Raw genomic sequence first — 69288 nt, 5'->3', positions numbered from 1 at the left:
ATCAGTGTGCAAGATAAGAAATGACAAGGAGGACAACCACTGAAACAGAAGACAATTTACAAATCCTAAGACACTACTTTTCTCAAGTCTAGACAAACACCTTTGAAAACCTCGGTTAAATAGATAATTTTCTACAAAAATATTATTTACCCGAATTGACCCTGGTAAATACAGAAAATTTAAATAAATTAACGAATTGCTCTTTAACAAGTCACAAGGCCCAGATGGATTCACAGGAGAATTTACTAAACCTTCACAGCTACTTAAAATGTTACAGAGCATAAAAAAAGAAAGCTTCTACTTATTTTTAAACGGCCACATGCATTTTAAAGAAACTAAGAGGAAAAAGTAGTTTTTAATGTGTATTTACATATTTATAAATTTGTCCTTACTTCACTCACTTTGTTTAAACAAGGTTAGGCACATATTAACCATTTCCGATGCTCATCAGTCTTTTCTGAAAATTCCAGTTTCCATCTGGTTCTGGCAAAGGGGTGCAAAGGAGAGATGGAGTAGCACCTACAACTGGAAGACAAAGCTTTTCCAGATAACCTTGGCAGTGTTTTGCTGGCCAGGGAGGTTGAGGTCATCCCCAGTTGCAAGGGAGGTAGGGAATTGTAATGTTTTTGCTGGACACATTGTGATATGGTATGGCTGTGTCCCCACCAAAATCTCATCTTGAATTGTACTCCCATAATTCCCACATGTTGTGGGAGGGACCCGGTGGGAGATAACTGAATCATGGAGGTGGTTTCCCCCATACTGTTCTTGTGGTAGTGAATAAGTTTCGCAAGATCTGATGGTTCGATAAGGGGAAACCTGTTTCACTTGGCTCTCATTCCCTTCTCTTGTCTGCCACCATGTGAGACGTGCCTTTCACCTTCTGTCATGATTGTGAGTTGTCCCCAGCCATGTAGAACTGTTAAGTCCAATCAACCTCTTTCTTTGTAAATTGCCCGGTCTCGGGTATGTCTTTATCAGCAGCATGAAAAATGGACAAATACACATTGCTTCCTCCATCAAATTCAGGGTTGTATTAGTCAAGAAGAAAAGGAGACTGGTCATTGGGTAGAAGGAAAGCAGTGACTGCCATAGCCCACCCTTGGCTATCCATCCTCACATGCACAGAATATACTCCCTTTCTAAGGGAGACAGTGCCAAATTCTCACCCAGAGCCTACATCCATCTCAAAACCCAGAATCTCCAGCTGATATATAGCTTTCTCCCTTTAGTCCTGATGTGAATCTTCAGAGTCCAGTAATCCGTGAACTAAAAGGCAAGTTATCTTCCCCCAGCATGTCTCATATACGATAATGGAGGAGAAGGAACAGAATAAAACTTCAATGTAGGACAGGGAAGAATGTGAATAAAGGAGAGAATCTCTCTGTTCTAAGTATGTCAAAGCTATTGCAAATATTGGATCTATAACAAATGTCAGATCCTGCTAGACAGGAGTGGCCATGACTCCCTTCCAGGCAGGGAGTAATTTCCTTGTTCAGTCAACCTACTCTCTAGGAGGAATTCCTTTCTCTATTGTACTCTGTGGTCCAAGTTCCATCCTCTTTTGAGATGGCTTCTTGTTCATTATCCTCTTTAACCATATCTGAAGTGAACTTTGGGGAGAATATGCTTTCTGTTGTGTGAGTTCAGGAGCCTGGGATTGAAAAATTATATGCTTTTGCTGGCCAGGTTTTTAAATTTTCGTTTTTGGTGATATGATTCCCTAAAAATTGTTGCAGGCTCTCAGTGTATTTGCCTCTGGTTGATCCTATGTTTGAGTCACCATAGCCAAATCGCCTATATAGGCATAGTCTTTTAGGCCTGAAAACCTTCCTTTGTTAGCTACTGGCCTTTGTGTCCTGCCTGTCCCTCTAGCCTTTAACTTAACGATTATTGACTTGAGACAATTTGAAACAAAAGATTCTAGTGGGAAGAAACCACTTTGCGGACTCCACTTTCTCTGTTGAGTGATGAGTTCTTAGAGGAAGGTGCTTAGGAAAGGCCCAAGACACCAACCAGTCTTACCTTCTTCCACCATATTGCTTGGCAGCCACCACTCCTATATGGAGAACAGAGCAATTATCTTTTTTTTTTTTTTTCTTTGAAACAGGGTCTTGTTTGGCTCTGTTGCCCTGGCTAGAGTGCAGTGGTGTGATCATGGGTCACTGCAGCCTCAACCTTCCTAGGCTCGGGTGATCTTCCTGCCTCAGCTTCCCAAGTAGTTAAGACTACAGGCACATGCCACCACACCAGGTTAAGTTTCTGTATGTTTTGTAGAGATGGAGTCTTGCTATGTTGCCCAGGTTGGTCTAAAACTCCTGGTCTCAAGTGATCTGCCCACCTCAGCCTCCCAAAGTACTAGGAATACAGGCATGAGAAACTTTGCCTGGCCCACAGCAATTGTCTTTTTCAGCCCTGCAATTCTCCAAATTATGAAATGCTCCTTCAAAGCAGATTTGCAGGCCATAGGCAGAAGTACTACTTAGTGAAGTAGCACTGCCTTCCTGTTTTCCTTCAGCCTGGATAACTCAAGTTCACTAGTCTTCTTCAAGAATTCATTGAAAGTAGACTGAACTCACCAACAGGAGCCAACATTCTGATTTATTCTAGCCATTTACCCTATCACTACAGACTTGGTTGATATGTGGGGTGTCTCCCATAAAATAGCGGATTGACTAAATGTTTCCCCACAGCATAGGAGGGTTGTCAGCATTCCTGTCTGCAGTATCTGTGCCCCCACTGCCCAAAGCTCTGTCTCTACCACTCAAGGAAGTCCACGTTTCAGATATTATGTGCAGCATCCCACTTCAGTGGACTGAATTCTCTATTTGATAGGAATGCACTTGGCTGCACTTAACAAACCCAGCAAAGCAAAGGCTTAACAAGAAAGGGGTTTACTTTTTTTTATGTTACGAGGAGACTGGGATAGGCAGTCCAGGGCTCTCGTAGCAGCTCAAGGAATTTGGTTCTTTTTATCTTCTTCAGTCATCCTTAGTGTGTGTCTTTTGGCTTCATGATCACAAGGTGGCTGTAACTCTTCTGGTTTGCAGGTAGGAAGAAGTGGGTGGGGGAAGGCAGAATGCATGTTCCAGTTGAGACTGGCTTCTCTTCTTCTTTTTGAATCAGCTAATCAGTTGCTTTTCCAAAAGTACGACCCAGTGACTTTCACTTGCACCTTATTGGCCACATTGACACCCTTAGCTCTGGAGGAATGTGGGGAGATAAATATCTAAAAACTCTGAATAAAATGGGGGTTCTGCGAGGAGGGGAGAATAGGCCAGGTAGTGTGGTGACTCACATCTGTCATTCCAGCACTTTGGGAGGCTGATGTAGAAGGATCTCCTGAGCCCAGGAGGTTGAGACCAGTCTGGGCAACATAGTGAGATGCCATCACTACAAAACATATATTTATTAATTAATTATAGAGATGAGTTCTTGCTATGTTGCCCAGGCTGGACTCAAACTCCTGGGGGTCAAGTGATCCTCCTGCCTTGGCCTCCCAAAGTGCTGGGATTATAGGCATGAGCCACCATGCCTCACCTACTACAGAAGATTTTTTAAAAAATTAGCTGGGCATGGTGGTGTGCACCTGTGGTTCCAGCTACTTGAGAGGCTGAGGTGGGAGGATGACTTGAGCCCAGGAGGTCAAGGCTGCAGTGAGCTGTGATTACACCACTGCACTCCAGCCTGGGTGACAGAGCAAAATCCTGTCTCAAAAAAAAAAAAAAAAAAAAAGAAAAGAAAAGAAAAAGGAGATTAGATATTGTACAGTCAACTAGGTCTGCCAGACCAGTACAAACTGGTTATACACAAGAAGTAATTTATTGGCTTAAGTAACTGAAAAGTTCAGAGGGGTTGTGGGTACTTGATCCAGCAGTTTACCAAAATTATCAAGAAGTTAGGTTCTTTCCAGCCCTCCCCTCTGCCTTAGTCCATGTCAGAATACTCTGTGGCTGGCTCCCCTTACAGTCCTCAGAAAGCACCCATGGCTATGTGCTTTCTCATTCACGCCCAGTGAAAAATACAGAGTTTCAGCACCCTAGCATTTGTGGCTAACATACTGAACCCATCAATGGGCTCAGAGGATGGACTGTGCTGAATGGCTTGGCTTATGTGATGCCACATGCCAGGAACTACATGGATTGATCCCCAAAGGGAAAGTATAGTCTGTTGAAAAGAGGCCAGGGATCTCTGGGAGTGATGTGGGAAAATGGATAAGACAACCAACAAATGTTCTGCAGCATAGCTGAAGAAAGAGTCAACAAGAAGGGATGAGTTACCACTGGAGAGGCTGAAAACAGGACAGTCCTTGAGGTGACATTGGTGATGCTCATCTGAACACTGCTGGGGGAGAGGGAGCCCTGGGCCACGATCACATCCTGTGCAGTTCTAGTGGCAGATCCATCTTTACCGTGAAGGTCTTGAAAGCACATTCCTATTCTCCCTTGACCCCCTCTCCCATTGTGGTGCTCTGAATCCAGCTCTCCAAGCAGGCTTGTGATTATATTTGGCTTTCCATGTGTTTTGTTGTTTTGTTTGGTTTGTTTGTTTTTTGAGACAGAGTCTCACTCTGTTGCCCAGGCTAGAGTGCAGTAGCACGATCTCAGCTCACTGCAACCTCCGCCTCCTGGGTTCCAGTGATTCTACTGCCTCAGCTACCTGAGTAGCTGGGATTACAGGCACCTGCCACCACGCCCGGCTAATTTTTTTGTATTTTTAATAGAGATGGGGTTTTACCATGTTGGCCAGGCTGGTCTCGAACTCCTGACCTCAAGTGATCCACCAGTCTCGGCCTCCCAAAATGCTGGGATTACAGGCATGAGTCACTGTACCCAGCCTGCTTTTTTTTTTTTGAGACAGAGTTTCACTCTTGTTGCCTAGGCTGGAGTACAATGGTGTGATCTCGGCTCACCACAAACTCCACCTCCCCAGGTTCAAGCGATTCTCCTGCCTCAGCCTCCCAAGTAGCTGGGATTACAGGCTTGCGCCACCACGCCCAGCTAATTTTGTATTTTTAGTAGTTTCTCCATGTTGGTCAGGCTGGTCTTGAACTCCTGACCTCAGGTGATCTGCCTGCCTTGGCCTCCCAAAGTGCTGGGATTACAGGCATAAGCCACTGCGCCCATCCCTATCCTGACTTCTAATACCATAGATTAGTTTTGCTTCACTTCTTCTAAATGGGATTATACCATATAGCTTTTTTTTTTTTTTTTTTTTTTTTTTTTGAGACACAGTCTCACTCTGTCACCTAGGTTGGAGTTCAGTGACATCGACATGACCTCAGCTCACTACAACCTCCATCTCCCGGGTTCAAGCAATTCTCATGCCTCAGCCTCCTGAGTAGCTGGAATTACAGGCATGCACCACCATGCCCAGCTAATTTTTTTATTTTTAGTAGAGACGGGGTTTTTCCATGTTGGCCAGGCTGGTCTCGAACTCCTGACCTCAAGCAATCCACCCACCTTGGACTCCCAAAGTGTTGGGATTACAGGTGTGAGCTATGGTGCCTGACCCCATCTATAGCCTTTTGTGTCTAGCTTCTTTCATTCAACATTATGTTAATGTGATTCTTCCAGGTTATTGTGAATAGGGGTGGCTCCGTAACTCTCATTACTTTATAGTGCACCACAGTTTGAATATAACACAATGTATTCATTCATTCTACTATTGGTGAATATTTGTGTTATTTCCCATTTAGCGCTATCAGGAATGGTGCTGCAATGAATATTCTTGCACATGTCTTTTGTGAGCACATGTGTGCATTTCCGTTATCAACATACTTAGGAATAGAATTGCTGGGATATAGGGTAAATGTAAATTCAGCTTCAGTGCATATTGCCAAACAAACATCTCAAGAACTGTACTAATTTACACTCCTACCAGAACCATGGGAGTCCCAGTTTCTTCATCCCCTTGCCAGCACTTGGTATTACTGATCTTTTTAATTGTAGTCATTCTGATGGGTGTGTAGTAGTATTTCATTTTTGTTTAATTTACATATTTCTTATGACTAATGAACATGAGTAAATTTCCATATGAACATTTAGATATCCTTTTTTGTGAAGTATCTGTTCATGTAAGATTCAAGTCTGCTTCACAGACTCTTCTACAAGATCAGAAGGGCAGTTAGGCAGGTTATGAGGCTCACAGCAAGAGACGCTAAAGATGAAAAAGAACTTTGAGGCCGGACACAGTGGCTCACACATGTAATCCTAGCATTTTGGGAGGTCAAGGCAGGTGGATCACTTGAGCTCAGAAGTTCAAGACCAGCCTGGGCAACATGGTGACACCCCATCTCCACAAAAAATGCAAATACTAGCCAAGCATGGTGGTGTGCACCTATAGTCCCAACTATTTGGGGGGCTGAGGGAGGAGGACAGCTTGAACATAGGAGGTCAAGGTTTCAGTAAGCCGAAATCATGTCACTCTACTCCAGCCTGGCTGACAAAGTGAGACCCTGTCTCAAACAACAACAACAACAACAACAACACCAAAAAACAACTTTGCATCAGGCTGGACATGGTGGCTCATGCCTGTAATCCTAGCACTTTGGGAGGCTGAGATGGGCAGACTGCCTGAGCTCAGGAGTTCAAAACCACCCTGGGCAACATGGTGAAACCCCATCTCTACTGAAAATACAAAAATTAACTGGGCGTGATGACATGTGCCTATAGTCCCAGCTACTCAGGAGGCTGAGGGAGGAGAATCACTTGAGCCTGCGAGGTGGAGGTTGCAGTGAAATGAGATCATGCCACTGCACTCCAGCCTGGGTGACAGAGCAAGACTCCATCTCCAAAAACAAACAAACAAACAAAAAAACAACTTTGCATCAGCTCCAACCCAGCCTTATCAGCATCAGGAATGATACAATGAGATTCCAGAATAAGATACTGAACTCCATGAGACCTCAAACGAATACCCAAGAAGTGGATGGTGGAGTGGACACATGGCAATGTGGAGGTTAGGGTTTTTCAAGGGAAATCTATTGGCTGGTTGCTCACAGACTCACAGGTTGTCAGGTATCTTGAAAGTACCAGGACTTCAGGGTCTGGTTCTCAACCACACAGACTCAGAAAGGAGCTTTTGCAGACACAGTGAGTCAGAAATAAATGTAAAAACCAGAGCTGCCAAGCATTCTAGTCTCTGATTAGGATACTCTTTCCCTATTAAAAAACAAACAGGGCTGGGTGTGGTGGCTCATGCCTGTAATTCCTGCACTTTGGAAGGCTGAGGCGGGTGGATCACCTGAGGTTGGAAGTTCGAGACCAGCCTGACCAATATGGAGAAACCTTGTCTCTACTAAAAATACAAAATTAGCCGGGTGTGGTGGCACATGCCTGTAATCCCAGCTACTCAGGAGGCTAAGGCAGGAGAATCGCTTGAACCCAGGAGGCGGGGCTTGTGGTGAGCCGCGATCGCACCATTGCACTCCAGCCTGGGTAACAAGAAGCTCCGTCTCAAAAAAAAAAAGAGAAAAAAAAACCACAAACCGGATAATGGCTACCTTTGGAGGAGGAGTGGGTAATGACTGGGAAGGTGCACGAGAGGTGCCTCTGAGGTGTTGTTAAGGTTCTAATTCTTGATCTGGGTGGTGATTATATAGATATGTTCACTTTGTGAAAATTCATCAAGTTGTATAATTATAATTCATACCCTTTTCTTAGCTGGGCTCACTCATATGTCTATATGCGGTCTGGCAGGCAGTTAACCAAGGCTGGCATCAGCTGGAGCAACTCAGGAGTCTCAGCTCCATGACATGTGTCTGTCATGTTCTCATGATGTTAGAGGTGCAAAAGGGCAGCTCCCAGTGTTCAGATCAATTTCAAGCCTCTGCTGTCATGGTATCTGCTAACTTTCCATTGGCCAAACCAAGTCACATACTGGAAGTTAGAATTATGGGGCAGGAGAGGTTACTCCTCTCGTGGTGGTGGGGGGCACTGCATAGTCACATGGTAAAGGGCATGGCTACAGAGAATGTGATGAATTGGGCCATCAACACAGTCTACCACAGTGTGGGAGAAAGAAAAGTGAATAGTTAATGACAATACAGAGAAACACATCCAATAATTAAGAAAAGCAAGGCCAGTCATGGTGGCTTATGCCTGTAACCCCGGAACTTTGGGAGGATGAAGTGGGCAGCTCACTTGAGGACAAGAGTTCAAGACCAGCCTGGGTAACATGATGAAACTCCGTCTCTATAAAAAATACAAAATAATTAGCCTGGCATGATGGCATGTGCCTGTAGTCCCAGCTACTGGGGAGGCCGAGGTGGGAGGATCATGTGAGCCCAGGAGGTTGAGGTTGCAGTGAGCTGTGATCACAGAGCACCTTAGGGGCACAGAAAAGGGCATACTTCATATTTTCTCTTATATTAAAATTATTCATGGAAAAATTTATGCATGTGCATATTCCCCTTCAGAATTCTGAGCTTCTTGTATATGCTTCATTTTCACATTTTCCACAGCTCCTGACACAATATCTTGCATGTAATATTTGTGAAATAAAACTTCAGCTGTAAAGGTAGTCATTTCTTCTTTGTCCTTTTTTTTTTTTTTTTGAGGCAGAGTCTTGCTCTGTCACCCAGGCTGGAGTACAGTGGCATGATCTCGGGTCACTGCAAACTCCGCCTTCCAGGTTCAAGCGATTCTCCTGCCTCAGCCTCCCAAGTAGCTGGGATTACAGGTGAACACCACCACGCCTGGCTAATTTTTGTATTTTTAGTAGAGATGGGGTTTCGTCGTGTTGGTCAGGCTGGTCTCCAACTCCTGACCTCGTGATCTGCCCACCTTGGCCTCCCAAAGTGCTGGGATTATAGGCATGAGCCACCATGCCTGGCCTAAACATGGAATTCTTTGTAGTATTAAGAGAGTTAAAAAGAGGAAGGTAGAGTAATGAGTATAGGCTCAGATAATATACAGCACATCTGTTAAAATGGAGAGAAGGAATGGAGGGAATAGAATGAGAAGGGCATATGCAAACATTTTTTTAAATTTCTCAGTAATTATATTGGTGGTGATAGTGTCATTAGTATTGTTATTTTGAGACTGCTGTGTATGTGATGTAGCATAAAGGAAATGAGTAGTTATGGGATATTTAAATACTGTTGTCCCTTATGTTCTTGAGAACTAGTATTCTCAGTGTGGAAGAAAGGAAATAAAGATGTAATATAGAAAAGATTAAATTAAAATTCTGTAGTCTTACTTCGGGAGGCTGAGGCAGGCAGATTGCTTGAGTCCAGGAATTCAAGACCAGCCTGGGCAACATGGTGAAACCCTGCCTCCACAGAAAATACACAAATTAGCTGGGCCTGGTCGTGCACAACTTAGTCCCAGCTACTTGGCAGGCTGAGGTGGGAGAATCGCTTAAGCCGGGGAGTTCGAGGCTGCAGTGAGCCATGATTGCACCTCTGCACTCCAGCCTGGGCAACAGAGTGAGACCCTGTCTCAAAAAACAAAACAAAAAACAACCCATAAAACCAAAAACCAAAACCAAACCCAACCTCTGTAGTCTTGACTTTGAAGTGGCAGTATAAATGTTCTCTATTTCTATCTCTATGGATAGAGATCTCCCTCTAGCTCCATCCATTAATGTGGCTTACAAGTAACAAACAATTCAGTAGCAATAAGCATCCCTAGTGCCCAGATTGTGGTCTTAATATACAGTTTCCCACAGAAAACAATATGAATTTCTTGAAGAAATGGCTAATTTTTATGCCTAGGGCAGGAAGTACAAGATTAGCCAGGAACTCTTGTCATGCTAGATAGCAGGGAGCTATAAAAAATCTCCAGAGTTATGTCAAAAAGACTCAAGAATCAAGTTGAAGAGGAGGCTCCATTGTTATGGTACTGTATTAGTCTGTTCTTGCAGTGCTATAAAGAACTACCTGAGACCAGGTAATTTATAAAGAAAAGGGGTTTAATTGACTCACAGTTCCGCATGCTATATAAGAAGCATGGCTGGGGAAGCCTCAGGAAACATACAATCGTGGCAGAAGGTGAAGGGGAAGCAAGTACATCTTCACATGGCAGAGCAAGACAGAGAGGGCAAAGGGGGAAGTGCTACACACTTTTAAACAACCAGATCTCGTGAGAAATCACTATCATGAGAACAGCAAGGGGGAAGTCTGCCCCATGATCCAATCACCTCCCACCAGGCCCCTCCTCCAACACTGAGGACTACAATTCAACACGAAATTTGGGTGGGGACACAGAGCAAAACCATATCAGGTACCCTGAATTTCAACATGAGAAAATACAAGTATATCATGGAAAATGAGAATCAAGGTTCTTACTGTTGTAGAAGGGAGGTAAAATTATAGAGAAGAGGAAGACTAGAGAAAAATATGTGCTATTGGACTGGAATTTGAGTTACTGGTGTGAACGCCTACTTTATATATATACATTTTATATATACATATATTTTGATATGTGTACATATATATGTTCACATATATAGATCTATACATATGTATATATAACATACACATCTATATGCACACATATTTAAATATATTTAATAGAAATATATTCATTTATTTGCTAGGTCTAGTCACTGAGATAGACTGGAAATAATGACATCTCAGTAACAATAAACAAACCTAGCAGCCAGACTTGGCTTCTAAATACCATTCATTCTTCACTAAAAGGAACTAAGGCTCTTTGGAGAAATGACTGATGTGACAGATGTGAAAATCTATGACATAACTTATGAAAATGGCAGAGAGATAATCAGCCTCCACCCAACTGGAATAGTTGATGAAAGCTGAATGAGATTGTAAGTTACATGGTAGTACTGTATTTATTAATTTCTTGATTTTGCTGGGTTGTACTGTGGCTGTGGCATAGAATATATCCTTGTTTTCAGGAAATAATGAAATACTTAGGGTAATGTCTGTAATTGGCTCTTAAACGGGTGGAAAAACAAAAGAACAATATGCATAGTGAGAGAGTGAGACAGAAAGAATAACGAGGTAAATATAAACTATTAACAACTGGGGACTTTGGGTTAAGGGTATGAGGGCATTATTTTGTAATATTTTTGCAACTGTACTGTAAACTTGAAATTATTTCAAAGTAAAAAGTCTCAAGAATGCGCACAAGGGAAATATTCAAGCTAAGTAAAGTATGTAGATTACTAAACAAATGTGCAGTGTAATCTAAATTTTGTTGAATGCATATATTTAAAATTAAAAGTAAAATTATACTTTTAGAAGCATAAGGCCGGGCGCGGTGGCTCAAGCCTGTAATCCCAGCACTTTGGGAGGCCGAGACGGGTGGATCACGAGGTCAGGAGATCGAGACCATCCTGGCTAACACGGTGAAACCCCGTCTCTACTAAAAAAATACAAAAAACTAGCTGGGCAAGGTGGCGGGCGCCTGTAGTCCCAGCTGCTCGGGAGGCTGAGGCAGGAGAATGGCGTAAACTCGGGAGGCGGAGCTTGCAGTGAGCTGAGATCTGGCCACTGCACTCCAGCCTGGGTGACAGAGCGAGACTCCGTCTCAAAAAAAAAAAAAAAAAAAAGGAAGCATAAAACAAAAGTTAACAATTGTCATCTATTGGTGATAGAACAGCCATGCCCCTCTTAAAGGAAAAAGGCTAGCAGATATCAAGACCTACTCTAAAGTTATAGAAATCAGGATGTGTGATATTGGCACAATGACAGAAAAATACACCCATGGCACAGAATAGAGTCAAAAATTGACCCAGACATACACAGTCACCGGATTTATGACAAAGCTGCCACTGAAATTCAGTGGCAACAAAATTTTTAAATAGTGCTGGATCAACTGTACACCCATATGGAAGAGAAGAATCTTGATGTCTAACTCCTATCATATACAAAGATTAATGTGAAATTAATCATAGACCTAAATGTGAAAGATAGAATAACACATAAGAAAAACTAGGGTAATATCTTCACAATGAGGGCAGGCAAAGATTTCTTACATAGGACACAAAAGGCACTAACCATCAAAACAAAATATCAGGCCGGGCGTGGTGGCTCCCGCCTGTAATCCCTGCACTTTGGGAGGCCAAAGCAGGTGCATCACCTGAGGTCAGGAGTTTGAGACCAGCCTGGACAACGTGGTGAAACCCCGTCTCTACTAAAAATACAAAAATTAGCCGGGCATGGTGGCAGGTGCCTGTAGTCCCAGCTCCTCGGGAGGCTGAGGCATGAGAATCGCTTGAACTCGGGAGGTGGAGGGTGCAGTGAGCCGAGATCAGCCATTACTGCACTCCAACCCAACCTGGGCGACAGAGTAAGATTCCGTCTCAAAACAAATTTTTTTAATGAAATTAAATTATCTAATACCATTAAGAGTTAAAAAAAAATCATGAACTGAGGAAAGTATTCATAATATATAATTTTGATAAATTATGGAGCTCAGGTGCAAGTAACTTAGGAGAGGAAGGAGTCTAAAGATCTGGTTAGGAAGGATTACTGAAAGAGTGGGTGTATCTAAAAATGGGTAGGATGGGAAAGGGAGACTTTGGGAACAGCCTTGGGTTCCTAATACGCCCACAACATACACGAAGATAAACTCCCTGAAGACAGTGAAAGTCATTTCAAAAACCCCCCACATAACTTATGAGAACAGAGGGGTAATCCACCTTTAATGTTAGGCCTTCTCAGCCCCTGCGATCTGTTTGCTCTCAGTAACATTACCCTGCTCAATTGCTGCCCTAATCCCAGGCCGTACATTGGAATGTGGGAATTCAGCATTTACATTTGCCCACACAGGATCAGCCTTCATTTACCCACACAGGATCAGCCTTCAGTTGCTACGATCAACTTCAGTATTTTCATACAATCACTTCTTTCCTTAGTTCTTGAATTATTAATTCCTTGAGAAGAGTCCAATCAGAGGTAGACTTTCTTCAGTATTTTTGGTAATCCTAATTTCTGTGCAAAAAAAGTTCTGTTCAATTTTAACCATGCAGAACTTTCTCAGTTACCTAAAACACAGTTTCTCTATGAGCGTTCAGCGAAAATTCCCCTCCCCAAACTGATTCTATGAATGACTGTTAGATAAGCTTCACCACTGCATGTAGAGGGTGTATCAGGAACCCAAGTTAGTAGCTCTCTTCAAGGACCCAACTTTTGGAGGGGGTCATCGTCCGGTTCCCGGTATGCCTCCACAGGTAGGCCCGCCGCAGGAAGTCAGCGGCGAGGAGCACAGAAGAGGCTGCCAGCACCAGTGGACAGCAGTTTTCATCGTGAGGGCCGTGGGAAACCCCTGGGATGTGTCTTAAGAGGCCTCTTGGGAACCGGTCCTTCTGGAGGGAAGGGTCGGAGTGGGAGGGGATTCAGGATCCGCCATACGGCCGAGTGTCCAGCAGCGCGCTCCAACCTGGCAGAACCGACGTACTTCATAAGCTCCTCAGGGGAGCGCGGGAATCACCAGGCTGAAGAATGACTGGAAATGCGACCCTCTCCAACGAAAGCACCAAGAGGCCCGGGCGCCGGTCATTTCAAAGAGCGAGGAAGCCACGCCCTCCCCTAGAACCGGAAGCCTTGCAACTAGGCTGTCTATAAGGGGGCGGGGGCCACAGCGGGAACTACAACTCCCAGAATGCAGCGCGGAATTTCCGGTTTCCGGCTAGAGGGCCAGAGTGAGTGTTTACACCGGCGGCAGTGCGGCCGGGTTCCTTCCGCGGGACGGGTGAGGGCGCTGGGTCCCTGGGCAGCGCGGGCTCGATGTGTGTCAGCTAATTAGCTGGTCCCACTGGAGCGGTGAGGTCGCCACCAGATATGTGCCCCTGCCCCATTGCTAGCGATCTGTGACCTTGGGCCAGTGACTTTACTGAGTCTTGGTTCCCTCATCCTTAAAATGTGGCTAATGCCTGCCGCAGGGAACCGTTGTGAGGATTAAGTGAGACATGGTATATAAAACGACCTCCTTCTGGTATAAACTTGATGTGGAAGGTACCTTGAGGATGCTTTAAGGTCTGCTAGGCAGCTTCACAGCCTTTTCTTTCCTCTTCCCTACCAGAGGTCTCTTTGGAAGCAATAATGATGACTATAACAAGAACTTATCTTGCTTTGCAAGATTCTTCCGCCGTAAGAGTTTCTGATTTATTTTCTGGGGTCCATATATGCCAGGTGTGGGGACAAGGATGAGGAAAACTTTAGTCTTTTGTTTCCAAGGGCCTTCAAGAATTGGGGTGGAGGAGGGAGCAGGCAGATATTTGTAGCCCTTTTGTTCTGAGGGGATGTGGGAACAACAGAGGAAAGAGAGGGGACTGAGGTTGTTGAATCTGTGTTGGTTTCGGTAGGAGTTTGCTAAGAGGCCAAAAAGGGAAGAGAAATTACTTGCAGAGTTAGATGAGCAGAGGTGTAAAATAGGGGAGAGCTTTGTTATGAGTGTGTACTTACATGTTGTGGAGGCCCCTGGCAGGGTAGGGCTCTGTTGGGGAAGGAGCCTGGTAGGGAGTTTTGTAAGCCAGGCGATGAAGTTTATACTTAATTTATATAGATGGTTTGGAGGCATTGGAAGATGTCTTTTTTGGTGGGGGGCGGGGAGGGAGGGCGGGGACGGAGTCTCTGTCGCCCAAGCTGGAGGGCAGTGGCGCTATCTCGACTCACTGCAACCTCGACTCACTGCAACCTCGACTCACTGCAACCTCCGCCTCCCGGATTCAAGCAATTCTCCTGCCTCAGCCTCCCAAGTAGCTGGGATTGATTACAAGCGCCTGCCACCATGCCTGACTAATTTTTTTCTATTACAGTAGAGACGTAGTTTCACTATGTTGGCCAGGCTGGTTTCGAACACCTGATCTTAAGTGTTCGGCCGCCTCGGCCTCCCAAAGTGCTAGGATTACACGTGTGAGCCACCGCCTCTGGGTTGCTTTTTTAAATTTTTATTTATTTATTTTTTGCGACAGAGTCTCATGTCACCCAGGCTGGAGTACAGTGAAGTGAGATCTTGGCTCACTGCAACCTCAGCCTTCCGAGTAGCTGGGACTACAGGTGTGCACTACCATGCCTGGCTAATTTTTGTATTTTTAGTAGAGATGAGTTTCACCATGTTGGCCAGGCTGGTCTCCAACTCCTGAGCTCAGGCAGTCTGCCTGTCTAGACCTCCCAAAGTGCTAGTATTACAGGCATGAGTCACTGCACCCAGCCCGACATTGGAAGAGTTCTAAGCAAAGAAGTGACTTGATCAGATCTGTGTTTTAGAATGACGGGTTGTTAAGTGGCAGCATAGATATTTGATAGGGAGAGGCAAGAGTTAGGGAACTTGTTATAAGGCTGTTCTACTGGTTCAAACAAGAGTTGAAGAAAATTGGGAAAAGGAGCATACAGAAGGGAGAGGGTTAGATGATCTCTTTCATAACATTACTATTAGGTTGGATGGCGTTTTTATGTCCACATTAGGGATGAAGAAACTGAGGCCTAGAGAGCTGTCCATCACAGTATGAGTAGAGAGAGAACCCCAGATTCTAGTTCTGGCCTCCTGATGGGGCACCCTGTGCTTCTTCAACAGTGTCACGTTGAATTGTCTTTTATTCAACCCTTTGGTGGGTGGGGGTGGAGTAGGGTGGTGGTCTGTCTTTTAACCACTGAGGCTTTGTTCTTTTACAGGGAGAAAGAGAGAGCGCGAAAGAGAGAGGATGTCTCTCTCAGACTGGCACCTGGCGGTGAAGCTGGCTGACCAGCCACTTGCTCCAAAGTCTATTCTTCGGTTGCCAGAGACAGAACTGGGAGAATACTCGCTTGGGGGCTATAGTATTTCATTTCTGAAGCAGCTTATTGCTGGTAAACTCCAGGAGTCTGTTCCAGACCCTGAGCTGATTGGTGAGTCTCTCTGGAATGGGGTTGGGCTGCTGCTCTGATCTCTTTTAGGGGAGGATACTTCTGGAATTACAAGAGTAAAGTAAGGGCTTGGGATTTGTTGCCTCATAATGTTAACACTCCAGGGAAGTGAGTGTTGGGTAAATAGAAACACAAATCATATAATGAAACTACTGGTTGCCATTTTCAGCCATGTATTATACTGAACTACTTTATCACCAGGTTCTTTATGACATTGTCTTATTTTATTTATTTATTTATTTATTATTATTATTTTAAATTTATTTTTTAGACGAAGTCTTGCTCTGTAGCCCAGGCTGGACTGCAGTTTTGCGATTGCAGCTCACTGCAACCTCTGTCTCCCGGGTCCCAGTTCAAGCAGTTCTCCTGCCTCAGCCTCCCAAGTAGCTGGGATTACAGACATGTGCCACCATGCCCAGCTAATTTTTATATTTTTAGCAGAGACATGGGGTTTCACCATGTTGGCCAGGCTGGTCTTGAACTCTTGACCTTGTGATCTGCCCACCTTGGCCTCCCAAACTGCTGGAATTACAGGCATGAGCTACCACTCCCAGCCAATGTTGTGAATTCTTTTTCTGAAAGAACAGACGTTTGGGGTGAGTTAGGGAAGGAGAAGTTGGTCAGGGGAGGCTCCTCAGTATATTTGAGGTAGGTCTTAAGGGACGATTAGGAGGATTTGCTTGGTTGATTGGTTAAAAAAAAAGGCAGTAAAAAGGAAAATGAAAATGGCGTGAGCAGTCCAGGTGGAGGAGGGAGGAATTTAAATATAATTAAATTATACTGGAAAGGTAATTTATAATAGCTAAAGGATCCAACTGGCAAAAAAGATGTTTTCAGTCATACCTGGATTGGGTTCATCCTGTTTTGTTGTTTTTCCATTGATTTAAATTGGGCAGTCTTCACAATGTTAAACTCTAGAGCTTTTCTATGGATAGATTCTATGTGAATCCTGTTTTTTTTTTGAGACGGAGTCTCGCTCTGTGACCCAGGCTGGAGTGCAGTGGCACGATCTCAGCTCATTGTAACCTCTTTCTCCCAGGTTCAGGCAATTTTCCTGCCTCAGCCTCCTGAGTAGGTGGGATTACAGGCGCCTTCCACCACGCCTGGCTAATTTTTGTATTTTTGGTAGAGACGAGGTTTCACCATCTTGGCCAGACTGGCCTTGAACTCCTGACCTCAGGTGATCCACCCACCTCGGCCTCCCAAAGTGCTGGGATTACAGGTGTGAGCCACCGTGCCTGGCCCTAATTTTTGTATTTTTAGTAGAGACAGGGTTTCGCCATGTTGGCCAGGCTCCAAAAGTGCTGGGATTATAGGCGTGAGCCACCATATCTGGCCAGATTCTATGTAAGTCCGTTTTATGAGTTTATATTTGCAAATAGTTGTTAAAATATATTTAATTGGCTAGACGTGGTGGCTCACGCGTGTCATCCCAGCACTTTGTGAGGCTAAGGCAGGAGGATCCCTTGAGCCCAGGAGTTAAGAGACTAGTCTGGGCAACATGGCAAAACCCTATCTCTACAAAAAACTACAAAAATTAGCTGGGTGTGGTGGCATGTGCCCATAGTCCCAGCTACTCAGGAGGCTGAGGCGGGAGAATTGCTTGAGCCCAGGAGGTTGAGGCTGCAGTGAACCGTGATGGTGCCATTGCACTCAAGCCTGGGCAACAGAGTAAGACCCTATTTCAGAAAGAAAAAAAAAAGTATTAAGTTATTAAATAAGAGTATCTTTTAAAACATGTATCATGCTCCAGGTATCTATCCAATCAAAATAAGGTTCTCAGGGAACAAAAACCATCTAAATTTGTTTTGAGGAGCAAAATGTAAGTGGACAGTTCTTTTTTTAGATCTGATCTACTGTGGTCGGAAGCTAAAAGATGACCAGACACTTGACTTCTATGGTATTCAACCTGGGTCCACCGTCCATGTTCTGCGAAAGTCCTGGCCCGAACCTGATCAGAAACCAGGTGAGTGAGGGTCAGCCCTTAAGCAGGCAGAGTTTCTGTAATATCTGCAAGGGAAAGGTCTATGTGTTCTTGAGACACAAGCCTGGGTGGAACAAAGGGATGATTTACTGAGCTGATGATAAATGATATCTTTATTACTTATTGGATTAGACCATGCTGATAAACAGAGTCCAATTTTGACCTTCTTACTGCTGGTATCACTAATGGGAGATTTGTTTCTCCACTTTGTTTTTTGGTTTTTGTTTTTTTTTTTGAGACAGAGTCTCACTCTGTTGCCCAGGCTGGAGTGCAGTGGCACAAACTTGATCTTGGCTCACTACAGCCTCCACCTCCCGGGTTCAAGTGATTCTCATGCCTCAGCCTCCTGAGTAGCTGGGATTACAGACATGTGCCACTACGCCCAGCTAATTTTTGTATTTTTAGTAGAGACGGGGTGTCTCCATGTTGGTCAGCCTGGTCTCAAACTCCTGACCCAAGCCATCCGCCCCACCTCAGCCTCCCAAAGTACAGGCACCATTCCTGACTGTTTCTTCACTTTCTAAGTTTGTCATCCACTGTTTCCTAATGGGATAGTGAGTTTGTGTCTACTTAAACTCCTTTAACAGTTTATTTTTCAGTGATACAAAGTAAACTTTGTATCCTTTTATTATTGTTGTTCTCATTAGAAAAAACTGGAAACTTTTGGCACTTTCCTAATGCCCCAGTTTGTTCCCTTGTTAACAAATCTTCCTACAAACTGCCTCAGGTGGTGATTTGTTCAGTCAGCTAACTGCTCTTGCTATACTGGTAATTTATTTTCCTGAAGATATTCAAAGAGTATTTAAATAGCTCTTGGAGAAAATATACAAAGCCTCGGATGCCTTTTTGGTTTATAAATAGAAGGTGCTTGGAATTCATGATTTAAATTTTGCATGTGTGTTTTAAAAGCCTCTCCAAGAATAAAGCTAAGCTGTGTAAAAGAGATTAGCTTTGTTAAACTGGCAGGTTGACATCTTTTTATAATGTTCATGATTGCTGTGACTAGTTATCAGTTTGAAATTTACCCCCCTTTCAGTTATAACCGTAAAAGACAAAAATGTCTTTCATACCCTGATGGGAAGTGAGAAAGAGGAACGGAGTTCCTGACATCCAGAGGTTGGCCTGGCACTCACAGCCTGGCCTTGGAGTCCTTTTGGGGAACATGAACAATTGTACAGATCCCCAGTATCAGTCAAGGCCACTCTGAGACCACTATGGATTAAGACAAAAACAAGATCCCTATCATTGCTGAACAGAGACAAAAACATGAGCATTATCCAAATCACAAAAGTGACCAAGTATCTTTCTGTCTTGGCTGATGAGAGTAACAGCTGCTTCTTTGCCAATTACAGCTTCCACCTTGCTCTAGTTTTCCTTCCTTCTAGGTAAGAGTTATTAAAATACTCAACTATAAAATCACTCCCACTGCCAAAAGCATCCTATCCGGAGTAAAACCTCACTTCTTTAAATTTTTCCCCAAATCACCCAGACAAAGCCAAAATCGTGTAAGAAGCCCTTTCTGGCTGGGCTCAGCGGCTCATGCCTGTAATCCAGCACTTTGGGAGGCCGAGGCGGGCAGATCACCTGAGGTTGGGAGTTCGAGACAAGCCTGACCAACATGGAGAAACCCCGTCTCTACTCAAAATAAAAAATAAGCCGGGCATGGTGGTGCATGCCTGTAATCCCAGCTACTTGAGAGACTGAGGCAGGAGAATCGGTTGAACCCGGGAGGCAGAGGTTGCCATGAGCCGAGATCATGCCATTGTACTCCAGCCTGGGCAACAAGAGCGAAACTCTGTCTCAAAAAAAAAAACCAAGAAGTCCTTTCTAATATCCTCTTACTGAGACAGCCGATGGTTTCCTATGGTGTTCATTCTTCTCTCTGTACTGAGCAGTACGCCCAACTAGTTTAAATACAGATATGACCCTCAGCTCTTTGGCTGGAGGGCATTAACAGAAGGAAAATAACATTTGTGGCTTTTGTGAGCCAGGTTTTTTCCCTTTTATACCTCATTTAATCATTACAGTGGCCCTGCAGGGTAAGTAACAGCATTAGCATCTTATGGAGGAAGAAAAGGGTTAGAAAGGCATTTATTCAAGGTCAGCTACTTAGAAAGTGAATGCAAGAGCTGGGATATGGACCAGGGGTTTTCCTGGCTCAAGAGGAAAACCATTTCCGCTGGGCTGGCTGCCTTCCACTTTCAAAGAATGAATTTAGCTCAGAGATCTTACAGTGACAGCCATGACTCTTAGCTGAATACTGGCTTAAGATATTAAGAGTCCTTTTCCTCCCACCTTCTACCTGGAGGATTATTTTTGAAACAAATGACCTTTTTATTGGAAGGTTACAATAAACTCTTAGATCTGTGAAGAAACTGTCTTGTAACAGTGTTTTAGATATTTTCTCCTTGAGTGCTTTTCTTCACAAAGGAATCACATTTCGTGTTCTTCTACAGATTAGGATCTGTAGGAGGAGAACCCATTGTTGTCTGTCTTCCCAGCTGGATCCCTTTGGTGGTTCTCCATGGCAGGTTACAAATCCCTTCAGGACCTCACTTTATTAGCCTGCTGTTTGAGCTGGGATGTGTACCCCAAGCTGCAGCCACAAAGAATGACTTGCTGTTTGTTCAAAGCGCCACATTCTTTTCTTCTCCCATGCCTTTGCACATGTTCTCATTTAGGCTTGGAATACCTTCACCCCCCAGCAAATATCGGCTCTCTCTTTGATACCCATTTCAAATGGTCTCCTCTGGGAGGCAGCTCTCTGTCTTTACCCTCCCTCTCAGTGGTGGCTGTCTGCCTTTGTGTTCCTGGTGCCCTAGCTGGGATCCACATCTCTGTTGAGGTCCTCAGCGTGGCATTTTGTAATTGTGTGTTTGATGTAGTCTCATTTCTCCTACTGCCGTAAGAGTTTCTTGACGGCAGGGGTTCTTATTTTTCACATTCTAGTTCCTTGTCCAAAGTCAGGCATGGAGTAAATGCTTAGTACATGTTTGTTGAATGAATAAATTAGGTAATTTACTTACGGTGACTATTTTTCAAAAGACAGCCTCATGATCAGGACTGTCAATAAGGATGTGGTTGCCACACTGAACCCCAGGAGTGCTATTCACCTTGCTTTGGGAGTGGTGCCCCTGGAGTTGGGCAGTACACAGTCAGTACAGTCACAAGTAGTGGTCCTTCAGGAGGATAACCATACTTTAAAAAGTGTGACCCAGGGCGGGGCATGGTGGCTCACGCCTGTAATCCTAGCACTTTGGGAAGCCGAGGCACTGGATCACTTGAGGTCAGGAGTTTGAGACCAGTCTGACCAATATGGTGAAACGCTGTGTCTACTAAAAATACAAAAATTATCCAGGAGTGGATAATTGCATGCTTATAATCCCAGCTACTCGGGAGGCTGAGGCACGAGAGTCGCTTCAACCAGGGAGGTGGAGGTTGCAGTGAGCCGAGACTGCGCCACTGTACTCCGGCCTGGGCAAGAGATGAGATTGTGTCCGAAAAACAAAGGCAAAAACACCAACAACCAAATGGTATTAGTCTGGAATTCCTGCAGTGGGATGTTGATCAGAGCACTATTTTTCTCCTTTGCCACAAGTTGAATTTGTTTTATCTGTGGAAGATGCTTACAAGCGAATGTAAAGATGCTTACTAGCAGTTTTCACATCCGTGGCACAAATGGGTTTTTCTGAGTGGGCACTCACATTCTTAAGGGGTAATAAGGGAAGGGAATGCACAGACCAGGCTGCTCCTTGGCACATGCTGAAATGATGTTACCATGTCTGTGGAAGAGACAGGGCCTGTGCTGTAGGGTAACTCTGAGTGTCTTGTCCGCCAGAACCTGTGGACAAAGTGGCTGCCATGAGAGAGTTCCGGGTGCTGCACACTGCCCTGCACAGCAGCTCCTCTTACAGGGAAGCGGTGAGTGTGTGCCACGGCCCCCAGCCAGGACTGTAGGAGAGGGTGTGAACGCTGGCTGGCGAGTGGTGTGGAGTGGGAGCTGGAAGCCCGTTTCCATGACAACCAAGAGTTCCTTGGGGAGTTTTTGCCATGTCTGTGGGCCTCAGTAGAGCCCTGTCTTTCCCCAAAGAGCCTGTCTCAGTCAGGCATTGTTGATTCCCTCTAATGATAATCATACAACCTGCCCGTATGGTGACAGCCAAAAGATCCACATACTGTTTCTGCTGGACCTTGTTCTTCGACTTTGGCTGAACTGCCTGCTTATCGCCCCTTGACCTAGATGTCCTTACTGGGGAAGTGGGCTGATGTCTTTCTGTAGGAGAGCTGAGAGGCAAAATTAGTACAGCTGTGAACTTAGCAATATATACAAATATGAAATAGTAATTGTACAGAGATTGAAAAGGACTTTTGGAACCTAGAGAAACCTTTGTTACCACGCTTGTAATGAGAGCTTTTATTTTGGAAGCATTAAACTGTAGGTGGGGAAAAGGAGCACAGAGATTTGAAGGTTTACTGTGGTCTTGCCTTTTTTTTTTCTTTTCTTTTTTTTAATTGTTTGTTTCCCCTCCAGTAAGCTACGATCTTAGACCAAAAAGAGGTTCATCTGTTTCCGGGGCTATTGTTCCATTGTGGTGATGTACATGCAAGCACTTAAAGGCAGGAAGTCCTCAGCACAATGTGGGCATTTGATGAGTGCATTGAGCTGGTTGGAGTGCTCAGCCCTCCCCATTTCTCCTGCAGGTCTTTAAGATGCTCGGCAATAAGGAATCTCTGGATCAGATCATTGTGGCCACCCCAGGCCTCAGCAGTGACCCCATTGCTCTTGGTAAGTGCAGGACTGAATTTGCAGAAATAGGAGTTGTCGGAAAAGGAGAAAACAGGAGAAGACAGTTCTTCTAAAGAGACTTAGACTATCTTTTGAAGAATGACTGGTCTTGTGGGAAGAGGGAGACTAATCAAGGAGTGTTTGATATACCCAGCACTTTAAGAGCTCTCAGTCCCACAGAGAGATAATGGCCTAACTAACATCGTAAATAAGGGTATGAGGATGCCAAATGAGGACAGTAGTTAGCCCACATCACAGCAATCAGGGAAGGCGTCTTGCACACCTTGAGTGAGGGAAGAGCCCTGAGTAAGGGAAGAGCCCAGAGATACGGGAGAAAGAGACAGGTGTGTTGGTACCCAGTCTGTGATGTGAGTGAAGTGCAGGGGGAGGTGGAGAGCTGGGGACCATCCTCCTTAGAGCAAAATCGGGAGTACCTGAATTATGTTGCTTGGTGCTTTGTTTCCTCTACTTCTGATGAAGATTGGCTTGTTGTCCTGTGTCCCTGTTGAGCTGGTTGCTCTGAGACACAAAGCCTCTTCTCCCTCGTGGATCTGGCTGATTTCCTTTCCCTGAGGTGAGCTCTGCTCTTTTTCAGGGGTTCTCCAGGACAAGGACCTCTTCTCTGTCTTTGCTGATCCCAATATGCTTGATACGTAAGTGTACCTGTCCTATTAGAGGGTACCTTCTCTCTCCTCATATGCTAATTGTCACCCTACAGTCTGCTCTGGGAGCCCATCCATAGTCTGTCACCAAGTCTACCCTCTAAATATATTGGGGGTGAGAAAGAGCAAAGCCCAAGAGCAGGGCTTTGTCAAGAGTGTTGGGAGGAAGCAGGATTCTGAGGGAAAGGATCTTGCCTGCCAGGCTCAGTTTAGGTTTCATTTGGTAGAAATTAGGGAGCTTTCCAAGGATTTTAAACTGGTGAAAGGAGAAGCAGGTGTACAGATCCATAAAGTGTCAAAGCTGGAAAGGACATGTCCTCATTTTGCAAGTGAAGAAAACAGCCCCACCCTGAGAAAAGAAGGGACCTGTCCGAGTTGCCTGATGTAGTAGTGGTGCCTAGACCAGAGGCTCCTCATGTGCTCAGGCCAGAACCCTGAGCCTCCCAGGCTGCACCTTTGCCATCGTGCCTTGCCTACGGAGAGGGTGAAGAATCTGCAGTGGACCCAGGAATTGAAGGCCTTGCTCCCGTTGCTGGGGGCAGATCAGCAGGAGGATAAATCTTCCTGGCGGAAGATGCTGAAGACCAAGGAATTTGAGGGCAGGCACAGGTGGCTGCATTGTTGTGAGAGGGCACCCAGAACTCTTGTCATGGTCGAGGGTGCTCTTTTGGAGTCACCCTTGGGTTTCTTCCTGCTTCTGTCCTAGGTTGGTGCCTGCTCACCCAGCCCTCGTCAATGCCATTGTCCTGGTTCTGCACTCAGTAGCAGGCAGTGCCCCGATGCCAGGGACTGACTCCTCTTCCCGGAGCATGCCCTCCAGCTCATACCGGGATATGCCAGGTGAGCCCCTGAATAGCGTAATATGGGCCCCTTAGGAGCCGGCAGTGGCCCAGGAATTTGCTTTACTCAGCAGCTATGTATAGCGTTGGCAGAGGGCGTTCCTTGGGAACTCTCGGTTTGAATCAGGAAGTGCATCTGTCCTGTAATTTTCCAAGGGGAGAGATGAAAATATGAATTTGGAGAGTAACTTGAGCTGAGATTCTGGAGCTGCGCCTGTGCCTTTCTGTTCTTCCTCCTGAAATCTGTTCGTCCTCCTCCAGGTGGCTTCCTGTTTGAAGGGCTCTCGGATGATGAGGACGACTTTCACCCAGTAAGTGGACTGCCTGCCTGCCTGCCATTTGGGGGAGTTGGTGCTGGGAATGAGCTGCATCCTGGGACCTGGCACTCCCAAGGCTGGGAGGTGGACACAGGCCATTGGGGGGCCAAGACCATGTCATACTATTTCTGCTTTGGGATTCCTTTCTGAACCTGGGAGCTTAAGAGTTTCCCCAAGAACTATTCCTGGAGGTGGGTGAAGTTCATCTGGAAGTTTCAGAGTACTGCTTGCCTGATTCTGAGTGTCTTCTTTCCCTAGAACTCCAGGTCCACACCCTCTAGCAGTACGCCCAGCTCCCGCCCAGCCTCCCTGGGGTACAGTGGAGCTGCTGGGCCTCGGCCCATCACCCAGAGTGAGCTGGCCACCGCCCTGGCCCTGGCCAGCACTCCAGAGAGCAGCTCTCACACACCAACTCCTGGCACCCAGGTATGAAGACAGGGCCTAGAAGATCAAGGCTGGGTCCCCAAGGAACAAGCTCCCCAGCAGTACAATAGATTTGCCTTTGCTGACCCTGGTGCTAGATCTAGTTTAAGCTGAACCCTGGACTCCTGGTGGGGATTTCTTACTGCAGCTTGAGCGACCTCCCCTTCACTTGCCTTGAGGACTCAGAGGTCTAGATTTTAACATGGTCCTGAGTAGTCCCTCCTATTAGTTCAGAAGACTCTCCCCTCACACAATATGCCCTTCCTCATCCCTGACAGGAAGCAGACACTACCAGCTTAAGCATTTCTGGGTAACAAGTCACTTCAGCTTTCTTTTTTTTTTTTTTTTTTTTTTTTTTGGAGACGGAGTCTCGCTTTGTCACCCAGGCTGGAGTGCTGTGGCCGAATCTCAGCTCACTGCAAGCTCCGCCTCCTGGGTTCGCGCCATTCTCCTGCCTCAGCCTCCCGGGTAGCTGGGACTACAGGCGCTGCTACGTTGCCCGGCTAGTTTTTTTTTTTTTTGTAGTTTTTAGTAGAGATGGGGTTTCACCGTGTTAGCCAGGATGGTCTCGATCTCCTGACCTCGTGATCCGCCCGTCTCGGCCTCCCAAAGTGCTGGGATTACAGGCTTGAGCCACCGCACCCGGCCTATCACTTCAGCTTTCAAGGCCATCTCTCCCAGTGCTGGGGTCCTAGGTTGGGACAAGGGGCTCAGTGCAGAAAAGAATGGAACCTTTCCTGCCCACATTGAGAGCTTCTAGGTACCTTTGTTTGGTTGTCTCATGGCAGGTCTTTGTTGGGAGGCAGAAGTTGGGTACCTCAGGAGCACTATGGGGTGATAGGACAACAGCGAGTATCTGCTATAAGATTGAGATGGCTCTGAGGGTGGCACTGACCACTGATTTGTCTCTAGGGCCATTCCTCAGGGACCTCACCAATGTCCTCTGGTGTCCAGTCAGGGACACCCATCACCAATGATCTCTTCAGCCAAGCCCTACAGCATGCCCTTCAGGCCTCTGGGCAGCCCAGCCTTCAGGTCAGTCTTCCCCACTTCCTGGTTTCCATGTGGCTTCCTTGTTATTTTGGATGCCCAGCCTTTTTTTGCTCTCTGGGGGTCCTTCACACCTGGCATGCTTCATTCTGGGAACAGCTGGAGCATGGCAGTGGGACAGGTACAGAGTGTTCCCAGCAAGGGCACACTCTCAGACCATACACAGTGGTCACTATGGCTTCTCCTGCCCCTACTGACCATGGCTTGACTCCCTAGACCACCTGGCTTAGATAATCATGGCCATTTCATTCATTCATTCAGTGAGCATTGACTGAGCATATATATACTAGGCTGGAGTCCAGATGCTGGGCTAGAGGCAAGCTGGTTCTCATCCCTGCCATGGAGGGGTACCAGGCAGGTACTGAGCTGGGGAACAGCAAGGCAAGAAGCCCAGCTGCTTGAAGTAAGGGCCTAGGTCAGACAAAACTTTTCTGAGGGAGGGGTATTTATACTGATTGTCAGAAGAATTAGAAGTTAGCTAACTAGGGAGGGGGTGTTTGAGGTAGGAAGGGGATGATTTCCAGGTGAAGACAGCTACCTGTTTGTGCACGTGTGGAGGTATATGTGATGTACTCAAAACTATGAGGCTAGGATGCAGTGTCTAGTGTAGAAGATCCGCCGATGGGGCCAGAGAAAGAGAGCAGGAACCTACATGTGAGGGGCTTGAATGCCAACCTGAGGAGATTAGACTTGATGACTTGATGTAGCAGTCACCAGGGATCCCTGGGAGGCGTTGATTGATTGATTGATTGATTGAGACAGGGTCTCACTCTGTCACCCAGGGTGGAGTACAGTGGTGTGATCACAACTCACTGCAGCCTCAACTTCCTGGGCTCAGGTGATCCTCCCACCTCAGCCTCCTGGGTAGCTGAGGTAGGGACTACAGGTATGCACCACCATGCCTGGCTAATTTTTTGTACTTTTTGTAGAGATGGGGGTCTCCCTATGTTGCCCAGCCTCTTCTTGAACTCTTGGGCTCAAGTGATTCACCGACTTTAGCCTCCCAGAGTGCTAGATTACAGGTGTGAGCCACCACACCCGGCTCATGGGAAGCTTTAAGGAGGGGAAAGGTCACCCTAGCAGCTAAGGGGCAGACCTGAGGGGCCAGCCAGCATTGTAGTTCACAGCTCCATGCATGAGCTGTTTGCTTCACATCTCTTTTCCTCTATTCCACATAGTAAGCCAATGGGTAGAGCATCATTCCTGGAACTTGTCTGGGGTCAAAAGGCCATGAAGTTGTAACGATAGCATTCAAGCCTGTGTGGTTTTCCGTGTTCCATGTAGTCCTTGTGGATAGTAAGGGAATAGGAGCAGGATGTGTGAATGACTTGTCTTCTCCATTTTTGCATCTCCCCTGTTGCTAGATGCCTGTTTACTTTATTCCCTAGCTCAGGAGCTTTCACTGGTTCCACCTGGCCTGTAAAATGAATTCAAATTGATTTGTGTGGATTTTTTTAAGCCCTCCATGTTCTCATTCCTGCCTGCCTCTTTGACTTTGCTTTTCTTCCCCTTTGCATTGCCTTCTTCCCACATGTGAACACATTGTTTTCCCTAAATTGTGCTCATCCCTGCCTTCATGAAATAGAGATATTAATGAAGCTATGAAAGTACTAGAAGAAGATATGGGTGAATTTCTTCAAATCCTTATAGTAGGAAAGGGCTTTCTTGGCCGAAACTCAGTATCCAGGAGCCATTAAATAAAAGTTCTGCATTTTGAGTTTGTAAAGGCGAAAAATTTAAAACATCTCTTACACTCCACAAATAGATATACGTACTATATACCACAAAAATTTAAAACATTTAAAAAAAGGTGAAAATTTCTGCATGGCAAACCAAACCAAACAAAAAAACCAAAGCAAAGTCCAAAGGCTAACAACAAACTGGGAAAAAAATCTGTAACACTCATCACATAAAGAGCAAAATCTTGCTGATGTGTGTGTACACATAGCAAGAGAAAGAAAGTAATTTAGCCTCTTGGAATTCAGACAGTGAATAATTTGTACATTCTCTTTTGATCCTTATGCCAAGAATTTCCTTTTTTTATTGTAAAACTTTGGATTTGTTCTCTTAACCCTCAAGCCTATCTTTTAGTCTTCCTAGAAGTACCGTGTTCTGTGGAACTCAGCATCAACAGCTTTGCTGAGGACTCCCCCATCTTCCTTTCCTTCCCCGGAAAGCACAGACCTAAGTGAGTCTTCACTGGATCCCAGCTAACAGCTTCTGCCCGTTCCTATTTTTTCACAGAGCCAGTGGCAGCCCCAGCTACAGCAGCTACGAGACATGGGCATCCAGGACGATGAGCTGAGCCTGCGGGCCCTGCAGGCCACTGGTGGGGACATCCAAGCAGCCCTGGAGCTCATCTTTGCTGGAGGAGCCCCATGAACTCCCTGCTTCCCCTGAACTCCCAGCAAGTTGCAGAGGCTGCTGCCCATGGGAGGCACTCATGAAGGTGCCTCCATCTCTCCCTCCCCCAATATACCCACCTGATGGTCAACTCTCCTCCTTTGTCCAGTTCTTGACCTTTCTGGCTGATCTGAGTTGGTGGAGGCAGTGGGGCAAACAAGGTGTGCTGGTCTTGATGCTGTGGCCTCAGAGCAGGGCTGGCCCCTGGTTCTGGGCCCTGGATGGAGGATTTTAGACCCCACATCATGGGATGCTGTGAGATACCCATGTTCACTTCTGGGAGAAGTTTCCAGCCATAGCCCCCAGACTCTCTGGGGCTTTGGAGTTTGGCAGCCTCAGGATGTGCCGAAGGCTGGGCAGGGCTGCGACCCGATCTTCAGGGTGGCTGCTGGATTACAGCTGTGCCCAGAAGAGGCTTATGCTTCCGAGACGTCCAGTCTAGGGAGTGGCTGGGTCGACTTTCTTGGGAAGCAAACGGAGGCAGCTTGCCTTCCACATTTCTCTCTCTCTCAATGGCTTCCAAAGATTTCCTTGTCCACCCCACCAGCCTACTCTTACCAAGCATTTTTTGATGCTTGTTCTGTAATGATGCCAGAACCTGGGCCTCAGAGCTTTGCCAGGAGGCAGGGCGCTCCTTGTCCTGAAGGCATAAATACAAGAGCAGTTAAATAGCAATACTAAAGAACAACACCAACATGAATAGGGCTCAGCTTTAATATTGAAGAGAGGGCACCAACCCCCAAGCTGCTGCTCCATCTGCCTGTGCTCAATCACGTTCCCCTTGGCATGGTGTTCCCTGTGACGTTCCCTGTGGCATCACTGACATGTCCAAGTTGAGAAAGTGGGTTTTAAGTGCTTTGAATACTTCGTTGGGAAAAATCTTCTTCCCCTCAGATGGTGTTTTGGTTCATTTGGGAATAACATGGGTGGAAAGGGGCTCAGAGGTCTGTTCCTGCCCTCTGCCTTGGCAGACGTTTCATCTCCACCATTCCCAGTCATGGTTGTTTGGTTTCTGCTTGTCTCCTCCAGGAACAAAAGATTTACCATTTACAGCCTATTCTGTCCTTTAACTATTTGCCAGGGCATTACCCCTTGGTCCCCTCTCTGCCCTAAGGAACCACTCGGAACAAGCCTGCTTTCTCTTCTACTTTAGTGGGGCTTTAATTACTTACGGAATGCCATGGTGGGTCATTGACTTGCCCCTTTGACCTGTCCCTCTGGTTTTGGTTCCCAGCACATCCTGTTCATTTCTCTGGATGACCTCCAGTGTATCAGTGATACTCTTAACGTCCAGATATGGCCTGAACAGTACGTTATTCTTTGCCTCTTCCAGAAAATTTGAGAAGTCTGTCTATTTGCATTGACAGAAAAGATTCAGAACTGGCCTTCTCAGTGCTAGGCCTCTGTGTGCCTCAGTGGTCTGCCTGGAGCCCAGCTGCCTACTTGTGGTTGAGAGCAAAGACCAGGAAGCTCTGTCTTTGAACACAGTGTCTCTTGCTTGTTTGTGGTGGAAACAAAGGCCAGTCCCATCCTCATGGGTCTGTCTTGGTCAAATGGGGCTGACACAGCCCTTCTTGTGCCCATGATACAGCCTGCCCAGAGCTGGTTTCCATTCTGTGGCAGCTCTCACCCTGCCTCTGAGGACTGCCTTCAAAGATGCTGAGGTTCCTTCACTCCCCCACCCCATTATGCTGCAGAACATTTGGGTCACCCTGCCCTATCCCTTGGACCAACCCTCAATACCAGTTCCCAGAACAGAGCTGTCCCCATGGTTTCCCTTTCCCTTCTTTGTTGGCTCTTTCCTCCAGGGGCTTGGCAAGTTGGCTTTGCTTCCTGTGGCCATGTTTCGAGTAGTCTATGTTGAGTCTGATAAGTGCCCCCACTGAGCCTGGGGCTTTCCATGAGCCAAGGACTCTTTCCTCACCATTGTCCCTTTCATAGTTTCTTTTTATTTTTATTATTTAAAAAAAAAAATTTTTTTTTTGAGACAAAGTCTCACTCTGTCGCCCAGGCTGGGGTTGAGTGGCACGATTTCGGCTCACTGCAACCTCTGCCTCCTGGGCTCCTGCCTCAGCTTCCTGAGTAGCTGGGACTATAGGCGCGTGCCATCACAGCCGGCTAATTTATGTAGTTTTAGTAGAGATGAGGTTTCGCCATGTTGGCCAGGCTGGTTTCAAACTCCTAACCTCAAATGATCCATCCGTCTCAGCCTCCTAAAGTGTTGAGATTACAGGCATGAGCCCCCGCACCTGGCCACCTTTCATCCTTTCAAAAACCATTGACTGAGCCTCCACTCTGTGCCAGATAAACATGATGGTATCCTAGCTCTGACAATGCTGTATTGTTGGTAAGATGGACAAACAGATGATTACATTAAAGCCTAATGAGAACTGGGCGAGGCAAGTCTAGGGGCTGTGGCGCTCACAGGAAGGGGGGCTAATGTGGGCTGGGGTGGGAGTGTGAGGGTGAGAGAAAGCTTCATGGAGAAAGTGGCACTACACTGAGACCTGAAGGGTAAGGGAGAATTGGGCAGGAAGGTATATGTACTGAGGGGGCTGGGAGTGGGGAGCAAACCTGGCTTCTGTAGCCCTGTCTGTTAGGGTGGCTTGCAAGGCAAGTGGGTGGGCAGAGGCTAGATCATCTAAAGGCATGTAAGGGGTTTAGACTTAACCCTGGACAATGGGAGTCATAGAATGGCAATCAGGAGAGAGTCCAATGTGTATTTTAGAAAGGTCATTCTGGCTGCTGTGTGGTCAATATATTGGGAGTAGAAGGCTAAGGGAGGGCAGGCATGAGGAAGCTGGGGAGGAGGCTCTAGCAGTGATCCACTTAGAACTGCTGGTAGGCTGACCTGGCAGCGTGGCAGTGGGGAAGGAGAGGAGGAGGTAGAGAGGCTTTAGGAGTTAGAATTGATACCAGATCTTTGGGAAAGGCAAGTATACTGTTGTCTCCACTGAACAGATGGGGACACCAAGGTTCCAAGGGTTGAAATCATCTGCCCACAGTCTCATGGGCAGGAAGTGGACAAGTGGTCCCAGAAACTCAGGTCTGTCTTACTCCAGAGCTGGCGCCCTTCCTCCCACTGCCCTTGGCCTCTGAAGTGTGGAGGAATGGGAGATCATGAGGGCTTAGATCCAGCTGAGGAGCTAGGGCTTTATCCTGAGGGCAAAGAGCACCCCTGAGGCAGCTTCAGGCAGGGCCGTGGGGGACCAGATCTGTGTGTGAGATAATCTGACAGCTGTGTGGAGGCTGGATTTGTGGGAGGTGAGACTGGGGGTAGGCGGCCAGCTAGGAGGCTGGCTGGATCCTCCAGATGGGACACGGAGGGAGCCTCAACTGGAGCTGCTGCAGGGGAGCTGGGTGGAGGGGAGCTGCTAGGTGTGAAGGACAGACTAGCTCTGGGGGCTGAAAGTGGGAAGGGAGGCAGGATGTGAGCGGGCGGATGGTGGTGCAGCAGTAAGAATAAGGGACTGGGGTGACAATTTGGAATGAGGTGCCATGGGACAGCCAGGTGGGGATGTGTATAATTAAAGACAGTTGGATGTCTTTGGGCTGAGGTAGTGATGAGGAAGTTCTAAGTTGAACACTGGGCCTGTGTCATGTGAGAAGGCAATTAAGCTTTTCAGAGAAAGGTAGAGGAAAAGGGATACCCACTAAGGAGTTCAGCTTTATGGGAAATGGTGACTGATAGATGTGAGGCATGGAACGGGGGCAGGATCCGCTGCTTCCAGGAAGATGAGAGCAGGAGTAAGCAAAGCTGAGGGAGTGGAAGGAACTGGACAAAGAGGGCATGCTCAGTGGGGTCAGATGCCACAGACAAACCTAGCAACAGAAGGACTGACCTTGGACTTGTTGACTTGTGCCATGGTGACCTTGGGGAGACATTCCAATGGAACCGGAGCCAGATAGCAGGGGTTGAGGACTGAACAGGTGAGGGGCAGTGGATGCAGAGAGGGCAGGGGGACCTTGCTGGTGAGGGAGAGAGTAGTAGTTAGAGGAGAGATGGGATTGAGTGTGAGTTTTTGCAGTTCAGCAGAGGTGAAGTTGGAAGTGATCACAAGAACTTTTCTAGGAAGCTGACGGAAAAAAAGGAAAAGACCCCAAAATAGAATATGCAAATATGTAGAGATGGGTGAGTTTTCTAACAGATCCGTTCTCCTGATATAACTCAAATTTGGCTGGGCTGGTATGGGCTGGGCTGGCACAGCTTGCTGGGCACATGGGCCCCAGATCTGCTCCTCGCCTCAGCCCCATCTGGCCTGGGCCCCAGACCAAGCTCTCAGAGCCCTACCCTGAGGTGGCTTCTTGTTGCTGTTGCCACAGACTTTGGCAGTGGGTGTTTGTTGAGGATGTTGGGGAGTTTATTCAGGCCTCCCTCTTTCTGCTTACCCAGCCTCTCCAGCAGGTGGAGTCCCCTCTGGCCCTGGGCTGAGTTCAGGTCGGTTCAGCTGTGCTGCTAGTTCCCCTGGGCCTGGGCCTGTCTCGCTCTCATAGGCCCCAAGATTGCTGGGAATAGAATTCAACTTCTATGCTTGAAACGCTTTCGTGGCAACCCAGGCACTGGCCTATTCTATCTTGGCAAAACTAGCTAATATTAATAGCACACTGCACAGCACAGTAGTGCTTATTTATCAAGCATCCTCTCTGTGCCAGGCATTGAGCTAGGCACTCACATGTGCCATCTTAGTTAATCCTCACAGTGACTCTGAAAAGTAGATATTATTAGCCCTATGTACAGATGAGTGCTTCCTGTATGCTGGGGAAATGGCCTTTCTAGGGGTTGGGTGGGATTGTGTCAGCATGATTCCATCAGTGCACCTACCTGGGGCCTTGTGCCTGGCTGACTGAAGGGTCTCCTAACCACTTATCTTGGGAGTGGCAGCTCAGGTCTTGGAGGGGACTTAGGCTTCTAAGTCAGACTGAGGTTTAGATTGCTTTTCCACATATGACCTAACTTCTTGGAGCATCAGTTGTGCCATATTTGACATTTCCCCTCAATTTCTATAAGTGGATATTGAGTGTATGTATCAGAGATGCTAGGCACTCAGAGCTGGGCCTTTGAATGTTCTAGATGGCATCAGGGCCCAGACAATGAAGTAACCCTAACAAGGACAGAAGCAAAGAAAGTCTAAGGTCTTGCAGTGGGGACCAGAAAATTAATTGCTCTTATGCAGAATCGAGTCTCATTTCTTCTCCTGGGCCCAGATTCACTGATCTTTCTCAAATGTGCATCCCAGAGAGCCACTACTGATGGTTGAGAATTGGCCCAGGGATAACCCTGGGCTAAGATCAAGAGGATTTAACAACGTGGTGTCTCAACCCATTAAGAGTGCCCTTAGAGGTGCTAGAATAAGGAGGAAGGAAGCCAGTCTTTCAGCCCTTTACTGCTCAGCCTCCATACTAGGTGTTGTGTTCTGATCTGAGGCCTGATCTTTGAAAGAGAGAGAGACAATCTGGACTGTTTAGCATCTAGGAGGGGTTGGTAAAAGTTTGTTAAATAACTGACTATGTCTTAGAAATCAACCAGGATTAGAGAGCTTCTCAAGGAAAGCCCCATGAGGGATCTATTTGAAACTGGGGTTATTTACCATGAATAAAGAGCAGATTTAGAAGGATATGACCTCTGTGAAATCACTGAAGGGCTCTATTCCAGGAAGAGAGATTAGACATGTCCTTGTGGCCTCAGACGGCAAATTTAGGACCACTGTTTGGGAGTCTTCCACTGAAGAAGAAGCCCCTGTGTCAGAGCTAAACAAGATGGGCAAGGCTGGCTTGTGAGGGAGCTCATCATCACTGGAGGTATATAAGCAGAACCTGCATGGCCGCCATAAGGAGTCTTGTGAGTGCCTTTCAGGTAGCTACTCCTAATTCCAGGAATTGAGATTCTTGGATCATTATATTCATGAAAGAAAGTGAACTGTTTGTGGGTGACCACACTTCTGCATGTGTATCTCCTCATTGAAGTGGCCTCAGCAGGCCCAAGGATCACATCAGAGATGGGAGGGTCCTGGGACATCATCTCTCCCGTAGACATCACTTTATTTTTATGTTATTTTAGTTTAGTTTAGTTTAGTTTAGTTTAGTTGTGAGATGGAGTTTTGCTCTTGTTGCCCAGGCTGGAGTACAATAGCATGCTCTCGGCTCACTGTAACCTCCACCTCCTGGGTTCAGGTGATTCTCCTGCCTCAGCCTCCTGAGAAACTGGGATTACACGCGTGCACCACCATCCTCATCTAATTTTTATATTTTTAGTAGAGACGGGGTTTCACCATGTTGGCCAGGCTGGTCTTGAATTTCTGACCTCAGGTGATCCACCCGCCTCGGCCCCCCAAAGTGCTGGGATTATAGGCATGAGCCACCACGCCTGGCTGACATCACTTTAAAAGCATATTTAATTCATCCTACAGAAGGAAATGCAGAAGATGGAATGAGAAAGCTTTGTCTCTCTCTGATATAGACAGAAGATAGACCAGGAGAAGATATGGAGTTTTAGCTCCTCTTTCTCATTTTGTACACAAAGAAACAGAGCCCTGGACTGGGTCAGGGCCTTCCTTGAGTCAGTATCCAGGCTGAGACTTCATCTTTGGCCTCCCAGCCATGTCTAGTCAGGAGATTTTGTTAGTCTAGATGGATTCCATATGACGTCCATGAGATTCTGCCCTGCCTTAGGCCTTGGACAGTGAGAATAGAGGCTCAGAGATGGATTAGGGGCATAGGAATGGGAGGGAGAAATTTGTCTCTAGAAAGTCTGGGGAGTGTCTATCACATAAAAGCACATGTAGAATGTATGACTAGGACAGAGCAAAGATGCACTTAGTCTCTGCTAAGACTAGGCTCTGTTCCAGAGTGGCCACCAGGTGGCACTCCCACCACAAGCCAGCCCAGTGCCAAGTTGGCCAAGTTTGGGGCTTGGGTCTAAGGATGTTGCTGATTTGTCTGTGGAAGGCACAGGACCTGTAGTGTTTTCAGGTGAGCTGAGTGCCCTGGTAGAAGGAAAAAAAAAAGTCTGTCTCTTCTCTGCTGACTGAATATTCCTCTTTGGATTTTTACTTTTTTTGTCTGTCTTAACTTGACCTGCCGTACTTAGATCTTAGTAATTTAGGTAGGGTTGATCAGATAAAAATGCACGTAGAATGATTAGGACAGAAAGCAGAGATGTAGGCATGGGATGCTGCTGGGAGTCAGGGCTAAGAGGGTGGTGGCAGTTCTGAGAAGTTCTCCATTCACAGTGGGCTGAACAGATGTATGGAAGGTGGTGATCTCTGAACTGGTCTAGGAGGAAGAGTCAGGCACTTGAGGGGAATGTCCTGGCTGAGGTTTGGAGGCAGGCAGAGCACTGAGGGGAGGGTGAGGCATGGCCTATGCAGCCTGAGAAGTGTCTTCTCAGCACTCCTTGCCTGACATGGTCTGCCACGAGTTGGGCCAGGTACAGTGACTGTTGTGCCTGTGCCTGTGAGATAGTCACAGTGGGCACATGGTATGTTGGGGGTCCCAGATATGGGCCCCAGACCTGTTTTTGTTTGCCCGTATCCATCCTTCTTAACTTCTGAATTATTTGCCAATATTTTAAAAGTGAGAGTTTCAACAAAGAGTCAACTTTCTTTTCTTTTCTTTTTTTTTGATGGAGTCTTGCCCTGTCACCCAGGCTGGAGTGCAGTGGTGCGATCTCAGCTCACTGCAACCTCCACCTTCCAGGTTCAAGAGATTCTCCTGCCTTAGCCTCACAAGTAGCTGGGATTACAGGTGCGTGCCACCACACCCAGCTAATTTTTGTATTTTTAGTAGAGATGGGGTTTCACCATCTTGGCCAGGCTGGTCTCGAACTCCTGACCTTGTCAGATAAAAATGCACATAGAATGATTAGGACAGAAATCATTGACCTTGTGATCCACCCACCTTGGTCTCCCAAAGTGCTGGGATTACAGGCATGAGCCACCATGCCCAGCCTCTTTTTTCTTTTCTTTTCTTTCTTTTTTTTTTGTAAGACAAGTTTCACTCTTGTGGCCCATGCTGGAGTGCAGTGGTGCGAACTTGGCTCACTGCAACCTCCGCCTCCTGGGTTCAAGTGATTTTCCTGTAATTAACGCCTGGAATTACAGGTGCTAGCTACCATGCCTGGCTAATTTTTGTATTTTTTAGTAGAGATGAGGTTTCACCATGTTGTGTAGGCTGGTCTTGAACTCCTGACCACAGGTGATCCACCTGCCTCGGCCTCCCAAAGTGCTGGGGTTACAGGCGTGAGCCACCGTACCCAGCCCTCAATTTTCAGCTTCCCTTGAAAATCATACTACCTTTCACTACTGGGTTTACTTCTTCATGGTTCCATGGGCTGGAGCTGAGTGGAAATTACCTTATAGACAGGACAGGGTTCTGCAGACCCCAGCCGACCCACTCCCCTCGTTCTCATCAGTGCCTAGTCTCTGCCCCCTGCAATAGGTAGTAATGGTGGTAGGCAATAGGAATTATTGCTGCTGTTAGTAGCCAGGAGGCCTGGGTGGCCACCAAGCTCTGAGGCCTCAAAGCAGGGGTGGGATCTAGCATGGAGGGGGCTGTTGGGGGTTGAATGCTCTCTGAGAGCTACTTCTAATCCTAAGAATTGGGATTCTTGGATCATCGTATCTATGAAAGGAAGTGAACTGTGTGTGGGTGACCTCACATCTGCATATGTTATCTCCTCAGGGAATCCTTCTACCTCCCACAGGCCTCTTGTTTGGGGTGGGTCACTCCTGTGAAGGCCGTGTGTAGCCATGGAATCAGGGCTGAGGAGGAGGTCACATAACCCTGGAGAATGGAAGGATGAGTTAAGTTGGACCCTGAAAGGTGAGAGGCTTTAGTTGGAATGTTGGGATTGCCTGGGGCTTCTGCTAGTGCTTCAGGACCATTAATCTCAGCTCTGTGTGTATCCATTTCTTTCATTCCAAAAGGAGTCTTCTTGGATTGGGCTGTGCCTCAGCTGTCCATGGGGCTCAGGAAGTGGTCTCCTCAAGGTATTTTTCTTATAGATTGAAGCCCTGCATCATTTATTTCTCCCAGCCTCCTTCCTCCCTCCCCTGAATGTGGAATCACGGGGAAGGGAGGGACAAGAATGTGCCTCCCCATCAGACATATCAGCATCCACATCTGTTGCTTCCTCTGCTGGTCCACTTTCCATCACTGGCTGTGAGTGGGGATTGTGCCCTTGTTCTTAGTCCAGGCTCAAGAGCCAGCCTTGGCTTTCAATGAGGCAGGCAGGCCCCTGACACCACCTATACCATTCCGACTTGATTTTCCTATGCTGCCTGAGGCAGGAAAACCCATGCCTAAACTCTGGTCATAGTGTCTGCCCCACAATCTAGCTGCCTTTCCCCTTATAAAGTTATTGCCTCAAGTCACGGGCTTAGTTTTCTCCTCCCCTGGCTGCCTGCAGCCAACCAAGAGAGTGGGCTGCCATCTCGCCTGGCCCTTTGTCCCCAGGTTGGCTGGTTTGTGGGGAGGATGGTCTTCAGTACTACTTCCTTCCCCCCTACTCCCAAGTCTGGAAAAAAATTATCTGGCATCTACCCCAGTTTCCATCTGCTGCTCTGTTGATTGGGAGATTGAGCCCATTCCCTGGTCTGCCCTTCTACCCAGCACCTGGTGACCTGGGCCCTGTCTAGGTCCTTCTGGGGATGGTTTGGATCCAGACTTCAGCCACAGACAGGAGGCAGCAGTGCCAGGGTACATCACACAGAGAGAAGTTGTGCGATCCTGGCACTTCACATCCCTTGTCTGTGCCTTGATTTCTTCATTTGTAAAGGGAGGTGACTAATAGCTCCAATTGCATAGGAGTATGAAGATTGAATGAGTTCAGATGAGGCTGTGAGATGGCACAGCACATGGGAACCACAGTGTTAGCAATTGTTACTTGCAGTCAGAAAACCCATCTTCGTTCTACCATTTACCGGTTGACCTTGGGCAGGTCCATCCTTGTCCCTCCCTGTACCTCAGTTTTCTTCTCTGCAATGGAGTTATGCTCCTTCCCTCAGTGAGAGGAAGAGAGTGGAGGACTGGCAGAGATGATGTAGGTGAACATGGGTTATGTGTTGTGAGTTGCTGTGCACATGGGCAATGTTATCATTGATTTTGAATCCATTTGAATTCTTAGTTCCAAAAGGCAGAGACAGGTGATTTCTTAGTTTGCTCTGACAAACTGTCTAGCTTTGCATAGACAGGAGAGACACTAGGGGCAATACCTATTTAGCAGATGAAACCGAATGTCCATCTTAGAGGCTAGCCTGGGCCAGGCTCCACTGCTGGCTTCAGGGCCACAGGCTTAGGTGCAGGCCTGAGGAGGAGCTCTTAGACTGTCTACAGCCTCCCTCTCTGGGGCAGTGTGCCCCTGGGTATCATGGGGTTGTTGGCTCCACCCAGTGGGCCAGGAACCTCGCTCTGCACTGTCTCTGGAGGTGCCTTGAGTTTACCTTCCTGGCCTGCTGGGGTGCCTCAGGGCTCTCGGAAGAAGGAGGGGACAACTGGAAGCAAAATGTAGAATGGTAAAGTCAAACTTCTTGGTCGCAAAACTTTCCTGGTTCCAGGGGGTAAAAACAACAACCAAATGGTCCTGGCCCCATGGAGCAGGGCAGAGGGCAGAGGGCAGCCAGCCCACCGCCTTTGCTGGTGTCTGCAGTGCGTGAATCATATCTAGGTCTGTGAGTTCTGAAGGTTGGATATTCACCTCTGCTCCTTCCTCATCCTGTCTTCTCAGTAAACACTAGATAAGTACTTACTGAGCTGGGTAGATTTTCCATTCATGGTTCCCTGGGGGCACAAGTGGAGGTGGTAGATCTGGGCCCTCTCTGGTCTAGAGAGAGGAGACCCTTTTACAAAGGGCAGGCACGTAGTTCTGAGAGGAGGAACTGATGGCAGAGCTGGCTGGGCTGCTCAGGTAACTGCAGAGGGTCTGGGCCTGGACCCCCCAAGGGAGTCCCCACTGAATGGTCAGATTGCCTGAGATAGGTGAGCCCTAGGTACTTTGTGGGCAGAGATCCCCTTAAGCTGCTCTCACCCTCCCTCCCCCACAGTGAGTCTTGGGCATGGGGGATGCTCCCCTCTCTACTTGGGGAAGGGGCCTTCCTAATTATATCCCCCTCTACTCACATGGAAATGAGTTTGGATTTTCTGAGCCTACACCAGCTGGCTGGGGGGGAGGCAGCCCAGAAGGCTGCTGGCTGGGGAAGGGAGGAGAAAGGAGAGGGAGGGGAAGGAGCCAGGCCAAGATGAAAAATTTCCAGTGTTCTCCCAGGCAGAGCAATAGCGGGTCCCTGAGTGCTCCCCACATATCATCGTTGTACCTGCTGGTAGGCTCAGCAGGGAGCTGTGTCCACTTAGGCGAACCCATCCTCCAAGGACCATAGTCCTCAGGGTGCGAACCACTTAGCCGGCCATAGCAAGGTTGTTGGGTGTTGGACTCCTCTGTGCCCTTGGACAGAGGTCCTCCACGACTTCTAGGCCAATCTTTTTATGGGGTGCAGGGAGTGGAACTGAGGCCCAGAGAGGGGATAGGGCCTGCGGCCCCTGGCAGACCACAAGTCTGGCTTGTCCGCAGCTGGGCTTTCCCCGTAGAGTTGCCCGGGAGAGGGTGGCGAAGGTTCCCCCAGCGGTTCCGCTCTCACTCAGGAAAGCCAGTGAGGCGAGAAAAGGCTGCGAGGGGCGGGGGGAGGGGCGGGGTGGGGTCAGTGCTGGCTCCGCCTCCTAGCGCTTGGGTCTGCCTGCGGCCGGGCGCTGGCTCAGTCTCGGCTGATTGCTGCTGTCGCTCCCGGGGCCACGGGATGACGCCTCCTCCGCCCGGACGTGCCGCCCCCAGCGCACCGCGCGCCCGCGTCCCTGGCCCACCGGCTCGGTCGGTGCTCCTGCTGCGGCTGCTGCTGCTGCTCTGGGCGGCCGCCGCCTCCGCCCAAGGCCACTCAAGGAGCGGACCCCGCATCTTCGCCGTCTGGAAAGGTAGGCGGCGCCGCGCGGGTGGTCGGGCGCGGGATCAGACGCTGCGCGGGGCGGGTGCGGAGTATGCTGCACCCGGAGGGAGTGCGTGCACTCGGCTCTGCGGGTCCCGGGCTGTCCCCGCGCTGTCCCCGCGTGGAGCGTGTGGGTTTGGGTGAGTGTGTGTGAGTGCGCGCTGGCACACCAGCGCCGGCTGTAACGCTGCGGCGAGCGAGCGGCGGGGCCGGAGCCCCGGCTAAGTCGCACCAAGTCCCTGGCAGCCGGGAGCCGCAACGCCCGGGCGCCAGGGGAGGGGGCGGGCCCCTCTCTCGGCCCCGAGCCACTCTGGGTTCTCTGGCGCGGGGGCTTCGGGGCAGGACCCTTTCCCCGCCCGGGACACCAACCCCAGTCCCCTCCTCTTGAGCTGCGGGCTCTGCTGGCGCGCAGGGCGCAGGCTGGGCCGGTGAGGGGGGCGCGGACCCCTTGCCGCCGCCGCCGCGCTTCGGCAGCGGGAACAAAGACCCCGCCGCCTGCCCCCGCCCCCGCCCCGGCCTGGAGCTCGGGCCAGGCAAGGGGGTGGGCACCCTGCGGCGAGGCGGCGGGACGTGGTGTGGTGCGGGGGCTTGGGGTACCAGGGCGCTGCCTCCGCAGTGCCGGCACCGGCCGCTCCCCCCTTGCCTGCACGTGGCAGTTGGCACCAGAAATCGGCTCCAGCGTTGGGGGGCAGTGCCCGTTGGGTGGGGCACGGCTGTTGGGACCCCCAGGCATTGGATCTAGGGCGGGGGTGCAGCCTTTAGGCCAGGGTAGGTATGAGAACCTGGGGGACCAGAGTCTCCCCCAAGGCACCTCAGTTTAGACCCTGTACTATGGGACAGAAAGCCGGCTAGGCGGGTGTTTGAGGCTTTCTGCCGTGAGGAACTGATCTCCCCTCCCCTGCATTGCACACAAATGCCTCCCCGCCCCCAGGCCGACTCGGCTCTGTCCCCAAATTTGGCGTGTCTGCAGCCCCCCTGTGGTGATGGTGAGGGAGTCGCAGTGGGGACTGGGGGGACTGGTCGGGTCTGGCCCCACCGGGAGCCTTTTGATGCCTTTGGCAGTTTGCAGGGATTGCGGGAGTCTGAGCATTATCTGGGGCAGGTATTATTAGCAGAGGGGAAAAAAAAAAAAAAAAAACGTACAGGAAAACGAGTGGCCCGAACTGCCGCAGTAGCTGAGGGAATGTGACTTGCCCAAGGTCACTGAGCAGTGTGGGTGCTTAGGTGCAGGCAGGGGCTCTGATCTGGCACAGGACCAGTCAAGGTTCTGGGTTAGGGAGGGGAGAAGGATTTAGATGGTTCAGGGACTATGAATGAGGTGTTCTGGGGACCAACTCGGCTACCCAGCCTGAGGTGCTCCTGGAGGAAGCCCAGCAGCCCTGCTAGAGCTCTGGCCGCCTGTGCATGTAGGAGACCTGCACACCACTTTGCAATCCCAGCTCCAGCCCCAGCTTCCTTTGCCCTCCCAGCAGCTTTGCCTTCCCTCAGTCCCCTTAGCTGTCTTGGACATCATAGCATGTGGGCACTCCGGAGGGGACAAATGGGCATGTCTGAGTGTTCTGGAATCTTTCCCTGCATCAAACCCTTTGCATTTTGGCTCTGTTTGCCTGTCCCACAGTCTTCCCATGACCCCCCACCCCCACCCCACTTAATGCACACCTGCTTCTTAGCGCTTAATGCATACATCCCATCCTGGCCACTTAGTTCCCACCCTGAGGCTATTTAAAGCTGCTTTCAGTCCTCTTACCCACTTTTCGAAGCTCCCAGCCCAGCTCCATGGCCTAACTCCCCTACCCGCAGTTCACTGCTGTAGCCACACTGGCTGTGCCCTCTGCTTAGTAATGCACTGTTGAACCCCACTGGCTGGGGTCTGCCAACCGTTCACCAGTCTTGTCCAAGGACAGTCTGTGGTCTCCTTCACCAGTGCCAGGTGCCCCACTGGCCAGACAGGCCCTGCCATTCACCTGCCCCCCACCCCCAGGGCCACCAGCTGGTGATGGTGTGCCCGACTGACAGCTGCCTCCTGTCTCCTGTGGGGTGACACATGGTAATCGGACAGGAATGGGCTTGGGTAGGACAAACCCAGGAATAGGGTAAGAGGGGGTCTTGCTGGAAGCCTAGAGCTCTGTCTACCAGTGGGTGGGTGGGAGTATGGTGGTATCCAGGAATGACAAAATCAGGGATGGTGGTGGTTCTGGAGCCGTTTCTCTGTGAGGCATAGATGGGGATTTTAGTTTTGAGTCAGGACAGCTGTGGGGACTGGAATAGTATGGAAAGTTCTTTATTTTCTGCTGCTTGGATCCCCAAGTTCTAGAGAAAGATTAAAGCAGGGAACTCTGAGAGGGGCCCAGCCTGCACTGATCAGGGAGGTTGCTGCCTCTGCAGCCTGATGAAAGTCTGGCACAGTGTAGCTCAGGCCAGGGAGAGAGATGGGCCATCATGTACCTGCTGGGTGCCCTTGAGCTCCGCACTTGTCTTTGACCCTTAGAGCTTGCCAGAGCAAGAAAGGCTCTAGGGGTTGTCTCCCAAGGGCTGTCGCTGACACATGGGCCAGTCAAGGATGTGCATGTGTGGTCCTGATCTTCCTGCAAGCAGCGACTGGAAGGGAGTAGATTGCAGGTGAGGGCTGGGGCTTAAAAGGAGGTTGGCATGCCTGTGTAAGCTGTGCACCCCTCTTCCATTTTATCAGTGGTTGGAGGAGGTAGAGAAGGCATGGAAGGTCCTGAACCCCAAGGTCAGAGGTGAACCAGCCTGTCCATGGGGAAACGGAGCGCACATCCCCAGTCTCAACCTGCCCAGCTGGTTCTGCCCTCCCTTGCTTTTGTCCTATTAAACAATGGGATGTTATTGTTGACTTGGTGGCTGCTGGGGAGCCATTCTGGGGCCGCTCCCCAGGGCAGGAGGTTTGTTACCTCCTCCAGGGGATGAGGTCACATCTGGGACTCCCCAAGCATCAGCATTTCCAGTGGAAATCCTTGCCCCCTTGGGGACTTAGATGTGTTCATCACCTTCAAGGTGAATTTCCTCTGCAGAGTCTCATGGTGGGGGGGCAATTCTCCGGAGGAGAGGGGGAGTTTCCTAAGCTGAGAGAAATGCATGGTGAGGTCATCAGGAGCTTCCTACCAAGCTCTGTGACCCCTCTGTCCTGGACAGTGAAGATTCTGAGAGCAGGTCTGGTGGAATGGATGCTGGCACAGGTCCAAGGATGACCGTGGTATAGGGGAGAGAGTTGGGAGGTCGGGAGCCTGGTTCAGGCTGTGACCTAATTTGCTCTGTGACTCTGGGCAAGTGTTTGCCTTTTACTGAACCTCAGTTTCCCCAAGTGCCCAAAGAGGGTAGGGGAGGGGGCTTATCCTTGTCTGAGATTTAATGCCTTAGGATTTCTATCTCTCTGGGATGGGAGGGGCTGGACAGAGTCTGTGGTGGCCTGTTTAAATCTTAGATTTCCAGAAATCTAGAGGAGAAATTGAAACCTGGGAAGTCAGGGGAAACCCTTAAGTTTCATGTTCTTTCCTTTTTTTTTCTCTCATGGGCCAAAGGCTGAGGATCATTTGGAGGAAATGGCTCATTAGCTTGTGCCCTCAAGGGTGGACATATTCACTCAGCAAACATTTGCTGGGGCCAACCTTGTGCCGGTCTTGGGGCTGAGCTTGGGGATCCGGTGGTGATGATGAGCTTGGAGATCATGGAACAAGATGATTCTATGCCCTTGTAGACTTTTCAGTGTAGATGGAGATGGGCAGATAAACCTGCAGGTACAACAGAATGTGTAACAGAGAGCAGCTGTGGGCACTGAGGAGATGTCTAACCCAATTTTCCCAATCAGGGAGGGCTTCCTGGAAGAGGTAGCAAGCTGAAATGGCAGGAGGAGTGAGTCAGCTGGGGGAAGGGAGGAACGGGAGGAAGCACCCCACTTAATAGGATTTTAAACCCAAGAATTTACAGCAAGGACCACAGAGAGGAGAGAAGCCATGTGAGGGGCCCCCATATGAGGAGATATTGAGTCAGCCTGGGCCTGGGGGCTTCCGAAAAGTTTGAAACTTGTCCAGCTGGGCATAGGTGAGGGGATACCTGTCATCCTATGGCTGGCCCAGCAGTGGGGAGGAAGGCTGGATCCACTGGAGAAAGGCCGTGGCAGGCAGGGAAGGCCTCTCGAATGCTGGCAAGGCCATAGCCCCATCACAGCTCCCTGGTGGGAGGCTGGGTCTGGGTCCAGGGAGACCACGGCTTTCCCCATTGACTCCTGACCACAGGACAGTCTCCAGGTGAGAAAGTCTGTCCCTCAGCTCTGTCTTCTCCTGCTCTTCCTCTGTAGAGATGGAAGGAGCCTAGAGGTGGCGGGGGTGGGGGTGGTGTGGATAGATCACTATCTGGGCTGAGGGTGGGGCCCTGGGGGAAGCAGGGAAAGGTGGGCTCTGTTTTTTGAGGAGGGCCAGGCAAGGTGGGATGTGAAGTTCAGCCCAGGGGGCAGGTCTGGCAGCCCTCAGGGGGCAGTAGCGGGAGTGGATGGCCCACTAGCTGACGGCCTGTCCACCCCCAGCTTCACAGGGCTCTGTCACAAGAGATTGATTGCACTTCCCCCGCTTTGGTCGGCAGCTCTGCGACGAAAAGTTTCCACTTCTCTTGATTTCCTTTTTTGGCCCAGCGTGGCTGCCCCAGGAGCCTTCCTTCATCCATGGTTGGGGGAGGAAGGGGCTCTTAACCTGTCCTGCCTTCAGAAGAGCCAGGGTTCCGTACCCTTGCAGGAAGGGCCAGCCACCAGATGTATGGCCAGCTGTCCTGTCCTCAGGGAGCCAGACAGGCTAGAAAGAAAGCCAGGGGATGGAGAGCCCCAGCATCTTGTTGGGCCCTGCCTCCTCAGAGGACAGAGTTCCCCCTTCTCTAGCCAGCCAGGCCTCAAGGGACTGTCCCCTCTCTGCCCCGAATGGTATGGGGTGGCTCTCCAAGCCCTTTACTCTCTCTGGCCCTGGCCTTACCGTCTCTCCAGAACTGTGCCCAGCCTCCTGGAGGACCTCCATCCCTATGCTGCATCCCATCTGGAACACACGGCACACAGCTGCCGCCTTCCCCAGGCCCTGCATAGTGGCCTGGCCCCACTGCCTCCTGGACTCCCATGGTTCTTCCCTCACTGCTCCCTGGCTCCCCCACTCCTCTCTGCACCCCACTCCTCTCTGTACCCCACTTACCTCCTCCTTTCTGCCCAGAAAGGAGGCTGCTGGTTCTTTCTCAGTTCTTCTGAGGGACCTCGGATGACCCCAACCCACACAGCCTGACAGCGCTAGCCTAGGATGTCAGAAAAGAAATGTCAGAGATTAGCTGGGCCAGCCAAACATTCCACAGATGGGGAAACTAAGGCTCAGAGATGACAGGGACTGGCCCGAGGTTACCCAGTGAGACAGGCAGAGCTGGGACCGGGCTGAGTCTTCTGAGCCTGTTTCTGCACCAGCTCTCAGCCTGTCTCCAGCTTTCTGTCTACCGTCATACTCTGTCCCAGGCTGGGGGCTCGTTGAGTGCCTTTTTTCCTCAGCTAGCTCAGCTGGGCCCAGACTCTTCCTGCCCCACTGCTGTCTGTTCTAGGAGCCGCACCAGCCATCAGTGCCCTCTCTTCAGGACCTTGGATTCGGACCAGCTCCATATACCCCTTCTGGTCTTTCCTCAGGTGGTCTGGGCCTTGGGTGCCAAGGACAGGTTGGTCTGTGTCCCAGCTCGGGCTAATCTGGTTTTAACTGTCATGACAGCCTGGGATTAGGCTGATCCTGCCATGCCTTCTGCACCCCATGCTTCCAGCCAGAGGCTTGGGCTCTGTGCCAGCACCCCCGGGTAACTCCTCATCATGGAGGGCAGCAGGCCTTGGTCTGTGTTCAGCTCCTCTGGGGGAGAGTCAGGAAGAGAAGCCCTGGGTTTGCCCTTGGGGAGCCCCCCACATTCCTGGAGAGGTGGGTCTTCTGCCTGTGAAGTAGGGTGGACCCCTGGGGAAGTCAGGAATGACCTGCAGATGTAGCCTAGGACTGTGACAGAAGGTGAGAGCAGGAAAGGTCAGTGTGGGATGGTGTAATCAAGGAAGGCTTCCTGGGGGAGGAGGAGGAGCCAGGCTAGAGCTAGGGGCAAGGGCATAGGGTGGGGGCAGAGGACAGCACAGACAACTATTCATATTGTTGTTTGTACAGAGTCTCACGCCTGTAATCCCAGCACTTTGGGAGGCTGAGGCAGGTGGATCATTTGAGGTCAGGAGTTCAAGACCAGCCTGGCCAACATGGTGAAACCCTATCTCTACTAAAAATACAAAAATAGCTGGGTGTGGTGGCACACGTCTATAATCCCAGCTACTTGGGAGGCTGAGGCAGGAGCTCTGGCCCAGCCTGTCGAGGAAGGAAGGTCACTGTGATGACTTCTGCACCCCATTGGTGACCCAGGCATCTGTTCTAGGATACCTGTCCCTCTGGCATGGGAGTTTGGCCTGCCCTAGTCTTGCCTTTCTTCATTGTCTGAGCTGCTCCCTAGCAATGGAAGACATGGAGCAAGAGGAAGCCTTGTCCTCACCTTCAGGACCCCATAGGCCAGATGAAATCCCATTAGACAGCATGATCTGAGCAAAGATGGTACTGCCAGATGGTTTGTGGTACAAGGTTGAAGGTACGGGCAGTGAATCTGGAATACTTCCTGGATCCAAGGGATTTAGCTAGATTTTCAAGGACAGGTAAGATCCATGTGCACAGAGAAAAGGGGAAAGGTCAATCCAGGGAACGGAAAACAGGAGCAAAGTGCAGAGATGGGAATGAGCCATGGCAGAGCTGTGCAGAAATGAGGTGGGCCTTGACTGCCCTGCCCTGAGGTTTTGGGCCCTGCTTGGATGGGCAGATAGGAGCCATGGTGGGTCCTTGAACTGAGGAGTGGAGGTGAGTGTTTTGGCCAGGGCTGGCTGGGTGGGGACCTGGCTGGTGAGCACACTCTGCCCTTCACTGTGGTCAGCTTCAGAGCATGCAGTACTTTTTTTTTTTAGAGACAGGATCTCACTGCCTCCCAGGTGGAGAGCAGTGGTGCAATCATAGCTCTCTGCAGCCTCGAACTCGTGGACACACGTGATCATTCTGCCTTGGCCTCCTAGAGTGCTGGGATAACAGGCATGAGCCATGGCGCCCGGCCCCACAGAGTGCTTTATGTTCTGAGCAGAGATCTTGAGAGACTTGTCTTCCTAATCAGTCACTCAGGACCAGGGCCCCACGCCGCACCATGAGAAGATTCCTGCCCCACTGTTGTAACTTAGGATCTTTAAGATGGAGAGACCCCTTCCATGATTAAGAGAGAGACAGGTGGAAATAAAGATTTTGTTACTAACAGGTCTTGAGGGATACCTGGCATACCTGAGGCCACACACGTGGAGGTCAGGGAACATGTGCAGGGTGGAGGGATCCATGGGCCAGCATCTTTATGGGGTCCAAGGTTTTATTCAAACAAGTTTTTCAAAGGGAGTTTGTTTTGTTGTTGTTGTTTTTTGGAGATGGAGTCTCACTCTGTCACCCAGGCTGGAGTGCAGTGGCACGATCTCAGCTCACTACAACCTCTGCCTCCTGGGTTCAAGCGATTCTCCTGCCTCAGCCTCCCAAGTAGCTGGAACTACAGGTGCACACCACCATGTCTGGCTAATTTTTTTGTATTTTTGGTAGAGACAGGGTTTCACCATGTTGGCCAGGCTGGTCTAGAACTCCTGACCTCAAATGATCTGCCCGCCTCAGCCTCCCAAAGCGCTGGGATTACAGGCGTGAGCCACCGTGCCTGGCCTCCACAGGGAGTTTTAATTGGTGGGTTTACAGCAAGCAGTCATGAGTTCCAGGAGGTCATGTTGTGACTGAGACAAGGTCACTGGCCTGTCTGCACAGTCCATGCGGGCTGTGGGGTCAGCAGTACCAGTTAAATGGGCTGTATGTAGCTGTCCCACAGGGAGGCAGTCACCAGGAGATGACTGTCTATGGTAGCTATCTGGATTGAGCACATTGAGGAACTAGGAGGGGGCAGGGAGCTGGAAACGGTGTCAAGGGTGACAGCCCTGCTTCTGGTGTAAGAAAGCCCAGATTATATTCAAAACGGATGCCAGGGCAACATCAAGGCATAGGAATTCACTACACTCACCTGGGCCTGCACACCCGTGCTCACTTACACACTGTCTTCAGGGTGTTATGGGCAGAGGTCAGGCCTTCGTTGGCCAAGTAGCCTCTAACTGGGCTTCACCCTCTGTGGGCCTTGGTCTCCTCATCTGTCTGGGAATGGCTGGCCTGGAAGCCTCCAAGGGCCCATCTCTGGAATACAATGTTATAAACGCAGATTCTGGAGTCAGCTTGCCTGAGTATGAACCTCTGCTCCACCTCTTAGTAGCTGTGTAATGCTGGGTAAGTTACTCAGCTTCTTTGTGTCTCACGATCCTCATCTGCAAAATGGGGATAATAAAAGAACCTACTTCATGAGAGTTCAGTGGTGATTGAGTTAATATATCTAAAACTCATTTGGAATAGTGCTTGGCACATAGTAAATGCGATGGAAGGGTTGGGTGGTAGGGGCATCATCATCATCGTCATCATCTTCCTCCTCCTCCTCTGGCATCTCTGGTTTCTGATGGAATGCAGCCCTGGCAGCCCAGCCCCTGCCAGTTCTCCCTAATGGGCTTTGCTGGCTGGCTGCCCTTGCTCGGTCTCCCCTGCTGGTTCAGGCTAAGGCTAAGACTGGGTAACCTTCTGTTTCTCAACAGTCTTCCACCTCCCTCCCTCCCTCCACTTGGGGTGGTGTAGCCATCCTCTGCCCTCTCCCCCACCCCTGCCCTGGCTCTGGGCCCAGGGGCAGGCCCTGCACCGCTACCCATTGTCTGCTTTGAAGGAGCCACCAGCTGACTTCGGCCCCACTGTGGGGCTTTTGGAACCTGCTGGGCTGGAGAACAGCCGGAAGGTGGACAGGACATGGTGTTTGTCCTGGGCTTCCGGCCTTCCCTGGGCTTGGGCTCAGGGCCTCCTTGCCGGCCTTCCTTCCCTGAGTCCTTGAATCCTGCCCAGGACAGCCCCTCATCACACTGCTTTCCACACTGACCCTTCTCCCCAGGACTTTGCCCCAGACAGTCTCCCCAGTAGCCAAACCTTCTTCTGGTCCTTTGAGCACAGTGGTGCCGTGGGGAGAGCATCCAGACCTTGGTGGCTTAGAAGGGCGTTAGTTTTCTTGTTTGTAAAACGGCAATACAGGTTGTCCTGCCTTCTTTACAGGGTGGCTGGGGGTTTGGTGGGCTGGTCAGTGGAAGCAGATGAGAGTGTCAAGTTTTTTCTGCTGCCTCCACTTCCAGAAAACTGTCTGACTTCTGTGGCACTCAGAGAGTCACACTTTCTCAGAAAGACCCATGGACTTAACCCTGATTGTTTTGTGATTTGTTTCAAGAATCCTGGCGGGTCGTAAAACCCAGGCCCAAACAAGTACCAGCACCCACCCCAACTCACACCCAGCTAAACCACAGAGGAGGAAAGTGAACCCAGGAAGGCCCAGCCTCAGTCACTGTCACAGCCAGCCAGCTGTCCGGCCACCAAAGAGATAATGAGACTTCTTGGAGTCAGGGCTGAGCCACACATGAGATATACTCCCCTCCCACCCACAGCTGACCTTGGTGGGTGGGAGGATACTCCCCTTTGGCCCAGCACACAGCTCATTCTTCTCATGGCTCATAAAGAAGGTAGACTACTCACTCCTTCATGAGCTGAGTGCTATCTCGAGGCCCCACCACCTGCCCCAGCACACAGGCTCTGTCCTTGCCAGGCAGCTAGCTAATCTAGAACCTAACCCTGCCTGAATTTTGCCAGGACCCACCTGCAACCATGACCTGTCCTTAGCACCAAGCCAGTGCCACCCTGGAAACCAGGCTTCTCACACCCTCTTCCTGGCCATATCAGGAGAGACAGAAACATTTGTTCCTGTACTCCCACCCTTAGTGGAAGGGTTTCCTCTACCACTCCGACATGCACAGCACCTACACTTCCACCATTAGTCACTCCTTTGGATTTAAGGCTTTGATCACTAAAGGCCCCTGGGAGAACAGGGCCTCACCTGGAAGGTGGGTGGGCGGGTGATTCCCTTTAGTTATCAGGTTAGTGACTCGGCACCTAGTGAGCAAGAGAGGGAAGGGTAGAGTAGGGATGATTCAGGGAAGTAGGGAGAGGCTGAATATACAGCTTTTTTGCAAATCAGAGGCTCTCCAGGAAGCCCAGGATGTGATCCTGGAGAGAAGTAGCTGGGTAATGGGTACTGGAAACTTGGAGCTTCCCTCGCTCTGTGTCCTTGGGCCAGTGGTACAGCCTCTCTGGCCTCCATGTCCTTCAGTTCAATGACTGTTCAGATCCTCTCCCTTCCATCTTGACATGTGGATGTGGGATTCCAAAAGGTGGAGAGGCTGCAGGCTAATTCCTGGGCATCATGTGGGCCTTCCCTCTACTCTGTTTGCCAGGCATGTGGTTGGGCAAGGGTGTGAGGTAGGCCTGGCAGTGCAGGGGTGGGGGCACAACTGTGGGAGGAGGCTCCTGCCAGATGTGCTGGCTCTCCAACCTGAGGTCGGCCTGCTTTCTGCTCCTTGGCCCGGGGCCTCTCTGACTGCCTGACTTAGGCATTCTCTGGGGGGGTGCCCACATTCCTGCCATTTTCAGAGCCTGACTCTCTGCCCACTTTCAAAGGGCTCCTTGAGGTTAGCATTCAAGGCCCACTGGGTCAGTGGGTCAGGTTGCAAGGCTGGCTTTGCCAGACCAGAGCATGGGACCCAGCCCCTTCATGGGCAACAACACCTCCCACTCTGCCCTCCCCTGGAGCTGCACTCCTCTTTCACAAACAACAAGAGTATGGGGACAGCAGGCCAGACGGTGACAGCACCAGAGTGAATGAGAAGAGGAAGCGTGCTCCACCAAGCAGGCCTGCTTTAGGAAACGCACCCCAGAGGCCCAGACTTGCCGCAGTCGGTCAGCTGCTGGGGTGGTGATCAAGGGTAGGGGCCCCAAGGAGTCAGGCCCCATTCTTTCCGATGGGATCAGAGCCCCGTGAGCACCCGGCCCCAGGGCTATGTCTGGTGGAGGTTATCTCCTACAATCCAGCCTTCCTTACAGCTCGCCTATCTGACTGGAGCTGGGCCTTGCTGGCCCTGCCACCATGAGAAATGGGACTCAGGGGAACTATGGAGTCCGGCTGGGTATGGGGCAGCCTGAATGTACTTTCTTGGTCCAGCAGGAGCGAGGATTGGCTCAGAATCACATGGGGTGGGGGGTGGGTTGTCTTGTGCCTGGCTTGCCTCTGGGCTATGCCCTCCCCATGTGTCTCTAGCCCCATCCCCTGCCTGAACCCCTGGTTATTCTAGGAGCTTTTAGCTACCACTTAGTCAGCCACTAATGCGTCAGGCTGGGTAGTGAGGGGGGAGACACGGTGCCAGACGGTGCTCCTTTTAGACAAGCAGGATGGGAAGCAGGGGGAGCCAGGAGGTGGGGGATGCCAGAGGATGGGGAGGCATTTTCCACTCCTGGCCCTGCTCGTAGAGTTCAGGCAGCAGGGGAGAGTGATGGGCAGTGGGTCAGTGTGTCCTTGGACAGGCTGCATCTTCCCTCCCCCATCACACGTGGGCCTCAGCTCACCTTCCCGATTCTTCTGTCATTAGGACTGTGCCAGGCTGCAGCGCATGGCCTCTGCCCTCTGTACAGCCACCTTCCCTACCTTTGCTCAGGCTGTGTCCCCTGCCTGGCGTTCCCTCCCCGCCTGTTCTGGGCCCATCCAACTTTTATCTACCTCTCCTCTCTCTTTGAGTTCATAAAGCAGCAAAAAGAAAATGTTCAGGGATATGACACGTACTCCCTTGGCCTGGCCTTTTTAGGGGCAGCCCCTGGCCTCGCTCAGCCCCTGCCTGCGCAGAGACTCGAGGCCTGTCCCTGATGGCTTGGTGCTGCCTTCACTTCCAGGCAGCCCTCCTGCCCCTAAGCCCCCAGCCCCCGCTCCTGCCAACCTAAACAAAGCTTCCTTTCATGTATTCATCGAGCTGCTGCTGCTCGACACTTCCCCGGTACAATCAGGCCTTTTGAGGGCCTCGGGCGGTGCGGGAGCCCAGGCCGGGGCTGGGGTGGAGAATGGGCCAAGGCCTTGTCCTGGGGCTGAGCTGGTGTCATTCCCTCTAGCCCATATGCATCACCAAGAAGTGAGCTGGGAAGGGCAGGAACCTGGGGGTCACGGGAGGCCGTGCTCCTGGGCTCCTGTTCGTTTTCCTGCAAAATGGGACGGACAGTCCCTGCCTTCCTCCACCCTAGCCGTTGTGGCTAGGGTTTGAAGGGAACTGGGCTCAGGCTTGCAGATCCGCATGGGATTGTCCTGGCCCTAGTGCCGCAGCTCCTAACCAGGGGCCAGCAGCCCTCACCCTCCCTTCATGTCTTCAGCAGATACTTTGTGGGCAGCCTTGTGGTCCATGCTAAGACAGTTTTGCTGGGGAGCTGTGGAAGCTTTCTGTGGTGCGGCTGTCTGACCCCTCAGATGTGTTCCCAGAGTAGGGCCAGGCCTCCCCCTCAGACCTTACTCTCCAGGACCAGCCATGCCTCGGCCATCAGGGGCCATCAGACTCGACTCCCTAGGGCAGGACTGCTTTCCTCTTCTCTTCAACAGCCCTGCAACTCCTAGACGAGGCACCACCCCCCAGCCCAGGGTCCTATCTGGTGCCTCTTTCCCCTTGAGTAGTTGTACCAAATTGGCCTTGCTGGGCCCCTTGGAGACCTGGGCCTGTGGCCTTGGTGCAGGTGTGGGGCTAAGGTGACTGATGGAGGTGGCTAGCACAGTCTGACGGCTGGGACTTTTCTGCTTTGACTCCCAGGGGCTACGGATCTCGGGTCCTAGCCCAGCATCTCCAGATGCAGACATGCACCTTTTCCTGGCCACCAGGCTGGCTATTGGGGGATGGGAGGGGAGCGGGAGGGGAGTTGGGGCTGCAGACTGTCTGGATCCCAGGCTGGGCCATAGGGGATGGTGGCTGCGGCTTGGGCTGCGGGTGGAAGGGGAGTCATGGGAGCTGAGTCGGGAATACTGTGTCTGTGACCCCAGCACTCTAATTCTATCCCAGGAAGGGAGGGGGAGCAGGGCAGCACCCAAGACCTGCCAGTTCTCCCTCCCTCCCTCCCACTGAAGTGCCAGTAACTCTCAGCCCTTGCTCTGCACATCTGGGGCCTACAGGAAGGGAGGCTTGGGGGCCAGGGAGGGCTGATATCCCCGGAGCTGTTCAGTTGGGCTGTTTGTGATGTGCACCAGGAGAACCACACCACCCAAGGACAGTGAGCTCAGCATTTCTCTCTGTGGCCTACCTTGCTCTTGAGAGCTGATACTCCAGCTTTGGACAAGCTGATCTGTCCTTCCTGCTGATGTGACCTTGGCATGTCTCCCAGGGTACCTCAGCACTCTCCTCTGCACAGTGCACCAGGCCACAGAAGAGGTGAAGAATGCTCACTTCCAGGGGTGACCTGACCATGAAGGGATGTTTCTTAAAGAATGAAGGTGTGGTTGCACAGTGTGTGGTCCAGCTGCTCCATACCCCCATTAAATGCAGAATCAATATGGCTCCAATGGGAGTAAGAGGGATCAGGGGCAGACTTGAGGAAATGGTAGTTTTTTTGGTCAGAACTGGAGCTTGGGTGTCACTGCCAAGCTGGCTGCCCCAGAGTTTCCTGCAACTGGAAAAACAGTGGTCAGACCCAGTTCCTGGGTGAGGCCCCGGCTGGTCAGAGGGGAAGATGCTGGCTGTGGCTGATTGCTGGGGGCACAGCCACAGGCCATCCCATCCCTATAATTTACTCCTACAACCAGGACAACCTCAGTAGTGTCACTGGAGATGAGACATCTCCCCAGAGACAGTGGCTGCAGTCAGTTTCTTTTTTGGGGAAAATTTTTCCAGTCAGCCCTTCTGCTGAAAGGCCCAGGCTGTGCTCTGTGAAGGTCCCCCTGTCCCAGAGTTGCTGGGGAGGGAGAGCTGATCTTTACCCCCAGGAGAGCTAACATCTCCGTGGGTGAAACCAGGCCAGAGTGGGCCATGGAGCAGAGTCCAGCTTGGTAGGCAGGAGCATAGGCTCTGGTTCAGGATCTGCTACTGACCTGCTTCCGTGTGCCCTTGGGCTGCCCCTCCCTTGGCCTGTTTTCCCATCTGTGAAATGGGAGGGAGTAGATGTTGAGATTCCTTTCCTCCTCTAGTCTAGTGCTCACTAAGGGGCTGGGGACGGGCCAGGACGGGTTGGAGAGGGATTCCTGAGGGAGGAGAAGGGATTCTGAGCATTGTGATTCCTCAGAACCTGTACTCTGCTGAAAGGCCCGGGGTCGCGGGACACCACTTGCTTTGGCTTAGGGCAACAGAAAGCCTCCCAGAGCATGGCCAAGGAGCCCTGGTCCTCCTGCCGGAGCCCAGCCCCTCAAGAGTGTGTGCCAGAGGAGGGGGTCTGTTCCCCCAAGAGGTCCCTAAATCCTGCCCCATTCTGAAGTCACACTGTGACTACTGTGAAGGAAGGAGAGGCTGCCACGCTAGGGGAGGGGCCGTGCTACAAGTGAGGACAGCTGGTTGCTGGAGCCCACCAGTGGATCTCTTACTTCTCCTGTCCTTGGCTCTCTGAGTCTGGGTGCCACCCCCGCCCAGAGCTTGTCTGAGGCCCTGCCAGAACCCTGAGCACAAAGCACTGGCTGTCAAGCAGGTTCCGGTGTGCCATGTGGAGGGGACCCAGAGTCTTCTCTCTTGGGACCTGGCTTCAATGTTTCTACTAATTGTCTCCTCCTCAGGCCATGTAGGGCAGGACCGGGTGGACTTTGGCCAGACTGAGCCACACACGGTGCTTTTCCATGAGCCAGGCAGCTCCTCCGTGTGGGTGGGAGGACGCGGCAAGGTCTACCTCTTTGATTTCCCCGAGGGCAAGAACGCATCTGTGCGCACGGTGAGCCTCTCTCCCCCAATGCCCCACCACCCTCTTATCTCCCCTCTAGCCCTGCCGAGGGGCCTCAGGGAATCCATGGGAGCTGGCATCTCTTCCTAAACTGCCCCCACCTCCGTATCCTATAAATGGCTCCTGGGGGAGGCTCCCTAAAGGTAGTCCAGATTGGAGTGGGGAGCTGGGGCGGTGTGGAGAAAAACAGGAGCTAATGGGCCTAGCCAGCTGGGCAGCGCTGCTGCAGAAAGCCCAGGCTGGAAGCTGGGCCCCAGAGCCCATGGCTGGTCTTCTGAACCCTCTGGGCCTCAGCTCTGGATATGAGACCCTGTTTGACCTCAGGTAGATCACTATCACCCTCTCAGTGCCCCAGTTGCTCATCTGTCAGATGAGAATAATGGTTGCTTCCTTTGGGGCTTATCCTGAGGCTGTGTGGAAAGCATTTCAGGGGCATCTCACCCCTGGCAGAGTGAACTAATGCTTCTCCCCTTCCCCCAGGTGAACATTGGCTCCACAAAGGGGTCCTGTCTGGATAAGCGGGTGAGTTGGGGAAGGAGTATGGAGGGGTCTGAGCCACTTGGTAAAGGGAGAGGAGACCCTGAGGGTCTGAGGAAGGAAGCATGGCCCTGCCCTGTGAGACCCAGACTGATGGGGAGACGTGGTCCTCTGTGCTTAGGGAATGGCATCAGCTGCACCCACTCTGGGCTGTCCTGGGAGGCTGTTACCTATGCTCAACCCTTCCGACACCTTCTTCCCTGATCCTGGGGGTCCTAGTGCTAGACATGCTAGGGCCTTCCAGCAACCAATTTCTCTCCTCCCTTCTCTCTTCCCCGGGCAGGACTGCGAGAACTACATCACTCTCCTGGAGAGGCGGAGTGAGGGGCTGCTGGCCTGTGGCACCAACGCCCGGCACCCCAGCTGCTGGAACCTGGTGAGAAGGCTGCTCCCCATGTGCCTGATTAGCTCGCCTTCTACTGGGTGGGCTTCTGCCCCTCATGGTGGGAAGGAGATGGCGAGAGTCCAGTGCTGCCCTTGCCCTGGGAGGATTGGGCCCCTGGCCGAGAAACTGGCCATCATGGGAGGCAGTGGCTGTGGGATTATGTGACCATCCAACCCTCTGGATCTCCCACAGGTGAATGACACTGTGGTGCCACTTGGTGAGATGAGAGGCTATGCCCCCTTCAGCCCGGATGAGAACTCCCTGGTTCTGTTTGAAGGTAGGGCAGTGCTGGAGCAGGCGCCCCAGGGGGAAGCTTCTGAACTGGGCTGGGAGAGGGGTGGTCAGCTCCTTGTCCAGTGTCTGGAGGAGGGACTTCCAGGAGCTGCCTGCCCTTACTCATGCCCCCCTCCCACCATCCCCAGGGGACGAGGTGTATTCCACCATCCGGAAGCAGGAATACAATGGGAAGATCCCTCGGTTCCGCCGCATCCGGGGCGAGAGCGAGCTGTACACCAGTGATACTGTCATGCAGAGTGAGTCAGGCTCTGACTGGGCTGAGGGTGGACCAGGGGGTGTGAGCACCTAAGGTGGCAGATGGGAGCCTGATGTTTCTGGGAGGGCTCCCTGAGGGCCGCTGGGGCCATGCAGGAAAGCAGGACCTTGGTACAGGCCTGAGGAGTTAGGGTTGGCTGGAGGCAGAGGAACAGACAAGGTGTAGCAGTGGGATGGGCCCAGCCCTCTTTGGGAACACAAACAGAGGGAGCCCCAGACCCAGCGCAGGGTCCCCAGGAACCAAAGTTTATCCTCTGCTGAGTTCATGTGGAGGCAGCCCCCAACTTCCTCCTCATTAGGGCTCTGCCAGTTGGGCAGAAGTGACATAGGGGCCCCCAGGGACCTTCCCTCAATCCCCAGGCATGAAGTCATTGCTCCTGGGCTGATGACATCTTTGTAGGAGGAGGGCAAAACAGGTGTGGGCTGGAGGTGCAGAGCCTAGGGCCCCTTGGGGTGTTGGACCTGATGTTCTGAGTCCTCTTCCAGATCTGATTTGCCATGGTTTGTGCAGACCCGAAGGAGAGAGGAGAGTGTGCAGGGTTGGGGTGGTCTCCCGGGCAAGCTTCCCAGCTTTATGCCCACTCGCCTTTGTCCCTGGCAGACCCACAGTTCATCAAAGCCACCATCGTGCACCAAGACCAGGCTTACGATGACAAGATCTACTACTTCTTCCGAGAGGACAATCCTGACAAGAATCCCGAGGCTCCTCTCAATGTGTCCCGTGTGGCCCAGCTGTGCAGGGTGAGCAGGGGCGTGAGGGCTGCTGGCTGCATATCTGTGTGTGAATAGGTCTGAGTGAGGGTGAGTTCTGTGTGTCTGTGTGCATGTAGAAGTTGTGTGGATGTAGGAATGGGTCTGTCTGGGACTGTGGGAGTAGCTGTGTGTACATGGAGCATCACGTGTCTGTGTGTGGGTAAAGGTGGCTGAGCTCCTGTGCACAATATGATGGCATGTGAGCATGTGAGAGTATGATGGTGTGGGTGTGTGTGTGTTTTGCCTGTGTGAGTGTGCTGTGCCATGTGTGTGGGTGTGTGAGTCAGTAAATGTGTGTCTGAGTCCGTCTGCTCTGTGGGGAACTGGCACTCTCACCTGCCCTGACCCCGAGCACCGTTGGTCCTGGGCTGTGGCTCAGCCAGGCCTGCTGACTAGAGTCTCATCTGGAGACCTGCCCTGAGTCCTGGGGCACCCCTGGCAGGTCCCGGCCCCTCACAACCTGCCTTCCTTCTCTGGGCCCAGGTGCTGATATTGCTGGCAGTGGTTTCCTGGAGGGTGTGGGGAAGCCCAGGCAGGTGCTGAGGGGCCTCTTCTCACCTCTACCTTTCCAGGGGGACCAGGGTGGGGAAAGCTCACTGTCAGTGTCCAAGTGGAACACTTTTCTGAAAGCCATGCTGGTATGCAGTGACGCTGCCACCAACAAGAACTTCAACAGGCTGCAAGACGTCTTCCTGCTCCCTGACCCCAGTGGCCAGTGGAGAGACACCAGAGTCTATGGCGTTTTCTCCAACCCATGGTGAGTGGCCCTTGTCCTGGGGCCGGAGCTGGCATTGGTTCAGTGTCCAGTAGGGACAGGAGGCCTTGGGCCCTGCTGAAGGCCTGCCTGGTGTAGCATGAGCAGGGGTGCAGGCTCAAGAGGTGAGGCTGTTGCTGGGTGTGGGGTAGGGGGACAGCCAGTGCGATGTGTGTACTGTCGTGAGTGAGTCTGCACTCATGGGTGTGTGTGCATGCCCTATATGTACACTCATGACTGCACTTGTGCCTGTGTGTCCCGCCACCTGTGTGTGCCCAGAGTGGACCCTGGGCCTGGGAGGAAGCTGCTGAAGCATCTCTCGGGGAGCTGGGTGCTATTACACCCGCTCAGACACTGCCTGAGCCTGATAATTCACACTTCTTAATCATTCTCATTGATTGAAAACACGGCAGGCAAAAGTGTTGGGTGTGTGTGGGGAGAGTTAGGGACAGAGTGGAGGAAGCCAAGACCCTGCTCAGTGGCTCCTGGGTGGGTGGGGCTGCCCTGGCTGGGAAGGGGTTGGGGGTCTGGCCTCCTGGGGCATCAGCATCCCACAGTCTGTGCCCAGGGAGGGTTAGAGAACTGCTCAGCCCATGTTGGGGTTCCTCCTGCCTTGGGGTTGGGTAGAGCAGATGGCCTCTAGACTCAGTGATTCTGTAACAGGATACAAGGTTGTGGTTTTAGATTGCAGCACAAAGAAATTAGGCTGAACTCCTTCTCTCCTTCCTCCCCGCCATCCCTCCCCATTTTCAGGGGTGTTTGGTAACTCAGTGCCAGGCACAGAGCTGGCCTGGGGGAATAGAGGTGGATGGGTGGGTTCTGGGCACCCCATTGAGCTGGTCTCCATGTCACTGCAGGAACTACTCAGCCGTCTGCGTGTATTCCCTCGGTGACATTGACAAGGTCTTCCGCACCTCCTCACTCAAGGGCTACCACTCAAGCCTTCCCAACCCTCGGCCTGGCAAGGTGAGCGTGACACCAGCCGTGGCCCAGGCCCCAGCCCTCCTTCTGTCTCACCTCCCACCACCCCACTGACCTGGGCCTGCTCTCCTTGCCCAGTGCCTCCCAGACCAGCAGCCGATACCCACAGAGACCTTCCAGGTGGCTGACCGCCACCCAGAGGTGGCGCAGAGGGTGGAGCCTATGGGGCCCCTGAAGACGCCATTGTTCCACTCTAAATACCACTACCAGAAAGTGGTCGTCCACCGCATGCAAGCCAGCCACGGAGAGACCTATCATGTGCTTTACCTAACTACAGGTGAGAGGCTACCCCGGGACCCTCAGTTTGCTTTGTAAAAATGGGCATGAAAGGTATAAGGAATAATGTAGTTAACATCTAGTTGGACCTTTACATGTGGAAGGAATAATTGAGTGACTAGAGTTGTCGGGGGTTAATGTGTGTAGGTGTGGAAGAGTCAGGCAGGGAGAGCTTCCTGGAGGAGGTAGGGGCAAGAGGGGAAGGGGGATGGGAGAAAAGAAAGCATTGGGATTTGGAGGCGGAAATCTGGAGAATCTGAGCAAAGCTAGGTGCACCTTTGGTCCAGATGTCTGACTCAGGGAAGGAGATGGTAGGAAGAGATGTGGCAAATGAGGAGGAGGGGCCTGAACCACAGGGATCCTGGTCTCTGCCAGGCAGAATGAGGGATTCAGGCCCTGCGCCCGTCTTTGGGATTGTGCAGGTGAGAGGAAACATTCGAGGAGTTGGTGGGACACATATTAGGCATGAGGAAGGAGTTCCAGGGGCAGAGGCTTTGCCGTCTCACAGAGCTCAGGGGCAGCTTCTCCTCTTCCCTGGAGTAGGCCCCACCGGGGAAAGCTGGGTGGAATGCCCTGGGAGATGCTTCTGCATTCTGGAAAGCCACAGGACACAGAGGAGCCAGTCCTGAGTTGGGTTCGTGGCAGTTTCCCATGCCAGCTGCCTTCCTTGAGACTGGAAAGGCCCTCTAGCACCTCTGGGGCCATTCGATTCAGGCCCAGGCACCCATCCTCAGTTGTTCACATTCCCCATGTGATTTCCTGTTGCTGCTTCACCTTGGAACTATCTCGGCTTTGGTGACCTTGTAGGAAACTGGAACCCCAGCGCCATTGTTTGGCTCCTGGAAGCCTTGGGGAGAGGAATTTCCCACAGGGCAGGACCTGGGTCCTCAGTCCCTGACTTTTTACCCCACATTCATTCCAGCTGCACCCTTGGGCCCCTGTCCTTGATTAGCTTCTGTAGTGGCTGGCACAGCTGTTGTGGTCAGCCAGGGATGGCACTGGGGAGCAGGGTAGGAGAGGTCACACAGTGTGGAACTGGGAGCAGGAGCTAGGACAAGGAAGGCTGGACTTGGGTCATGGATTCCCTTCCTGCAGACTTGGGAGGTGAGCACACTTCAGTGATTAGGGAAGGTGTTTTGGTTCTCTCTGAGAGCCGTGCAGGAGGCCACATTTTGGAGCCTGTAGCATTCATATTGGGGATAGATTAAAAAATAGAGCTTTCTGAGTCCTCTGCAGAGAATGGGAGGCTCTCACAACTGGGAGAAGTATTGGCTCTTTTCCTGAGAATTTTGCCAAGGGGATGCTGTTACTGGGGCTGGTTTGGAAGGAGGTACAGGGCATTATGTCTGTGAAGGCAGTGGCTGGGGTGGGGGCTTATCAGGCCCAAGGAGCATCTGGCCACATCTCAGAGTCCACAGATGAGGATCACAGACGTGTAGAGGAAATGTCCTAGGCAGGCGATCATCTGACTGCTTTTTTGGGGCAGGCGATGCCCTGGGAAATTGGGAGGGAGGGAGAGAGGGAGGTAGGCTATTCTAGAAACTGGGACAGCAGGTGAGGTAGGATTGGGAGGACCAGGGGTCAGGATGCCCATTGGTCCCTAATTGTGAACAGAGAGAGCATTGGTCTAGGAGGCAGGCAGCTCGGTTCTAAGACCTTGGGAACTCTTGATTTAGAATCCAAGATCCTTTTTAGATCTCAGATTTTATAAAATTAAGATATCCGCTAAGACCAAATGCAATGCGGAGTCCTGAATTGGATCCTAGAACAGAAGAAGGACGTTTGTGGAAAAACTAGTGAAATCCAAATAAAGTCTGTAGTTTTGTTAATAGTAATGCACCAATGTCAGTTGCCTAGTTGTGACAAATATACCGTGGTTATGTAAGATGGTAACATTGGGGGAACTGGAGAAGGGTAGATTGGAGCTCTCTGTACTATCTTTGCAACTTTTCTGGGAATCTAAAATTACTCCAAAATAAAAAAATGTATTTAAAGTTAATATATTCCCTAAGAGTCCAGGAGACAAGGGGAGTTGTAGAAGCAGCTGAGTGGTTGGGCGCTGACAGATTTGGATTCCAACTTGGTCTCTGCTGCTTATCAACTCTGTGACCTTAAGCAAGTGGCTTAGCCTTTCTGAGCCTGATTTCCTTATCTGTGGAGTGAGGAAGATGACAGCTACCTCACAGGGCTGTGGAGGGTTAAATGAGGTGATGCATGGACAGTAGCCACACTGTCCTTGCTGGTGTGGGGCTCCTGTTTCTGTTCTTCCCGTGCAGCCTTGGGAATGTTGGAGGCCGTATCCAGGGACCCCTGGACCTCCCAGGATGGCCTCTCTGGACCAGCCTTGGAAAGTTCTGGGCTGCCCTTAGGCTCCCACATTCCTCCCCAGTCACGCTCTCCTCACCCTGCCCACCCCAGTCCCGTGACCCTTGCCTGAGCTGTGACTTCCCACCCCTCCCTGGCCTAGAGGGAGGCTGCCCAGCCCCACAGTGGGGCTCCCGCCCACTGATCCTCTGCCCACCGCACACAGACAGGGGCACCATCCACAAGGTGGTGGAGCCGGGGGAGCAGGAGCACAGCTTCATCTTCAACATCATGGAGATCCAGCCCTTCCGCCGCGCGGCTGCCATCCAGACCATGTCGCTGGATGCTGAGCGGGTGAGCCTCCCCCCACTGCATCCCATGGTCTGTGCAGTGACCGCAGCTGAGGACAGGGCTCCTTTGCATGTGATTTGTGTGCTCTTTTAAGAGCTTCTAGGCCTTAGGGCCTGGACGCTTAGGACTGAGTGTGGGGTGGGGCCCAGGCCTGATGCAGTCCTGCTGTCCTTCCAGAGGAAGCTGTATGTGAGCTCCCAGTGGGAGGTGAGCCAGGTGCCCCTGGACCTGTGTGAAGTCTATGGCGGGGGTTGCCATGGTTGCCTCATGTCCAGAGACCCCTACTGTGGCTGGGACCAGGGCCGCTGCGTCTCCATCTACAGTTCCCAACGGTACGTTGGCCAGGATCCCTCATCCCGGGGAGAAGGTGGGCGTGGGAGTGGGTGAGGTGTTGGGCTGGAGGAGGTGGCGGTACTGGGCTTTTCTGGTGGGACCCTCCTCTCTGCTGGAACTGCATTGGGGTGAGGACAGGAGGGCCAGGTCTGCAGCCTTGTATCTGCTGAGCCTCTTTCGTCCTTCCCACTCCAGGTCAGTGCTGCAATCCATTAATCCAGTCGAGCCACACAAGGAGTGTCCCAACCCCAAACCAGGTACCTGATCTGGCCCTGCTGGCGGCTGTGGCCCAATGAGTGGAGTATGGCCCTGCCCTGATTGTCCTGGTCTGAGGGAGACATGGCCTTGTCCTGTGGGCCCTAGGCACATGGGGCAGGATACAGTCCTGCCAAGGGAGCCCTCTTGGTGGGATGAGTGAGACGGAAGAACAAAGGAGGAAGCTGAGGGCTGGGTTCCCCGTGTTCCTTCAGAAGCCTTGTCCTGGGATCCCAGTCCATGGGGAGGACACATCCTTCCCTGGAAGCTCTCGGTCCCTCCTCATGGCTGCTTTCCCCTGCCTCCCCAGACAAGGCCCCACTGCAGAAGGTTTCCCTGGCCCCGAACTCTCGCTACTACCTGAGCTGCCCCATGGAATCCCGCCACGCCACCTACTCATGGCGCCACAAGGAGAACGTGGAGCAGAGCTGCGAACCTGGTCACCAGAGCCCCAACTGCATCCTGTTCATCGAGAACCTCACGGCACAGCAGTACGGCCACTACTTCTGTGAGGCCCAGGAGGGCTCCTACTTCCGCGAGGCTCAGCACTGGCAGCTGCTGCCCGAGGATGGCATCATGGCTGAGCACCTACTGGGCCATGCCTGTGCCCTGGCCGCCTCCCTCTGGCTGGGGGTCCTGCCCACACTCACTCTTGGCTTGCTGGTCCACTAGGGCCTTCCGAGGCTGGGCATGCCTCAGGCTTCTGCAGCCCAGGGCACTAGAACATCTCACACTCAGAGCCGGCTGGCCCGGGAGCTCCTTGCCTGCTGCTTCTTCCGGGGGGCAGAATAACCCAGTGGAGGATGCCAGGCCTGGAGACGTCCAGCCGCAGGCGGCTGCTGGGCCCCAGGTGGCACACGGATGGTGAGGGGCTGAGAATGAGGGCACCGACTGTGAAGCTGGGGCATCGATGACCCAAGATTTTATCTTCTGGAAAATATTTTTCAGATCCCTCAAACTTGACTAAATGCAGTGATGCTCCCAGCCCAAGAGCCCATGGGAGAGCTGGGACCCCATCTCTGGACCCTGGGGCTGAGGCCTGAGTCCTTCTGGACTCTTGGTACCCACATTGCCTCCTTCCCCTCCCTCTCTCATGGATGGATGGCTGGTGTTGCTGAAGACCCAGGGCTACCCTCTGTCCAGCCCTGTCCTCTGCAGCTCCCTCTCTGGTCCTGGGTCCTACAGGACAGCCGCCTTGCATGTTTATTGAAGGATGTTTGCTTTCCGGACGGAAGGACGGAAAAAGCTCTATTTTTATGTTAGGCTTATTTCATGTATAGCTACTTCCGACTGCATCTGTATGAAAATACCAAAACTACATGCTGGGGGGGTGGGAAAGGGAGGGGCTGGGAAGGGATGGGTTGGGGAGGGGGGTGATCCCAGTCTGAGGCTCCCGGGGATGAGATAAGAGTCTGGAGATGGGCATGGGTTCTTGGAGAGTGGCATGAGCTGGCTCTGCCCTGGGAGCCCGGTCTGAGGGGGATGTTGTTGGAGCCCCCAGTGTTGGGGGTGGTTATGGGAGGGGGTGGGGTGAGAGAGACAAGGGAGAATGAAGGAGAAAACTGAGCCGTAGGTTCACCGTGTTCATTTAGAAGGACGAGCCGGGTCCTCAGGGGGAGGTTCCAGGACTCTGCCCTTGGCGTTGAGGGTTGGGGGGCGGGGGGCCTCCTCCCTTCCCCTCAGCCCCCTTCCCCAGGGGCTGTGCTTCCATGCTCCTAGCCTCCCACCTTCGCTCAGGACATGTTATAACTTAGGCTAAACTGTGAAAATTCCGGTGGGGATGGCCTGGACCGAGCTCTCCAGGCAGGCGGCCCTGCCCCCAGCCCTGTCCATCCATTTCAGTCGGGAGCTGGGCCCTTCTCCGGCTGTGTCTGGCCGCCCAGGGCAGGGGCTGGGGCCAGCGGCCTTCCAGCTTTGGCCCCTGCACCTCTTCTCAATGCACTTTAATAATGTAACATATTACTAATAAACGAGCTATTTATTTACCTGTGCCTGTTTCTTGCCTGCAAAGCTGTCCTGGTCAGGGGGTGAGGGTGGGGGGTCCTGTTTATTACTCGCCACCCCCTGGCTACGTGAGCATCACACGCATTCTTGCACATCCTGGTTAGGGCCCAGGAGCCAGCTTAGCAGGGCTGTAGCTAGTGAGAGGCAGGAATGGGGACCTGAACCCACGACTCCTCAGCAGCGTGCTGCTTCCCCGAGCCTTGACCCCAGAGCCCCAATAGCACTTGCACCCCTTTTCCCCATTCCCAGTCTCTACCTCCCACCACTTTCCCTGGGAGGCCTGGCCTGGGCCATGCTAGAAACAGCCTCAGGATTCCCTGCCTTCAAGGGGCAGTTCTGGAGGGCAAGTTGATCAAATGCGGCCCTGTGGGATGCTGTAGGCTTGGGTGTGTGTGCAGGAGGCTGGTGCTGCCTGAGGGGATGAGGGAATGGGATTTGCTCCAGGCAGGGTAGGGGTCTGGGTGAGGGTTAGAGAGTAGGGAGGGACCTGTGGGGAGGGTTTATGAGTGATGAGGTGGGATTTGAGTTGTAGAAACTCAGGGCTCCCTCCAAGATCAAGTAAAAAGGTTTTAGAACACATAAGTTTATACAGGAAGGAGCCTCTGAGGCTGGGGTGGAAGGATGCAGGGGAATTAGGAGGCTGTCCAGTGGCGGGTGGAGGTCAGGATGAGGGCAGTGGCTCTGGGGTGAAGGGCAGGGACAGTAGGGGGAACTGCAGATAGAAGTCCAGATGTCCCCCAGAGACCTCATCTCCCCCTTGTTCCCTTCTCTCTGTCCCCTGTCTCTGGAGGCAAGGACCTAGGCCTTTGGGGTCTGCCACGTGTTTTTCCTGAGCAGTGACTGCTGAAGGGGTCCGTGGCAGACTTGGGGCAGTTGACTTCTCTGTCTGAGCCCAGCTTCTGGTTGGCTCTGGCAGACCCCACAGGATTGGAATCGCCCCCACCCACAGCGCTCCCTCCCACTTCAGTTTGCTCTGCACTCTCATAGCCAGCCCATTCCTGAGGATTCTCCCCATCCTTTTCTCCCTCAACACTCAGCGTGCCCTGGGGAACCAAGGTCTCAGCAGGTACACGGGACCAGGGGTCTCTGGGAGTTTGGGGAACCCAGAGAGCCCTGAGTGACTGGGGCAGAGACCTGGGGCTGCTGCCACAATTTGTGGTCCTGGGCAGACCCTCGCCTTTCCCGAGCCTCATTTCTTTCCTGTGTAAAAGGCAGGGCTGGACCTGGGCTTCTGTGGCCCCCTTTCCTGTACATCTTGTCTATCCCAGTCTGTCCGTATTCCAGTGTACAGCCAAGCATCAGCAGCAGGATGGGGACTTCACAGGCTCCCGCTCAGCAAGCTGGAGGCTGGTGGCAAAGCAAAGGATGGAAGTGAATTCCAGCCCCAAATGGGCTGAGCGGCAAGTGGAGAAAGTGTGGGCTTAAGCCTTGGTCCCTCCTGGAGTGCTGGTGGTCTCCAGTGAGTTCCCTGTCCTCTCTGGGCCTCAGCAGCCTGCCTCTTTCCAGAGATGCTCTTGGTACTCTGATGGGTCCATGGCAGGGGATTTGAGTGATGGAACCCACTCTTTTGTCTCTGTGGAGGCACCAGGAGAGGCTGGGCTGGGAGGGAAGCCGTGTGCATTAAGGCATGAAATGAGCCCATGTAAATTCCGTGTAAATGAGCCAGCAGGGAGGAGGCCAGCCAGGCACAAGCCTCCTGCCCTGTTTTCCCCATTGGACAAACAGCACAGCAGGCCTCTGGCTGGCAGTATGTGGGCAGGACGGTTAGGCTGGGCCCAGGTGGTGGGAGGATCTGCTCTAGCCATAACCACACGATATCCACGGTGCCAGCACTGGCTTCTTGAGGGCCAGGACAGGGACAGGAGCCAGGCCCATCCTTCTGCCCCCTCTTGTGCATTTTCGTTGGGAAGGAGGAAGAGGGATGAGACTGAAAACTCAACTCTTCTGGGGAAAGCAGCTGGGAACTGGAGATTTTGTTCTGCTTCCCTCCCACTTTAGGAATGTAGAGTCACTACGGTTTATCCCCCGTCCACATGTCCTGTCATCCTCTCTCCCTGAGGGAAGGCTGCTGTGTCCTCTTGTCACTCTGCTACATCAAATCATTTAACAGCTCCCTGCACCTGCAGACTGATCAGTCTGGATCCAGCATTCATGGCCCCGCTATCCCTTCCCATCTCTCCTCAGCCTTCTACCTTCCTTTGCTGGAACCACTCTATGCATTTGCTCCTGTGATTCCCTCCCCTGGAATACCAGGAGGAGGATGCTCCCTGGCAAAGATTTCAGAATGACCTGGAATTCTCCAGAGGAATCCTGGATTCCCCCCCCCCCATACTAATGCCTCAACCTGTTCACTCCTGATCTTTGGGAGGGTGCACCTGGAAGCAAGCTCTGGGGTCCCTGGGAGAGAAGGCACAGCCCCTGCCCTGGAGACACTCAAAGCTTGGTAGGGAAGGGCAGTGGGCTGGACAGTGACCATAGGTGTGATGGTCCTAGGTAGGAGGTGGGAGCTCAGAAGGGGCATCTAACCCATTGGGCAGAGTGCTCAGGGAAGGCTTTGAGTAGCGCCTCAGAGGATGTGTAGAAGTTCCCCAGGAGGAGATTGACTGAATGGAGAGGGAATAGCATTTACAAAGGCCTGGGAGTGTGAGAGGGCTGGCTGGAGTAAAATGAGCTCCATGAAGCCAGAAATCCCCATCAGTTTTGTTCACAGCTATATCTCTAGTACCTAGAACAGTGCCTGGCACATAGTAGGTGCTCAAGCCATTCTTATTGAATGAATGAATAAGATGAGAGAAGGGAGAGTATCTAGAGGGGAGACTGGATGATTCCATCAGTTCCTGATCCTGAGAACTAAAGCAAGATCTTTATCCTGCAGACACTAGGGAGCCATTGAAGGATTTTGAGCAGGGGTGGGGTAGATGATAATGATAATAATAATAATGGTGAAGATAACGGGAGCCTGAGATCCATGTTTTCTTACACCCCATTTCTTACACCAAAGACCCACTCCTCACCATTTCCAGGTGTTTGTAGCTCCTTACATGGTCCAATTTTAGCCTCTTGCTAACTGGAAAAGGAAGTGCAGCCATCCTGGCTAGAGTGCCAGACAGGAGGTCTGTAGGCATGGCCCAGTGGAATGGAGCTGAAATGGCTAAATCTGGGGCTCAGGAAACACTTTTATGTCAGCATTGGTTAGCTCTGGGAGGAAGGGACCTTGGGAGAAAAACAAAAACAAAATCCACATTCTCAGGGTCACCAATGGCCATGAGTCAGCTCCCACCAAGGGAAGGAGCACAGAACCACCCTCGGGAGGCCCTGGCCCTCTTAGTATGCTGGGGCCTTTCTCTAGGCTGGTGTTCACACCAGAACTGCTGCACTCAAACCAAGTCAAGGTCCCAGAACTCTGGCAGTTCCTTCAAGTTGGGCAAAATAAATGAGCTCAGAAAGGCTTAGGTAGAGGTGAACACGTCCTTGGGGCTGAGCCTACATCATGGTGGGCACACACATGGCTTGCAGCTTGATTCAGCTCTAGCCTATGCCTGGAGCAGACATTGCTAATCAGTCGTGGCATTCCTTTCCTGAGCTCAGATGAGCGATTTTCTCTAGAACTTGCATTCTCTGGGGGCTACTGGGCACTTGAAATAGGGCTCATCTGAATTGAGATGTGCTTAAGTATAAAAGACACACTGGATTTTGAAAACATAATATGAAAAAGATGACGTAAATTTTTACATCAATTACACTTTGTAATGATAATATTAGAGGTCGGGTGCCGTGGCTCACACCTGTAATCCCAGCACTTTGGGAGGCCAAGGCAGGTGGATCACCTGAGGTCAGGGGTTTGAGAGCAGCCTGGCCAACATGGTGAAACCCTGTCTCTATTAAACATACAAAAATTAGCCGGGCATGGTGGCATGTACCTGTAATCCCAGTTATTCTGGAGACTGAGGCAGGAGAATCGCTTGAACCTGGGAGGCGGAGGTTGCAGTGAGCAGAGATTGCACTATTGTACTCCAGCCTGGGCAACAAGAATGTCTCAAAAAAAAAAAAAAAAAAAAAAAAAGAAATGATAATATTTCAGATATGAGATATATTTGGCTAGATAAAATGTAAAAATTCCACCTATTTCTTTAACTTTTTTTTTTTTTTAGATGGAGTCTTACTCTGCAGCACAGAATGAAGTGCAGTGGCAGGACCTTGGCTCACCACAACCTTCGCCTCCCAGGTTAAGCGATTCTCCTGCCTCAGCGTCCCGAGTAGCTGGGATTATAGGTGCCCACCACCACATCCGGCTAATTTTTGTATTTTCAGTAGAGATGAGGTTTCACCATGTTGGCCAAGCTGGTCTCGAACTCCTGACCTCAAATGATCTGCCCGCCTTGGGCTCCCAAAGTGCTGGGATTACAGGCGTGAGCCACTGCTCCTGGCCTCCTTTAACTTTTATCTAGTGTGGCTACTGGAACATTTTAAATTATATGTGTGGCTCATATTGTATTTCTGTTGGACAACACTGCTACAGAATGTCTGTTCTGTGGGGGCAGGGAATTTTGTCTTTTTTTGTTCACAGCTAAATTTCACAGCACCTAGAGTAGCACCTAGCAC

The 69288-nt window shown here is 51.1% G+C and overlaps 2 protein-coding genes across 7 annotated transcripts; both read left to right on the top strand.

Annotated features, from left to right (window-relative positions):
• Positions 1-13583: 13583 nt before the first annotated feature.
• Positions 13584-28377, top strand: UBL7 (ubiquitin like 7). Of its 6 annotated transcripts, none has more exons than XM_010375859.2 (12): positions 13649-13664; positions 13995-14062; positions 15587-15799; positions 17664-17783; positions 21640-21722; positions 22503-22587; positions 23183-23240; positions 23956-24089; positions 24350-24399; positions 24664-24831; positions 25741-25863; positions 28123-28377. In XM_010375859.2, the coding sequence occupies exons 3-12, from the start codon at positions 15616-15618 to the stop codon at positions 28258-28260; spliced, it is 1143 nt and encodes a 380-aa protein (XP_010374161.1). In that variant the 5' UTR covers positions 13649-13664; positions 13995-14062; positions 15587-15615; the 3' UTR covers positions 28261-28377. The 6 variants fall into 6 exon arrangements, with proteins under 6 accessions (XP_010374159.1, XP_030787094.1, XP_010374158.1 ...); XM_030931235.1 differs by lacking the exon at positions 13649-13664 and adding an exon at positions 13699-13735; XM_010375860.2 differs by lacking the exon at positions 13649-13664 and adding an exon at positions 15027-15038 and having other exon boundaries at positions 14000-14093.
• An 11636-nt stretch (positions 28378-40013) lies between these two features.
• SEMA7A (semaphorin 7A (John Milton Hagen blood group)) lies at positions 40014-64667 on the top strand. Its single transcript, XM_010375855.2, has 14 exons — positions 40014-40239; positions 55041-55192; positions 55682-55723; positions 56022-56114; positions 56316-56400; positions 56546-56656; positions 57277-57416; positions 58001-58185; positions 59040-59148; positions 59242-59440; positions 61970-62097; positions 62272-62426; positions 62623-62684; positions 62993-64667. The coding sequence occupies exons 1-14, from the start codon at positions 40068-40070 to the stop codon at positions 63352-63354; spliced, it is 1995 nt and encodes a 664-aa protein (XP_010374157.1). The 5' UTR covers positions 40014-40067; the 3' UTR covers positions 63355-64667.
• The last annotated feature ends 4621 nt before the right edge of the window (positions 64668-69288 follow it).

This window comes from Rhinopithecus roxellana, chromosome 5 (assembly GCF_007565055.1).
Source record: "Rhinopithecus roxellana isolate Shanxi Qingling chromosome 5, ASM756505v1, whole genome shotgun sequence".
Taxonomy (NCBI): domain Eukaryota; kingdom Metazoa; phylum Chordata; class Mammalia; order Primates; family Cercopithecidae; genus Rhinopithecus; species Rhinopithecus roxellana.
The sequence above is the reverse complement of the archived record's forward strand: the minus strand, read 5'-3'. Positions and strand labels throughout refer to the sequence as shown.

What these genes read in the sequence shown, in the direction of transcription:
- UBL7 (XM_010375860.2), top strand. Translation starts at nt 14,015, where the DNA reads ATGATGACTATAACAAGAACTTATCTTGCTTTGCAAGATTCTTCCGCC. An exon ending in CACCAACTCCTGGCACCCAG is followed by an intron (nt 24,832 to 25,740) that starts GTATGAAGACAG and finishes ATTTGTCTCTAG; the next exon opens with GGCCATTCCTCAGGGACCTC. An exon ending in CTGGGCAGCCCAGCCTTCAG is followed by an intron (nt 25,864 to 28,122) that starts GTCAGTCTTCCC and finishes ATTTTTTCACAG; the next exon opens with AGCCAGTGGCAGCCCCAGCT.
- SEMA7A (XM_010375855.2), top strand. Translation starts at nt 40,068, where the DNA reads ATGACGCCTCCTCCGCCCGGACGTGCCGCCCCCAGCGCACCGCGCGCC. An exon ending in GTGTGGCCCAGCTGTGCAGG is followed by an intron (nt 57,417 to 58,000) that starts GTGAGCAGGGGC and finishes CTACCTTTCCAG; the next exon opens with GGGGACCAGGGTGGGGAAAG. An exon ending in TCCATCTACAGTTCCCAACG is followed by an intron (nt 62,427 to 62,622) that starts GTACGTTGGCCA and finishes TTCCCACTCCAG; the next exon opens with GTCAGTGCTGCAATCCATTA.